The sequence below is a fragment of the Triticum aestivum genome, chromosome 5B, assembly GCF_018294505.1.
Source record: "Triticum aestivum cultivar Chinese Spring chromosome 5B, IWGSC CS RefSeq v2.1, whole genome shotgun sequence".
NCBI lineage: Eukaryota > Viridiplantae > Streptophyta > Magnoliopsida > Poales > Poaceae > Triticum > Triticum aestivum.
In genome coordinates, this window is record NC_057807.1 from 562,604,360 (window position 1) to 562,676,448 (window position 72,089).

Sequence of the window (72,089 nt, forward strand, 5' to 3'; positions counted from 1 at the left end):
TCACAAGTGCCTAATGGCAAAGGCCATGGTTGAAGAAGGAGAGGACCAAAGCTCTTCTGACAAGGTCAAGGTAACTCCACGATCAAATCCTCCTCTTTTCACACCTTCTACTCCTAGTGATGAGTATCTTGATGCGAGGATAGCTATGAGGATGATGATCTAGATGATCCTATGATTGCTAAACTCAATAAGTTCATGTGCTCCCTCAAAGGAAAGAAACTCACTATGTTTCGTATGCTTATGGAGATGGTGAGTAAGCACACCATCACCATTAAGGAACTCGAAACCCTCGTCACCGAGGAAAAGGAAAAGTGTGAAATCCTTGAGCGGAAAGTCCAATATGAGGAAGCACGAAATGATGAACTATGCTTAAAAATTGGTGCAAATATTGATGTTCACACTAATGATCTTGGCTCCTTGAAAAAGGCTATTGACTCTTGCGAAGAGTTAATGAATGATAAAAGTAAGCTTGTGAAGTCTCATACTTCTCTATATAAGGATTGTGAGCTTCTATCCATGTCTCTCAAGACTAAGGAAGGAGAGCTCACCGTTCTTAGAAAGAGTTTTGAGACGCTCAAACTTACTTATCTTGAAACTCTAGCCAAGGCTTACTCTTCCCCTATTATAAATGTTGATGCTTGTACTACTAACTCTAGTAGTGATCTAGCATCTATTCTTGAGGAAAATCATTTTCTCAAGGCTCAAATTGAGAAACGTCTCATGACATGTGCTCAAGGGCAGAAGAATCTTGATGAGATTTTGAGCCAACACAATGAGGTGTTTGCCAAATAGGGACTTGGGTTTGAGCCGAGCACAAGCAAGAAGAAGACATCCTCTCAAAAGTGCACAACTCCTCTGAAAGAAACATTTGTAAGAGAAGGGCACAAGGAGAAAGGTAAGGTTGTGAATGGGAAGGCCACAAGGGGCATGCCCACTCTCAACAAGCCTAAAGAGTTCATGCCTCCTTCCTATGTACTTCGTAAGACTAAGGATGGAGAAGTCTTTGCAAAAATTTGTTGGTCCTCGAAATGCATTCCGGTTCTATGCTATTTGGGTCCCTAAGACCCTTGTAACTAACTTGAGAGGTCCCATTGCAAATGTTATGCTTGTCCAATCCCTTAAATACCACTTTCTTTCTGTTCGCCAATTGGCCTCTGTTGGTTATGATACACTCTTTGGACTAATGGATGTGAAAGTCTTTAAGAGAGATACTCTCGAAGTGGCTTTTGTTGGAGAGTTGGATGGCAACCTTTACACGGTTGATTTCTCGAAAGAGAGCACATTCCATGCAACTTGTCTAATGGGCAAGGCTGGCAAGGGGTGGCTATGGCATCGCCGGCTAGCCCATGTCGCCATGAGAAATCTTCAATATCTCTTAAAGGGGAATCACATCCTTGGACTAACCAATGTCTCTTTTGATAAAGATCGTGTGTGTAGTGCATGCATAGCTGGGAAGCAACATCAATCAAAGCACCCACCCAAGAACATAGTATCTACTTCAAGGCCCCTGGAGCTCCTTCATGTGGATCTTTTTGGGCCTCCTTCATGGGATAGTCTTGGTGGGAAAAGTATGGGCTTGTCATTGTTGATGATTACTCAAGATATACATGGGTGTTCTTCCTCAAGTCCAAGGACGAAACGAAGATCACCTTCATTGATTTTGCCAAGCAAGCCCAACACAAGTTTGACAAAGAAATCCAGGCAATAAGACAATGGCTCTGAGTTCAAGAACTATACCTTGGAAGAATTTATTAGTGATGAAGGGATTGAGCATCAATACTTAGCTCCATACACTCCTCAACAAAATGGTGTAGCCGAAAGGAAGAACCGCACACTTGTAGTAATGGCAAGGTCCATGTTGGATGAATACAAGTCACCACATAGTTTTTGGGCCGAAGCTGTCAATACCGCATGCCATGCATCAAACCGGCTCTTCCTCCGCACTATATTGGAAAAGACTCCATATGAGCTTCTAACTGGAAACAAGCCAAATGTCAGGTACTTTCGTGTATTTGGGTGCAAATGTTTCATCCTCAACAAAAGAGAAAGGTTAGGAAAATTTCAATCCAAAACAATTGAGGGTATTTTTGTTGGCTATGGATCAAACTCTCACGCCTATAGAGTCTTCAACAAATCCAATGGATGTGTTGTAGAAACTTGTGACGTGGTGTTTGATGAATTTAATGGCTCCCATGGGGAGAAAGTTGATCTAAGTGATGTAGGTGAAGACGATTCTTCTCAAGACATCTTGACCATGGGTGTTGGTGCACTTCTTCCTATGGAACAAGAACCTCATGATGATGAAGAAGAAGATGGAGGCCTCACACATCATCAAACTACTTCAACATCCATACCACCACAAGCTCCTATTGTTCAACCGATACCCTTAGCCCAAGTTGAAGAGGATGATCAAGTCTCTCTTAATGATAATCATCAAGAACAAGATCATCATCAAGAGCAAGAACAAGAAAGTCCAATCATTGATGATGAACCTCAACAAATGCAATATGAACAAGAAGATCTTCCTCCACACGTGAATGATCCATATGTTGAAGATGTGGATGATGGACATGAAGTTGAACCTTGTGAAACCCTCACCTCCATCATGCCTCGAGTGGCTAGTCGTGTTGCTGTTGACAAAATCCTCACCGGCATCTTGGAAGGTAGAGTCACTCGTAAACATTTGACAAAATTTTGTGCTCACTTCTCGTTTGTGTCTAGTATTGATCCACTCAAGGTACAAGAGGCATTGATGGACAACGATTGGATAGTTGCTATGCAAGAAGAGTTGAACGGTTTTGAACGCAACCCAGTGTGGTCATTAGTCAAGAGGCCATCTACCGAGCACAACGTCATTGGAACAAAATGGATTTTCAAGAACAAGAAAGATGAAAATGGTGTAATCATCCGCAACAAGGCAAGGTTAGTGGCACAAGGGTACTCACAAGTTGAAGGTTTGGACTTTGGTGAGACCTTTGCCCCCATTGCCCGTCTTGAATCCATTCGCATCTTACTTGCCTATGCCACTTTCAACGGCTTTACATTACATCAAATGGATGTGAAGAGTGCTTTCCTTAACGGACCTCTACAAGAAGAAGTATATGTGTCACAACCACCCGGGTTCGTTGATCCCTTCCACAAAGACTATGTGTATAAACTTCATAAGGCTTTGTATGGCCTCAAACAAGCACCTCGTGCTTGGTATGATCATCTGAAGAAGTTTTTACTCGATGATGGTTTTGTGAGAGGGGTGATCGATCCCACTCTTTTTACTAAGAGGGACAAGGGTGATTTGATCCTGTGCCAAATCTATGTAGATGACATCATTTTTGGTTCTCCTAACATTCATTTGTGCAAGAAGTTTGCGGCTTCAATGACCAAGAATTTTGAAATGTCACTCAATATGGATTTGAAGTTCTTTCTCGTATTTCAAATTCAACAATTTCAAGAAGGAATTTTCTTATCTCAAGCAAAGTACCTCAAGGATATTCTATAAAAGTTTGGTATGTCTGATGCTAGTCCATGCAAGACACCCCTGGCAACCAAAATTACTCTCACCGAAGACACAAATGGTACTCCTTTCGACCCATCTACTTACCGCTCTATGATTGGTTCATTGCTTTACCTTTGTGCATCTAGACCAGACATCATGTTCAGTGTATGCATGTGTGCTAGATTTCAAGCTTTCCCTATGGAAAGTCATCATAAGGCGGTTAAGCATATTCTTAGATACCTTGTTCACACCCCAAAGTTGGGCCTCTGGTACCCCAAGGATGCTAAGTTTGATCTCATTGGGTACACGGATGCGGACTGGTCTAGAGACAAAGTGGATCGTAAGTCCACATCCGGTGCATGTCAGTTTCTTGGACGATCCTTGGTGAGTTGGTCCTCGAAGAAACTAAATTGTATTGCTCTCTCTACCGCAGAAGCTAAATACATTGCTGCTGCTAGTTGTGCAACTCAGGTGTTATGGATGAGGCAAACTTTGAAGGATTATGGTATCACCTATAGAAATGTGCCTCTTCTGTGTGATAATGAAAGTGCCATCAATATTGCTGAGAACCCCAAAGATCATCTCCGCACCAAACACATTGATATTAGGTATCATTTCTTGAGAGATCATGTTGCAAAAGGGTGATATTCACATTGATCACATTGGCACAGATTTTCAACTAGCAGATATCTTCAGCAAACCTTTATATGAAGCAAGGTTCTGTCAACTTAGGCGTGAACTTGGTATCTTGGAGCTTGACAACATTATGTGAAATCTAGTACCCATTCATGCATGAATCTAATGTCTTGTCATGATGTAGGCATATACTTAGGGGGAGACATTCAATTCATGAATGTTCTCACCCTACTTAATGCAAAAAAAGAACCAACACTCTCAAAGTAACCATGGGTCTAAACCTATGGTGCTTTAACATGATGGAGTAGTGACTATGCACTCAAAGTTCAAATCTTTCTGTGTCATGTCATGTCTACTCAGACATTGTGGCATTAGCCACCACTTATAGTATATGGCTATGATTGAGTGCGGTAGGGTATTAGTTACTACATAAATAAATTTTTACTATGGACGAAAATTGTCTTCTCCTCATCATGATCAGCACTTACACCTTGCCTCCTGTCACACTTCTGGCGTCGGACGTCCGTAGGTTCCGGACGTCCGTGTGGTTCTTCAATGACGGTCGTCTGTAGGAATCCGGACGTCCGTAAATTCTTCTCTGATTACCATCGACCGGTCGTCTGGCCTCTCCGGACGTCTGTGAAATCCTCTCTGGTTCCCTTAGTTGGCCTAGATGTCGAAACGTCGGACGTCCGTAAGTCTCCGGAAGTACGTAATAAACTTTCTGTTACAATCGGGCCGGTCGTCCGAGGCCGCCGGTCGGCCGTAAATTCATCTCTGTCATCCTCTATTTTCTTTTGGTCCCGACTCCGATCGTCCGTACCCCCCCTGGTCGTCCGTAGGCTCCGGACGTCCGGACATCTTTACTGGCCACTATATATACTGCGCGGTAGGGTTCTCAACTGTCCACATCTTCTATCCGCGATTTCCCCACCGCCGCCGCCGCTCCTACCGTGTGCCCACTCACCGCGGCCGCACGCCGCCGTGCCCCTCGCTGGGGCTCCTCTCCGCCGCGGATCTGCGGCCCTGCTTGGCGCTACTCAAGCCCGCCAGTCACCTCTTGGCATTTTCTCCTTGGTTCAGCCGCTCGTCTCCTCCGTGTTCTTCCTCCCTTCAAGGTAGGGCATAACCTTCCCCCCTCATGCATTCACCCTGATCTATGGAGGGGTGTTGATATGTGCCTTCCTTCTCCCCTAGGTCATGATGCCTCGGTCCAAGCACTCATCTTGCAAGCAAGTCGCCGGAGGACCGGCTCGTCCGTCTCGTCATGGTGGCTCCGACGACTCCCAGGAGGAAGATCGCCCTCAGAAACGTGTCGCTCGTCCTCCTAGCTCGTCCAGTGATTCCTCCTCGGAGGGGTCGGACTTTGAGGATGAGCTTGAGGAGGTGGATGCGGCTCCGATCGTTGGTGTTCGCGTTGCTGCACCCAAGCCGGGCACTCGTCGTCCAACCTTTCACCCTCCTCCTCCTCTGGTGCAACCCCACGGTGATGCTCGTCACATCTCAATTGAGCCTCCACTGCCACTCGGCCGTCATGTTAAGCGCTTCAATGAGGTCCCCAAAGCCTCATATCTTAAATTGCGTCGTGATGTAGATCAATTTACTGTTGTTAGGGATTCTTAGGATAGTCGCTTTTGCACAAATGTCCAAGCCGACATCTTCACCACGATTGTCATCCCTAAAGGCTTGTCACTTTATGTTTTCATTGATCTTGAGCACATTCGCACTCATCCGGAGAAATATCCGGGAGCCATTGAGCTCATTGAGTCGTCCAATCTAGCTGCTCCATTCGCTTTTCAACATGATTTTAACCACACTGCCATCCATCAGTTTTATGCCACATGTTACTTTGCTCCTGATAACACTGTCACATGGATGACCTCGGACACTGCACTCACAACATCTTATGCTCAGTTTGTCACTGCCCTTGGATTTCCCGACACTGGGTTCAAAATGCACAAGGATGACCCCAACCATAAGCCCAAGGGCATTGCCGTCTGTGCGGATCTCCTTAGACCTATACCAACTTTGTCTGCCACTGAAAAACAAAAGGGTCTAAACCAAGTCTCCATTTGGCGCTTTCCATTCAACAGCATTTATCAGTGTATCATCCGCACCATCTATCCCAAGATGGGAGACAAGGGCTCCTGCAGCAGCTACTGCATTGATCTCATGCATCGCCTCTTCACATCTCCTAAAGGGAAGATAAATGTCCCACACTTTCTATGGCATGAGATCCGCCTTGCTAGCTTCCAACACAAGAGGGATTTTCCTCATGCACCTTTTATTAAGGCCTTTATCGAAAGTGTAGCTCCCTTTCCCATTGCCCGCACTCATGTACATGAGCGATGGGTCATTCCCACTCACATGGCGGCTGATCATGTTCCTCCTCCTCCTGCTACTGCTAGTCGCACTGCCGCTAGTGTTCCTTCTCATGCTACCCATCCTCCTTCCAGTGCTTCCCCCTTTGGGCGCATTACTCGTTTTCTTGGGAAGGCTCACTCTGCCATGATGAAGATGTTCACCTACCATTGCTCCCAACACCACGATGTGGTCACTCGCATGGTCACTTCCAAGAACGCTCTGAAGGCTCGTCTGAGAGACTCAGGAGTGTATGATGTGAGTGACGATGAGCGTCTTCCTGCCGACCCCCCTTCTGACTTTGGTTTTCCCTCTGGTCCTGAGTGGGCTGATTTCTTCGACGAGGCTGGTGGCAGTGGTGTTCATGATGATGATGATGAGGATGACCTCTAATGCTATTATGTTTTTCCCCCTAGTTCTCTATTTTTTGTATACTTGATGCCGAAGGGGGAGTAGGCTCTATATGCATGATGTAATCAAACTTATTGTTATGGTTATGTTTTAGCTTGTACTAAACCTATGTTACAATTTTGTTGAATCTGAGATTTGGTGAATCTACATGTGATGAATCTATATCAAGTTTAACTCTTGATTATCGTGTGTATGAGATTTGGTTATATTGGGGGCATCATTTTGAGGGGGAGCCCTCATCATTGTTTTTCTTTTGTATCTATGGTATCACTTTGAGGGGGAGCTCGCTCGCTACTCATTCTTATTATGGTTATTGAGCTCCACAACAAATACTTCCGATTACTATTATGAGTATGCATATGAGTTGTCATCAACTACCAAAAAGGGGGAGATTGAAAGTGCAATCATGCCCTTAATCATATTTTGATGTTGATGACAACACATATGCTAGGGACTAATCATGTTTATCAAGTATATCTCAAGATTATGTCTCAAGGACCGTGTGCATGGATCATGACTAGGGACAAAAAGCATATAGCTCAAGAATGGAGATACAAGATATTGACTTCATTTATGGTTTGTTCTTGAGTATAGGGATCCCGCCCTATTAAGAGGGGATCGTTGGATCTAGTAAAAAACTTGCTCAAAAGCCACTTTTTTTCTATACCTTGCCTTCGGACGTCCGGTGTTCTACGGACGTCTGGTCCCTCTTGATTGCCCGGACGTCCGGCCACTTCCGGACGTCCGGTGTTCCACAATAGAAGCATTTCTACGGATGTCCGGAACTCTCCGGACGTCCGACACTTTCACAACAGAAGCATTTTTACGGACGACCGGAGAACTCTCCGGACGTCCGACACTTTCACAATAGAAGCATTTTTACGGACGTCGGGACTCTCCGGTCGTCTGTGCTCCGGATGTCCGGCCCAGCTCGGACGTCCGTATCCTGTACACTGGGTTGTGTCTCACATTTGCACAGCGCCCGGTCGTCCGATGACTGACGGACGTCCAGACCTATTTGTGCCTCCGGACGTCCGACGTTCTTCGGACGTCCGGCCCATCCTGTACCCCAAACGGTCACTTTTACCCACCACCTATATATATACCATTCCCTTCCATGGGATAGGGTTGACAAATTCACCTTGAGCCTATCAAGAACACTCCTCACTCTCTCTCTCATTCATCCACACCAAATCCTAGATTCCCAAGTGTTCTAGGAGCATTTGAGAGCAGTTCTCCAATCAAGTGATAGATCCACTCCTTCCCCTTCTTTACACCAAAGGAATTCGTGACATGAGCAAGTTTTGAGCTTTTCCCCATCGTTCTTGTTGCTCTTGGAGGTTGGAGACTCCTAGGCGGTAGGAGTCATTTGGAGAGGAATCGAACTTTGTGATTACCCTCGGAAAAGTTTGTGAGGGTTTGGAGACCACCCCAAGGTCTACCACTAGTGGTTGAGAAACGCCTCCGTGGTGTTGTCTCAAAGGGAGAATAGGGTGAGCCTTCGTGGCGTTGGTGTGCCTTCGTGGTAACATCCACCTCTCTAACGGTGACTAGCTTCCCTCCAAGGAAGTGAACATCGGCATACATCCTCGTCTCCCGGAGTTGCGGTTATTCCTAACCGTAACTCTCTACTTGTGGTTACTTGTCTCTTTACACTTACGTACATTATATTGTGCTTGCCTACTTACGTGTTTGTGATTGTTTGCTTAGTACTTTGTGCTCACGTGCAATTGTTAGGCTCATCTTCATATTCTGCATTATTGCCTAAAATTGCCAAGTAATAATTAAAATTTGTAATTGTACCTATTCACCCCCCTCTAGGTCCATCTTGATCCTTTCAACCGGGCAAGATCCCCGGATGATTAGCGACGATATCGCTAGACACCTTGAGCGGGGGGCACGATTGGTTCGCTTGTACGCCGAGCTGGGGAATTTTTTTCCCAGGTCTTCGTTCTTGTAACCTTTTGTCACTTCAAGTACTTCCCGACCGCTTCGCTTCCTTATATGTCTTTTCAGTAATGCGCTCATAGTTGGTTTGCGGCGGAGACAGTGGTGGTCGCTGCAGGGCATTCAAAGTGCGCTTCGCTTTCACCGGATCTATCTTCTCCTTCGGAGGTGGATGTCTCTTAGCTCTTTGCGTTTCGAAGTAGTCCTTCACTTGGGCTTCACGGATCTCCTTGTTTTCCTGTACGGTCATCTCGTATGGTAACTTCTTTGGACTCTTGAGAGATGGACCGAATCTGTATTACCTCCCGCCTTTGGTTGTACTGCTAGACGCCGGAGTAGGCCGAGCGGCTGCGGTTGTCTTCGTCCATTGCTTATGAGGCGGAGGAGAAGGACTATGACGCACCGGAGCAGCTGGAGCAGGGGCGGGTCTCTTCCGCCCTTGCTGATGAGGCGGAGAAGGAGGAGGCTGGCTGGTCAGGCGCGCCGGCGTAGGCGGAGAAGGAGGCCGAGTGCCGCCACGTGCCGGAGAAGGAGGTATATCGACCTTTCTTCTTCTTCTCCTCTTTTTTTCTTTTTTTCTCTTCTTATTTATTTCTCCTCTTCTTCCTCTCCTCTTCTTCAACTTTCTTCTTCTCCTTCTTCCTCTTCTTTTTTTCTTTGTTTCCACTCCTTCTTTTTCTTCTTCTTCCTCTTTTCTTCCTTTTCCTTATTTTACTTTTTCCTCTACACTAACCTATGCACTAACCTAAAATCGATATCTACTAATTAACAACCTAAATAAAAAAATTAATACATATATGAAAAAAACATCATATGGACAAAAAACATCATATCAACCCCCACCCCCTCATGTCGAAGTTATCGGGCAGGGGTATATCGACCCCCACCCCCCCTCATGTCGAAGTTATCGGGGAGGGGGTATATCGACCCCCTCCTCATGTCAAAGTTACCGGGGAGGGGGTATATCGACAACGACATACCCCCCTCCACTAACCTAAAATCTACTAACTCAACAAAAAATTCTGAAAAAATACATCTACGATCCCTCATACATACATAAAAAATACATCTAAAAAAATACATATATGATCCCTCCTACATACATATATACATACAAAAAATACATCTAAAAAAATTAATACCTATATGATCCCTTACACATATATACATACCTACATCTAAATTTCTTCTATGAACATCTAAAAACATCTCTGAAAATAGCATATAAGAACATCTAAAAACAACTAAACAAATAGCATCTAAACAAACATAAAAAAATATAGGAAAGAGGGGCCGGGCAGAGGGGCATGGCGACGGTGGCGGCACTGCTGCCGGAGGGGTGCGAGGCAGGGCCGGGGTGCGGGAGCGAGGCAGGGTAGGGGCGCGAGGCAGGTGGTCACAGGGGGTGGTGGGGCACGGCGGGTGGCGTCGAGGCGTGCGCACGGACGCGGAGAGCGGCGCCGGTGTTGGGGCAAATGTCGTCGAGGGCATCGGCGGCAGCGAAGTTGAGCAGCCTGACGACGATGGCGGTGGCGGCGAGGTGGATCAGCCTGACGGCGTCGGGGCAGGGCTTGGCGGCGACGACGACGAGGAGCAGGAGGCGTCGGGGCGGAGAAGAAAGTGATGGATTTTGGCAAAACTGCTAAGTCTTGCTTTTATAACCAGAGCATTGGTTCCGGTTGTGGCACCAACCGAGACCAATGCCCCCCTTTAGTCCCGGTTGGTGCCACCAACCGGGACCAAATGTCTCTTTTCAGCAGCCCAAAGGGCGGGAAGCAGAGGCCATTGGTCTCGGTTGGTGGCACCAACCGGGACTAAAGGGGGGGCATTGGTCCCGGTTGGCCTTGCGCTACCCGTGTCAAAATTTTAGTACCACCTCACTAGTTGAGAGAGCTCGAGAGTGGTTTATAAGCGCTGCTGCGCCAACCCTCTCGAGCTCCTCTCAAGTGCAGGCTTTCGGGCCTAATCTATCACTATGTGCATGTGGGCCTAGTGGGCCTACGGCGGGCCTGTATCCTGGCCCATTGTTGGGTTTCTAGTCGTATTCACGCAGTGGTGGCCCTTTAGGAGGCACTTTTTTATTTTTTTTCTTTTCTTTTTTGCTTTGTTTATTTTATTTTGTTTCTACTTACAGCAAAATACTTACTAGTTTTTCAGTGATTCTTTTGCTTTTAGGTAATAAAAATTATAAACTTTCTGTTAGTGCCATTTGTTTTCTAATTTGAATTGTTTAAATTTGAATTTTTGGAAATTTGTTTGAATTCTTTATGATAATTCTTTTTGCAATTAAAGTTTCTGACAAAAAATTCTGTATGAAAATTCCTTTTCTTTTAATGTTTTGAATAGAAAATACTTTGATAATTTTAGCTGCATAAATTTTATATAATTTTAGTTCCAATAATACTAGAGGTTTTATAAAAGTTTATTTTGTTTTTACTTATTTATTAAATTTTATTTTGTTTCTACTTATTTATTTTCTTTTCTTTTTTGCTTTTTTATTTATTTTAAGAAAATTCTTTCTTTTTTGCTTTATTTATTTCATTTTGTTTCTACTTAATGTTGCTATTTTTATTTATTTTATTATAGTTTATTTATTTTAATTTATTAAAGTTTATTTTGTTTCTACTTATTTATTAAAGTTTTTTCTATTTCTACTTATTTATTTTATTTTGTATCTACTTATTTATTTTCTTTCCTTTTTTTGCTTTTTTTATTTATTTTATGAAAATTCTTTTTGCTTTTAATGTTTTACACACAAAAGCCCTCTCCCCTCGCTGGTTCATTGGTCCCGGTTCGTGGCTCGGACCGATACTAAAGACAACCCTTTGGTGCCGGCTCGGGCCACCAACCGGGGCCAATGGTGGTGTGTCAGGAGCGAGGCCCATTGGTTCCGGTTCGTCCCACCAACCGGGACCAATGGGGCCAGACGAACCCGGACTAATGCCCCCACGAAGCCCGGCAGCCCCCTGGCCTCACGAACCAGGACCAATGGGCCCATGGGTCCCGATTCGTGATTGAACCGGGACTAATGGGCTTATCTGGCCCGAACGTATGCCTTGTTTTCTACTAGTGTCACCTAGCAGTGCATGAAGGACATAATTCTTCTGTGCAGGAATGAGGATAATCCTCATATCACAGGCACAGTCCGCATCATTGCTAGTATCAGTTTTCAACTTATTTTTCTCCAGGAACATATCAAAAATAAACGGGGAGCTACATCGCAAGCTATTGATCTACAACATATATATGCAAATACTACCAGGACTAAGTTCATGATAAATTAAGTTCAATTAATCATATTACTTAAGAACTCCCACTTAGATAGACATCCCTCAAGTCATCTAAATAATACATGATCCAAATCAACTAAACCATGTCCGATCATCACGTGGGATGGACTAGTCATCAATGGTGAACATCTCTATGTTGATCAGATCTACTATATGATTCACGTTCGACCTTTCGGTCTCCAGTGTTCCGAGGCCATGTCTGTACATGCTAGGATCGTCAAGTTTAACCCGAGTATCTGCATGTGAAGAATTGTCTTGCACCCGTTGTATATGAATGTAGAGCCTATCACACCTGATCATCACGTGGTATCTCAGCACGAAGAACTATCGCAACGGTGCATACTCACGGAGAACACTTATAACTTGAAATTTAGTTAAGTGGTCATCATATAATGCTACCATCGTACTAAGCAAAATAAGATGCATATAAAAGATAAACATCACATGCAATCAAAATAACTTGACTAGAATCTCGTGTAGATCATCTTTGTGCATTTTAACTTGCTGTTTAACAACTTGAACATAAGGTTTATTCAGATCTGGACCAATTTCAAAATATGCATAAGAGGACTTACCGGAATTGTTATATGTTGTTTCCGTCCTCATTTAAACTTGCCTTGATGTGTTGCTCTTGTTTGCATCATCTCTTGCCATGAGTAGCTTCATGTAGCTTTGTCATGCATCATACTTGTTTGTGCATCATGTCGTGTTCATGTGTGGTGTGTTTACCATGTTGTGTGCTTCTTCTCGATAGTTCCCATTTCGTTGCGATCGTGAGGATTCGTTCGTCTACGCTTGGTTCGTCTTCGTGGCTTCATCTTCTTCTTCATGGACTCGTTCTTCTTCCTTGCGGGATTTCAGGCAAGATGACCGCTACCCTAGATCTCACTACTATCATTGCTATGATAGTTGCTTCGTTCTACCGCTTTGCTGCGTTACCTATCACCTGTTTATCAAGCCATCCCAAATTACCATGAACCTCTAACCTTTGACACCCTTCCTAGCAAACCATTGCTTGGCTATGTTACTGCTTTTGCTCAGCCCCTCTTATAGCGTTGCTAGTTGCAGGTGAAGTTGAAGATTGCCCCATGATGGACAGGATTATGTTGGGATATCACAGTATCTCTTATTTAATTAATGCATCTATATACTTGGTAAAGGGTGGAAGACTCGGCCTTATACCTGGTGTTTTGTTCCACTCTTGCCGCCCTAGTTTCCGTCATACCGGTGTTATGTTCCCGGATTTTGCGTTCCTTACGCGGTTGGGTGATTTATGGGACCCCCTTGACAGATCGCTTTGAATAAAACTCCTCCAGCAAGGCCCAACCTTGGTTTTACCATTTGCCTCACCACCACCTATACCATTCCCTTGGGTCTGCCAACCCAAGGGTCATCTTTATTTTAGCCCCCCCCCCGGGCCAGTGCTTGTCTAAGTGTTGGTCCGAACCGAGCAGCCTGCAGGGCCACCTCTGGGAACTCGAGGGCTGGTTTTACTCGTAGCTTGACTTATTCGGTGTTGCCCTGAGAACGAGATATGTGCAGCTCCTATCGGGATTGCCGGCGCATCGGGCGGCTTTGCTGGTCTTGTTTTACCATTGTTGAAATGTCTTGTAAACCGGGATTCCGAGTCTGATCGGGTCTTCCTGGGAGAAGGTATATCCTTCGTTGATCGCGAGAGCTTATCATGGGCTAAGTTGGGACACCCCTGAAGGGTATAATCTTTCGAAAGCCGTGCCTGTGGTTATAGGCAGATGGGAATTTGTTAATGTCCGGTTGTAGATAACTTGACACCAGATCCGAAATTAAACGCATCAACCGCGTGTGTAGCCGTGATGGTCTCTTTTCGGCGGAGTCCGGGAAGTGAACACAGTTTTGGGTTATGTTTGATGTAAGTAGGAGTTCAGGATCACTTCTTGATCATTGCTAGCTTCACGACCGTTCTGCTTGCTCTCTTCCCGCTCTTATTTGAGTATGTTAGCAGCCATATATGCTTAGATGCTGCTGCAACCTCACCACTTTACCCCTTCCTTTCCCTTTAAGCTTTGCTAGTCTTGATACCCATGGTAATGGGATTGCTGAGTCCTCGTGGCTCACAGATTACTACAACAACAGTTGCAGGTACAGGTTATGCGATGATCATGATGCGAGAGCGATGCTTGCTTGCATTGAGTTCTTCTTCTGCTTCTTCGGTCAGGGGATAGGTTCCAGGTCGGCAGCCTGGGCTAGCAGGGTGGATGTCTTTTGAGTTTTTGTTTGTGTTTCATCCATAGTCGGATGATGCTCTTATGTATGATGATGTTGTATTCGTGTGGCATTCTATGACTTATGTATGTATCCCCATCTAATATGTAATGTTGATGTAATGATATCCACCTTGCAAAAGCGTTTCAATATGCGGTTCTATCCTTGGTGGGACCTTCGAGTCTCTTTAGGATAGTATCGCATATTGGGCGTGACATTAGCTTATTACCAAAATCGGTCTTACCGAGTCTGTGTAATCGGTCTCACCGAGATTACGTTATGCCCTAACCCTAACCATATCGGTCCTACCGAGTTGCATGTCGGTCCCACCGAAAATCCTAATGGTCACTAGATTTGCTGAACCGGTCAGATCGAGTTTCTCAATTCGGTCCCACCGAGATTGTTAAATTGTGTGTAACGGTTAGATTTTGTGTGGAGGCTATATATACCCCTCCACCCCCTCTTCATTCGTGGAGAGAGCCATCAGAACAAACCTACACTTCCAACATACATGTTCTGAGAGAGAACCACCTACTCATGTGTTGAGACAAGGATATTCCATTCCTACCATATGAATCTTGATCTCTAGCCTTCCCCAAGTTGCTTTCCACTCAAATCTTCTTTCCACCAAATCCAAATCATGTGAGAGAGAGTTGAGTGTTGGGGAGACTATCATTTGAAGCACAAGAGCAAGGAGTTCATCATCAACGCACCATTTGTTAATTCTTGGAGAGTGGTGTCTCCTAGATTGGCTAGGTGTCACTTGGGAGCCTCCGACAAGATTGTGGAGTTGAACCAAGGAGTTTGTAAGGGCAAGGAGATCGCCTACTTCGTGAAGATCTACCGCTAGTGAGGCAAGTCCTTCATGGGCGACGACCATGGTGAAATAGGCAAGGTTTATTCTTTGTGGAACCTTCTTGGGTGGAGCCCTCCGTGGACTCGCGCAGCCGTTACCCTTCGTGGGTTGAAGTCTCCATCAACATGGATGTACGATAGCACCACCTATCGGAACCACGACCAAAACATCCGTGTCTCCAATTGCATTTGAATCCTCCAAACCCTTCCCTTTACATTCTTGCAAGTTGCATGCTTTACTTTCTGCTGCCCATATACTCTTCGCATGCTTGCTTGATATGTATTGTGATTGTTAAACTTATGCTAAAACTCCACTTAAACTTAAAGAAGTTAAAAACTGCAACTTTTAGCACCTAGTGTCTAATCACCCCCCTCTAGGCACCTCTTCTTGATCCTTTCATACGCAAACTAATTAACTAGAGGTACGCAGGTCATCGTACCCAAACTAACAAAGTAGCGTTACACAAGTTTGGCAGGGACCGTGGACATCACAAAGTGTCATCGCTACAGAAAGTATACAAGTTCAACCGACACATATCATCATCATCGGCATCGTAAATCACTAGAAGTTCCATCCTTCCATATCATCGAGGATGGACCCTAGCTTCTTGAACAGCGTGAGGTCATGATGTTGCATGCCTATGCGAGTTCAGACATCAGCTCACGATATAGGGCCATGGTGGAACATCCCATTCTCATCGATGAATTCTTTCATGATGATCGTCGCAATGTCCCTTTGGATGTGAAAGAAGTCATCTCTAAGTTTATAATCCGCTTCTCCATGAGATTCTACCCATTTGTGGATATGATCATCATTTATGTTTGTGATGTGAAGCTTTTGGTGATCCATGTTGAACTCAATCATGAGATGGAGGATGTAGAATCCATCTTTCTTGCTTGGTTTTGGGACATGGATGCAGCAGAAGTTAGTTTTATGCATGAAACCCATTTTCTTGTTCATTTGTTTCCTGATCCGCACGTGGCCACCTCTAATGCTGAAGCCTTGAAGAGCATCATATAGAATATTCATTATGTGTGTGTAGTCCTTCTTCTTGTAGTCTCTGGAAGGGTCGAAATACACGGTGCGGGAGACTTGCGGGTAAAGAACAATAAGGACGGCGTGCCCGTTGCTGCGGGGAAAAGACACCTCAAATTATTCTCCATATGAGTGAGAAGGAATGATTTAAATGTATGAAAGGGTTGTCCGGAACAGACTTACTTTGGATGATAAGGTATGAGGACAATTTCCTGTTCCTTATTCTGTACCATGAAGTTTTGGAGGTACTCCCTACCTGTTTCACACTCAAAGTCGCCGCGACTCAAGAAAGACTTGTGCATGTAGTATGGATAAGCCACACAGATTTGCGAGACTTGTTCTCTCTTCATGACGGAGCTCATATGTAGCACGAAAAGGCGGACGATTGTAAAATCGATCCGCCTTGTCAGAAACATTTCAAAGATATGGACAAACCGCAGGAAGAACACCTCCGTGGGCCGTGTGTCGACGTAGCACTTCCCCTCAGGCACACGAGCCGCGTATGTCGGATATCCTGGATCCTTCGAGGCTAGTAGGCTTTTCTCAGTCGACATCACATGGTCGTGCAGTCTCCTGAGATCCCCTGATAGTGCCTCCAGCGGTTTCGGCGGTAGCATCGGCTCGCCTATGAGATGGAACATGGCAGCATCTTTCACGGGTACACACTCTTCAGAATCCATCGTCTGGCTGCTATGTGCTCTGGCTTGTGTGGAGGCAGCTATCCTCCCCGGTCTCTTCCTCTCCTTTTTCTTGGGCACACCTTCCAGACCCTTCCTTAACCCCTACCCCAGTGTTGTCGGGCTAAGCACCGTACGACCCCCGGCTAGTTGAGCCTGTGTTGAAGCGGCATCTTCAGGCGTGTCCTGTGAGGATTTCATGAAGAGAGACTTCTTGCAATCCCTGCTACGACCTTCCTGTCCGGGCAGATCATCCATATCCTCATTAGCATGCTGATAGCCCGATTCGTCATATGGTTGACTCATCATATCTAAGTCACAGTCATACACGTTTGTATTGAGGAAATCCATTCTATATATATGTTGGTGCGATATTGTAGGACCTTGAAGTATGTCTAGAGGGGGGGTGATTAGAGTACTTGACCAATTAAAAACTTAACCTTTTCCCAATTTTAGACTTTGGCAGATTTTAGCTATCTTTGCACAAGTCAAGCAATCTTCACACAATTCAAGCAAGCATGCAAAGAGTATATGAGCAGCAGAAATTAAAGCATGCAACTTGCAAGAATGTAAAGGGAAGAGTTTGGAGGATTCAAACGCAATTGGAGACACAGATGTTTTTGTCGTGGTTTCGATAGGTGGTGCTATCGTACATCCACGTTGATGGAGACTTCAACCCACGAAGGGTAACGGTTGCACGAGTCCACGAAGGGCCCCACCCACCAAGGGTCCATGAAGAAGCAACCTTGTCTATCCCACCACGGCCGTCGCCCACGAAGGACTTGCCTCACTAGCGGTAGATCTTCACGAAGTAGGTGATCTCCTTGCCCTTACAAACTCCTTGGTTCAACTCCACAATCTTGTCGGAGGATCCCAAGTGACACCTAGCCAATTTAGGAGACACCACTCTCCAAGAAGTAACAAATGGTGCGTTGATGATGAACTCCTTGCTCTTGTGCTTCAAATGATAGTCTCCCCAACACTCAACTCTCTCTCACAGGATTTGGATTTGGTGGAAAGAAGATTTGAGTGTAAAGCAACTTGGGGAAAGCTAGAGATCAAGATTCATATGGAAGGAATGGAATATCTTGGCCTCAACACATGAGTAGGTGGTTCTCTCTCAGAACTGGTAAGTTGGAAGTGTAGGTTTTATCTAATGGCTCTCTCCACGAATGAAGAGGAGGTGGAGGGGTATATATAGCCTCCACACAAAATCTAACTGTTACACACAATTTACCAAACTCGGTGGGACCGAATCAACAAACTCGGTCGGACCGATTCAGTAAACCTAGTGACTGTTAGTGATTTCGGTGGGACCAACATGCAACTCGGTAGGACCGATATGGTTAGGGTTAGGGCATAACGTAATCTCGGTGAGACCAATTACACAAACTCAGTGAGACCGATTTTATTAATTATCTAACCAGAGAGTTGGTCAGGTAAACTCGATGGGACCGATTCGCTCTTTTCGGTGAGACCGAAATGTTACGAAAGGGAAACAGAGAGTTTACATTGCAATCTTGGTGGGACCGATCGCTCACTTCGGTTAGACCGAAACGTTACGAAGGGAAATAGAGAGATTACAATCCCATCTCGATGAGATCGAGATCCCTATCGGTGATACCAATTTGCCTAGGGTTTCTGGCAGTGGCTATGACAATTGAACTCGGTGGTGCCGGATATAAAGAATCGGTGGGACCGATTTTGACTTTGGGTTTAGGTCATATGTGGATGTGAGAAAGTAGTTGAGGGTTTTTGGAGCATATCACTAAGCACTTGAAGCAAGAGGCTCATTAAGAAACACCTCATCCCTCCTTGATAGCATTGGCTTTACCTATAGAGTCAATATAATCTTGGATCACTAAAATGTAAAATGTAGAGTCTTGAGCTTTTGAGCTTGAGCCAATCCTTTGTCTTTAATATTTTGAGGGATCCACTTTCATCATCCATGCCATGCCATTCATTGAGCTTTCCTGAAATGTTTGTCTTGGAATAGCATTAGCTCAATGAGCTATATGTTGTTATGAATTACCAAAACCACCTAGGGATAGTTGCACTTTCAATCTCCCCCTTTTTGGTAATTGATGAAAACATATAGATCAAAGCTTCGACAAATGATAATAAGATTGAAAACATCGTCGCTTTGAGAAGTATGTGATAAGCAAGAGCTCCCCCTAAATTTGTGCATAGTTTAAAATTTGCTTTGGACTGCAAATGCACATGGAATTAGGCTCATGGGTTACTCTTTAATGTCACATACATCTTGGTGGAGCGCTCAAAATAATAAAGATTGAATACATGCACTCATCGCCAAGCAAAGTGAATGATCATATAAGGATAAGTAAGATAATATCATCTAACAAGCATAAGTGTAGCTTATGATCAAACACATGATCATCAATGTCTCACTGATAATAGCATAGTATCTCAAATAATCAAAAGCAAGCAAAGTTCAACCAAGAAGACAAGAGAGAACAAAAGTAGACTCCCTCTCTCTCTCGAAGCCTATGATCTATACATTTTTCTCCCCCTTTGGCAACAAGTTACCAAAAAGGTCCTAGAAAATGCATAGTACTATATCGTCTCTCAGGCTTGGTCTTCGGTTGGTGGTGTAGAGATGGCTCCTTGGACGAAGACTTCAGTTGATGTGGATGGAGCTGGAGGAGTTGGGGCTGGAGCTGGTTGCACTGGAGCTGTAGCTGGTGCAGATGAAGTGGCTCTGGTGTCTGTCACTGGCACTGCAGCTGATCTCTGAGCTCGAGGCATTCTGGCAAATGTGTCAATAGTTGTCCTGCCCTTCCTCTCCTGCATGTCTTCCTGTAGCTGCTCCACAACTGACTGAATCTTAGTTACTTTGACATCTAAATCATAGAATTTTTGTTCCATGATTCTTTCCAGGCTCTCCTGGTTTTGAGTTAGGGTGGTCAACCCCTTCTCAATCCTCAGTGTTGATGCTATCACGTAACCAAGCTGGTCCTGCTTGTTCTTTAAAAAGTACTCAGATGCCTCCTCTTGAGTTGGCATCTTGGCAGCCTTCTCTCTCTTTGCTTTCTCCTTCTTCTCTTGAGCTTGTACTGATGATGGTTCATTCTCATTCATCACAACTTGATTGTCCTCAAAGTCTGGATAGAGAGCAAAGTGTTCCTTATCCAACAGATATTTTCCTGTGCCCATCTTTGAGTTTATCAACTCCTGAATTTGTGGGACATATCCACAACTCCTCTTTTGGTCTGCTGCTGTCCTCTTGATAGTCTCAACCATGAGGCTCATGACCTTGAATTTCTGTGGCACATCAAATATGTGTAGCAAGTTGATTTCATGCCCTCTGATCATTTTGTGGTCACCTGACTTGGGCAAAAGAGTGTGCCTTAGGATCCAGTTGATCGTTGGCAGCCCTGACAGAAGAAAATGGACTGGCCCAAACATGAAAGTCTCAAGAGCTTTGTCTGGGATCTCCTTGTACATATGTGACATAGTATTGTGTCCCATCTTTTTCTTGGCATAAACGTCCAAGTCATCTTCACTCTCCTTTGGGGCATTGATCAGATTGGCCCACTCCTCAATGGTTGATTGGTATCTCGTACCTTCAAACATCCAAACTATCCTGCCATCTGGATAGAAATGTGCTGTGGAGTAGAATTGCATAATGAGCTCATCATTCTAGTTGGTGAGCTTCTGCCCAACAAAATCTGCAACAAAATCATTCCAGCTGTCATACACTCCAGGATAATGTTCTTCATTCTCCTTTATGTAGGTCCAGTCGACCCACCTCATATCACACACTATAGGCTTCTTGTCCAACAAGATTGTCTCATAGAAATCCTATTGTTCCTTTGTGTGGAACCTGTAATCAACAGCAGTCCTTCTCCTGGTTGCATATGGATCTGACTCTCTCCATAGCCTCAACCCTGAGTCTATCCTGATATTCATGTCCTCAGCCACAGGATGAGCATCATTGTGGTCTGGAATCTTGGGTTTGAGCTTCCTCAGGACTTGTCCTTCATCATCTTCCTCAGCAACTTCAGGCACCAGGGCCTTGTTATTCTCAGCAGCTGGTATACTCCTGGTATTCCTCTTTGGTGCATTGTTGGCCTTGGAGGCAGCTTTGGGTGCTTCTTTGGGCTTTGATGTTGCAGCCCCTGACCTTATAGCATCACCCATTAGCTTTTGTGCCTTGGGTGCTGGTGCAGCAACCTCTTCTTCCTCCTCCTCTTCCATCATGGAAGGTTGTCCAACAATTCTGGCCATGGTCTTTCTGACCCTTTCCTTCCTCTTATTTCCTTCTGCAGCTGGCTCTATGGGATCAGGTTTTGCACGTACTTGTGTTGATCCTCTGACCTTCAGCATGGGTGTCCTCTTGGCAGGGACCTTCCTATTAAGTCCAGGCTTTGTGGTCTTCGCTGAGCCATACTCCCTTTTGAGCACTACCTTCTTGGAAGTAGCCTCATCTTCAGCTGCCACATAGTCTTCATCCTCAGAGTCTGAGGTTCTCTTCCTTCTGGCTCTTGTGGCTGCTTTGGGCAAATTGCTAGGAGTGCTTTTGCTTCCATCATCTGAAGTGCTAGAGGGACTAGTGCCCTCACTCATGTGAATCTGCTCTTCTTCCCTGTTCTGGCTGTCACTTTGGTCTGACATGCTGCAAACACTGACTGCTGACCCTATGAATAGTTATAGATGGGATAGAGTGGATGAGCATCACAAAATGCAGAGATTTTTGCAAAAGAATGATTCAATAACTTAGTTTCAGTTTTCCACAGCATCTCGGATCAACCGATTTTCAAACTCGGTGATACCGAAGGAGCTTTTGGAACCTAAACATGTGATCTCGGTTAGACCGAGTCACAGTTCGGTGGCACCGAGACTGCTAGGGTTTCACAAAGTTCCAAAAACGGTCACACCGATTAGCAATTCTGGGTTGGACCGAGAGTTACTAGTGCAATGGCGTTAGCCGAATCGGTAGGACCGAGTTTTTCAACTCGGTGGGTCCGAGATGGTTTCGGCAGAAGCCTAACCCTAAATTTTCAAATCGCATCTATTCTAAGGATTGTTTTGACTGGATAGAGGTGTTTCAATCGTAGCAAGAATCATAATGAACACAATGTGCTGAGAATTAGACGAGGATAGCACCGTGATCGAGTTCAAACCCTAGGTCGGTGATGAACTCGCTACGGCGGCAACGGCGGAGATGAAATCCATTGACGGCGGCAGAGACCAGCGACAGGAGGCGGCTGGTGACGAAGTCGACGATCCGGAGACCTAGAAGGCAGAGCGAGCTATCCGCGGGCGAAGAGGTTTGGAGAAAGTTTCCAAATTTTTGCCCGTGAGTATATATAGCCCGACACTGTCGGTGTGACTGAGTGGAACAACTTGGTGGCACCGAGATGCATAACTGTTGACAGTTACAGCAACTCGGTGAGACCGAAAAGTTCAAATCGGTTGCATTGAGAATGAAAACCTAGATCGACTTAGTGATCTCGGTATGACCGAAATGGAAGAATCGGTTCGACCGAAAATCACAAAGAAGTTTTGGAAGTTTAAGTCTATGACGAATCGGGGACTCGGAGTGCTCCTCACACAGAGTGGTTCGAATCTGACTTGATCAAATTTTGTGATGTAGCATGAATAGAGTTTGAGACAAGAAAAGCATAGATAGCTAGAGAAGGTTCCTAGGCATTCTTGTCCATCCACTTGGCCAAATAAAAAGGAATCAATCAATCAAATCAACAAGTGGATGTTCTTGAATGAGTAAAATATGCAACCAACATGCTCACACAATAAAATGGCAAATGAAATATGTGGCAAAGCATGCACGACCAATTCTAGTATCTATCATACAATTGGCGAGGACTAGGTCATCTATATATGAGTATATTGACTTAGGAGTCAAATGAGAACATTTGATCATGGGTCATACTCATCGTTTAAGCTCAAGTGGGGTTACCAGTTTTACATAATGCATTGATGTGTTCACATCATTAGAGTTGCTTTGACTTAATTCTTAGAGTTAAGCTCCCCCTAGATGTGAGATCTCCCTTAGAGGGATGAACTAACCTTGGGTTTTCTCGATGATGACTTCATGTAGGTGTTGAAGATGTGGATGCTCAATGTTGATGTAGATCATTTGGAGCAATCCTTTGGAGTGAGTTGCACTTTCAATACCTACATGGGTTATCCCACAAGGAACAAACAAGAATATCCATAGACATAGAGTGATGCACACGCAAGATGATGTCCATGAAAACATTAGGTTACCTTGTCCCTTGCCTTACCAACATGAGGGTTTGTGACTCCTTCAACTAGTGCAAGATATGGAATTTGATTGCACTTGTCCTTGCCATAATGATATGAGTGAAGAATGTTGGCGGAGTCACCCTCAAGAACACTCTAGTTCTTCTTCTTCGGGATCCACATCATCTTGATGGGAATCCTTGGAGTTGTAGTTGTACTTGATGAAGTAGAACTTGACGTAGTCTTGGGAACCCACTTGACCAAGGCCTTGGGTGCTTCTTCAAATGCATCAATCTCCTCTTGAAGCTTGTCCTTGCCTTTGTTCTTGTGGTCTTGTGGTGGAAGATCATCTTGTGCTTGTGTTCCCTTGAAGGAAGTAGCATCATACTTCTCTTGTTGAGGAACAAACTTCGTCTTGGGGTATTGATCTTCTTCCCACTCAACTCCATTGGCATTGAACTTCCGTTCAAAACCAACACCTTGATTCTTCCGGTGCCTCCCTTGCTTGCGTACAATTTCCTCGAATTGCTTACTCCCGGCAAGGCTCTTGTATACACCTTTCTCTATAATTCCCTTCAATAAGATATTTTCTTGCTCAAGTGTAACTTGGCTAAGAGAATCATTAGTGGAATCAAGAGAACTACTAGAAGCAACAATATTGGATTTAGCATTATTATTGTTACTACTAGAGGAAGAATCTTTCTTGTTCTTGTTATTAGACTTGACTTGAGGCATGTAAGTAGAGAAGAGTAAACGCTTGGCAATGTAAGAAGAACTTTTCATATGGAGATCATAATTGATTGCCTTTAAGAACTCACGCTCTTGCTCAAGATTGAGCTTTTCAAAGCGTAACTTCTCATGAGCCCTTAAAAGTTCTCGATGATCTTTGAAGATAGTTTCATGAGCTAACTTAAGAGTGTTTAGTTCTTTAGTTAGACGCTCAATCTTCTCCTTATCATTGTCATTCGTTTTATCTTGATTAGCATGATTAATTGATGTTTCATCATAGTATTCATTACTAGAGTTGTCAATAAGTAAATCATCATCACCTAACAAGTCATCTTCATCACTATTAAAATCAACATACTTGGGGTGTGTTACCTTAGGACCTTTGGCCATGAAGCATCTTCCAATTCCTTCATTTGGTGAATCAAATATGTCATAGGAGTTGGTTGACACAAGTGCTAGACTGGCAACACCTTCATCTTGAGTATGTTCGGAGTCGGAGTGATAGCTTCTCTCGGAGTGATGTTCAGAGTCGGAACCGGATACCCATTCACGAGCTTGATGTCTTTGTTTTGTGTAGCTCCTTAACGACTTGTCCTTCCTTTTCGAATCCTTGCTTCTCCGTGAGGGTCTTCATTCATAACGATCATCTCTACTCCTTCTTTCTCTTGGTGGTGATTCTTCTCTTCTACTTCTTCTTTTTGGAGAATCTTCTCTTCTTTTGTAGGGTGCCGTACACTCATTGGAATAGTGTCCAGGTCTCCCACAATTGTCGCAATTGCGCTCTTGACTAGAAGATATTTTGTCATTGTAAGACCTTGACTTAGAGCTTCTTTCTTTGCTTCTACTCTTGTAGAATTTGTTGAAGTTCTTCACAATTAAGCTCAATTCTTCATTGAAGGTTTGTTTCTCGCTTGATGATGTGGGGGCTTCACATGAGGCTTTGTAAGCACCACTTGACTTGTTGTGAAGTTCCTCCTTATCCTTGAGTGACATCTCATGAGCAACAATTCTTCCAATGACTTCCGTTGGCTTGAGATCTTTGTAATTTGGCATCATTTGGATCAATGTGCACACGGTATCATATTTTCCATCCAATGCTCTTAGGATCTTCTTAATGATGAATCTGTCGGTCATCTCTTCACTTCCTAAGCCGGCAATCTCATTTGTGATAAGAGCAGGCCTAGAGTACATTTCAGCGACACCTTCACCATCCTTCATTTTGAACTTGTCAAGCTGACTTTGGAGCACATCCAACTTGGATTCCTTGACGGAGTCGGTACCTTCATGCATGTCAATCAAAGTATCCCAAATTTCCTTTGCATTCTCAAGACGGCTGATTTTGTTGAATTCTTCGGGGCACAAGCCATTGAAGAGGATATCACAAGCTTGAGCGTTGTATTGCAGCATCTTCAATTCATCTGCTCTTGCTTCATGGTTCGGCTCTCTCCCAATAAAGAATTCACCTTGCAAGCCAATACACACAATAGCCCAAACGGCGGGGCTATGTTCGAGAATATGCATTTCCATATTATGCTTCCAACTAGCAAAATTAGTGCCATCAAAGTAAGGACCTCTACGGTGATAATTTCCCTCGCTAGACCCATACTCTCCTAGGTTGTGAAACCAAGGCTATGACCACCAAAAGCTATGGAAATAAAAGCAAATGGATACCAAAGATCTGATACCACTTGTAGGACCTTGAAGTATGTCTAGAGGGGGGGTGATTAGACGACTTGACCAATTAAAAACTTAACCTTTTCCCAATTTTAGAATTTGGCAGATTTTAGCTATCTTTGCACAAGGCAAGCAATCTTCACACAATTCAAGCAAGCATGCAAAGAGTATATGAGCAGCGGAAATTAAAGCATGCGACTTGCAAGAATGTAAAGGGAAGGGTTTGGAGGATTCAAACGCAATTGGAGACACGGATGTTTTTGTCGTGGTTCCGATAGGTGGTGCTATCATACATCCATATTGATGGAGACTTCAACCCACGAAGGGTAATGGTTGCGCGAGTCCATGGAGGGCTCCACCCACGAAGGGTCCATGAAGAAGCAACATTGTCTATCCCACCATGACCGTCGCCCACGAAGGACTTGCCTCACAAGCGGTAGATCTTCACGAAGTAGTCAATCTCCTTGCCCTTACAAACTCCTTGGTTCAACTCCACAATCTTGTCAGAGGCTCCCAAGTGACACCTAGCCAATCTAGGAGACACCACTCTCCAAGAAGTAATAAATGGTGCGTTGATGATGAACTCCTTGCTCTTGTGCTTCAAATGATAGTCTCCCCAACACTCAACTCTCTCTCACAGGATTTGGATTTGGTGGAAAGAAGATTTGAGTGGAAAGCAACTTGGGGAAGGCTAGAGATCAAGATTCATATGGAAGGAATGGAATATCTTGGCCTCAACACATGAGTAGGTGGTTCTCTCTCAGAACTAGTAATTTCGAAGTGTAGGTTTGTTCTGATGGCTCTCTCCATGAATGAAGAGGAGGTGGAGGGGTATATATAGCCTCCACACAAAATCTAACTGTTACACACAATTTATCAAACTCGGTGGGACCGAATCAACAAACTCGGTCGGACCGATTCAGTAAACCTAGTGACCGTTAGTGATTTCGGTGGGACCGACATGCAACTCGGTAGGACCGATATGGTTAGGGTTAGGGCATAACGTAATCTCGGTGAGACCAATTACACAAACTCGGTGAGACCGATTTTGGTAATTAGCTAACCAGAGAGTTGGTCAGGTAAACTCGGCGGGACCGATTCGCTCTTTTCGGTGAGACCGAAATGTTATGAAAGGGAAACAGAGAGTTTACATTGCAATCTCGGTGGGACCGATCGCTCACTTCGGTTAGACCGAAATGTTACGAAGGGAAACAGAGAGATTACAATCCCATCTCGGTGAGACCGAGATCCCTATCGGTGATACTGATTTTCCTAGGGTTTGTGGCAGTGGCTATGACAATTGAACTCGGTGGCGCCGGATATAAAGAATCGGTGGGACCGATTTTGACTTTGGGTTTAGGTCATATGTGGATGTGAGAAAATAGTTGAGGGTTTTTGGAGCATATCACTTAGCACTTGAAGCAAGAACCTCATTAAGCAACACCTCATCCCTCCTTGATAGTATTGGCTTTACCTATAGACTCAATATAATCTTGGATCACTAAAATGTAAAATGTAGAGTCTTGAGCTTTTGAGCTTGAGACAATCCTTTGTCTTTAATATTTTGAGGGATCCACTTTCATCATCCATGCCATGCAATTCATTGAGCTTTCGTGAAATGTTTGTCTTGGAATAGCATTAACTCAATGAGCTATATGTTGTTATGAATTACCAAAACCACCTTGGGATAGTTGCACTTTCAGACATGTAATTACTGTGAGGACATCGAGCTCATCCAAAGACGAAGGCTCACCTAGCACGCCAGAGACTGAGGACGGGCTGCTATGAGCGGGAGCGTGTGCGAGAGGAGGCCCGGTTGCGTGACCAAGTGATGGTGCGATGGAGTTGTTGTTCACGGAGTTGCTCATGCCGAAACTGGGCAACGAGAAATCATGTACCATCTTGTCTGGATTTTCCTTCGTCCAGTTGATGATAGCTGGAACCAAGTTAGTAGCAAAATCATTTCTGCAAGCAGTTACAGCTGCATTGACTGCCTGCAGTAGCAACTCATTTTTCTCCTTGGATATTTTTTTCGCGTCCTCAACTGCTTTTTTCTCGACCGCATGCTTCACCTTCTCGTCGATGTCTGCCTCACTAAACTTCTTTTTCTGCTTCTTAGCCTCCGGGCCCTCATTGTAAAACATCTTCCACGTGGCGCCGTCTCCAGCGCGGTGCACACGACCATATTGCGGCCGCTGGTCCAAAGGGAGTCCCTTAAGTTCGTTCAAGGCTCGGCTGAGAGGGGTGTCCCACTTGGGCCTCATCGGAGAAGTAGGGCTTTCGGCTGCAAGCTGGTGTTGCTTCTCCATCAAAAGGAACATGAACCATTTAGGAATGTGTAGTCGACTAGATCTGGTGCTAAATGTAAGGTGGTAAAAGAATAATTACCAGTAGTGTAATCAATTTCCTTGTGATTGGTTCATGTACAAAACCTTCTTTTCCTTGTCCCTCTTGTAGCGGGCCCTGATGAAGTCACGCTCCAAGGGGTTGGTGAACTTCATGAAGGGGTCTGGGATACCCGCGGCTTCACGTTCTGCGTGCTCCTTATCCCATATGGGCCTTTTATCGAGGTAGCCATGGCTTCCGAGGCGATGCTTCCCCGTGTTCCTTTGCCGAAGACTCTTGAATTTCGCAGCATTAGCCTTGGCCACCTCGGTAGCGCAAGTGTCCTTGAACTTTTTGGACTCCTCTTCTGTAAGTGTCGGATTTTCCTCCAGAATCTTGGACAGGGGTTCCTCAGCATCAATAGCTCGGTTCACCCTCCCTTTCCAGGAGGCCAAATCATTGTTGAACATGCCCATGGCATGATTGTTAATATTTTTCATCTTCGTATCATCCCACGGTTGTTCTATGTTATCATCCCGGTCGGGGAACTTGAATCTCTTGTGCAACTTTGTCAGGAGCAACTGCGTCAAATGTTCTTTACTCCTTAAGTCATCGTCGTTGATGCTCGCGCATTCCTGTAGGATGCATCCTACTTGGTTCCCATAGCACTTGCGAGGTTCTTCCGGCTCTAATTGCTCAAACTTGCCAGGTGCCATCTTTGTGATCACCAGTCGTCCAATCCCTAGTTTGTTAGGTTTTCGTATCCTTTGCTTCTTCTGCTTCTTTCCGGCAGCGGCAGCGGCGCCGGTACCTTCCCCGTCGGTCTCGGCGCCGCCATCGGTCTCGGCGCCGCCATCGGTGCCGGCGCCGGCGGTGTCGATGTCGGCGTCAGTACCATCATCGAGGCCGACCTGCAAACCTTGACTTTTCTTAGCAGTTAAATAGTCGAGGTACTCTTGTTCACCCTCATAATCCATCTCGTCTGCATCTTGGTCAGAAGGCCCAGTTTCTTCGTTGTTCGACATGTTTCCTATGATTAAGTCTCCTCATTTAATTCTAAAACTATGAAAAAAATGGGAAATGGTATAAAAAAGAAATCTGTGTTTGCCGGAATGTCGTTTCCCGGCAACTCCCGGCACTTGATATGCCTACTATCTAGCACAAATCATGCCAAAAATTCATGAATTTTTTTGGCATGACCTTTGCAAAAATGGACATATCGAGCGCCTGAAATTCATCGGAACGGAAATGAATAAACATTCTGGCGTAACATAGGCCATTCAGATCATTTACCCTGCACATAATCGTCATGTCCAAATAACATATACAAATTCCAAATATGACATGTCCAAAACATCACATGTCCACATATCACATGTCCACTTCAAATTTGCGTATAAAAGGAAGAAAAATATAGAACTTTAAGAAAAAACCTAGCTAAATTCATAACTAAATATATAACCTAATTAACCATCTACCCTAACTAAAACCTATGTCTTTTAAACAAAGAACCCTAGCTACCAGAGATAGGAGGAGCTGTGGGGGGCTTACAGAGGGTGCAGGCCCGACGATGGCCGAGGTTGGGAGGGGTCGGGGTTGGGGTCGGAGTCGGGGTCGAGCGCCGGGGCCTGAGAAGGAGGTCGGAGTCGGGGCCGGGGCCGGGGTGGGGGTTGGGGGCGAGTGCCGGGGTAGGGGTTGGGGGCGAGAGCCGGGGTGGGGGTCGGGGCCAGGGCAGGATCCGACGCTGGCGCCGGGGGCCGGGGCGGGGGCGGGGTTGGGGTCGAGCGCAAGGGCACGGCGAGGGCAGGGCTCCAGCGATGCGACGGGGGAAGAGAGAGTGTGGGGATTTGTGGGAAAAGAGGCGGGCTAGAGAGAGGGGTGGGGATTTTGGGGGTTAAGTGGGCATAGCAGTAGCGCGTTTTAACAAAACTCGCTATAGCTACTCCAGCTAGCTATATCGGTTTTGTGTAGAAACCGCTACTGCTATCTTGACTAGCTGTAGCTCTTTTCTCACAAAAGCACTACTGCTATATAGCAGTTTTCCTATTTGTTTCCTTTTCTTTTCCTTTATTTTCTCTCACTTTTTTTTCCAAGAGTAGTGAACGAAGGGAAGGCGATATATATTGCATCATTTGACGGTTAAGTATGTATACACAAAATAGGAACATATATATTACATAATTGGACCCATGCATAATAATGGCTAAGTGTGTATACAAAATAGGAACATACACAAAATAGGAACATCATTTGACCGATAACATACGGTTCCTCAGCGTTGACGTTTTCGTTTTTGAGTCAGCTTCTTTCCCTTCTTGGTCATTGACGAATAATTGAGCCCCTCATTGTGACTTTTCCTTTTCCATGGAGTATGATTTTTCTTAGGTACTATAGTATTGCTTCTTCTTTTGACGTATACTTCATCATCATCATCATCTTCCCTCATTGGGTTGTCGTACTGATCATAGTCTTCCTCGTCCATTCCGATGATGTTCCTTTTGCCTCTCCTCACGACAACATGGCTGGGATTGCGTGGGTCGGTTATGAAGAAGCATTGTGTCACGTGCTTGGCGTGTACCCATGGCTCGTTTTTTGCGATAGCGTCCACGGTAACGCTCTTGGCATCCGATATAGTCATGGTAGTGAAATTCTAGTTTTCTCTTTCGACATTCTTAGCCCATCTGACACGGAACATCGTCGTGTTGTGCAGTCCAGAGTAGTCAAGCTCCCAGATCTACTCGACCCTTCCGTAAAATCTTTCAGTTGCATCATTGTCGCTGCCGGTCATGCATTCCATCGTCACCCCTGAGTTCTGATCATTACTTTCCATATCTTTGGCCTCCGTGTAGAACATGTATCCATTGATATCGTATGCCTGATAGGTTATGAGGTTGGGGAAGGGGCCATGTGCTAATGCGTATATGAGCAATCCGTCCTTAGATCCCTCCTCCGGGGGATTAGCAATAATATGCTCTTTGAACCTATGCAGGAAAGTGGAGTTGCGCTCTCTAGTAACTTCGGCGTCCGTCCTGCATACCCCCCGGTCACGATACTTCTTTGCGATAATTTCTTTGTGCAGTGCCACAAAAGGATCTACCTCGTCTAGGTGTTGTAGCACTACCAAGTTTGCTCTGTCAAAGTCGCTGCGTCGATCTGAGTATGCCACGTGTAGTTCCCTGCGACCGTTGGAGTGACCTTCTCCTTCGAGCCTCCCATCGTGCTTGTTAACGGGCAAACCAACACTAACACCAGGCGGCTGGTCTGCGCCATATAGAAAATTCTCGCAGAAAGAGATGCACTCTTGTGTCAGATAGCCCTGGACGATGCTTCCATCCGGACAGGACATGTTATGAATGAATCCTTTGATGATCCCATTCATCCTCTCAAACGGCATCATGTTGTGCAAGAATGACGGCTCCAGGTCTATTATGTCGTCCACAATATGGACACACAGATTCACCATCCCGTCAAAGAACGCGGGCGGGAAGTACATCTAAAGCTCATTCAGTATCACAATGATCTCTTCATGTAGCCTTCGAAGCTGCTTAACACTGATCGACTTTCGAGAGATGACGTCAAAAAAGTTGCAGAGACCAATAAGCGTCTCATGGACGTGCTTGTCCATTATCCCTCTAAGGGCAACAGGTAATATGTGCGTCATCATCACATGACAGTCATGGGACTTCATCCCGCTGAACCTTTTCTTGTCCGTGTCTAGATATCTGCCAATCTTGCAACAGTAACCAGAACTAACTTTGACTCCGGAAAGGCACTTAAAGAATTGATCGATCTCAGCCTGACTTAAGGTGAAGAAAGAAGGGGGGCAATATTTCTCTTCCTTTATTTTCTTGCCCTTCTTCTCCCATGCCTCGATCTCCGTCTCTGTCTCGTCTGACTTTTTACGGGGCGGCATGTGCAGATCTTCCCTGATATTCAAATCTTGCAAGTCTTTTCTTGCCTTTGGCCCATCCTTGGTCTTATCCGGCATGTTCATCAGTGTCGCGAGCAAGCTCTCAAGGACATTCTTACAGATATGCATTTGATCAAGGCAATGAGGTGTATCGAGTTTGTGCCAGTACTGCAAGTCCCAGAACACAGACCTCGTCTTCCATACCTTCAACAGCGGCTCTGACGCCTTTTTCATCGTCTTTCCCGGCACGGGGCACTGCTCCCAGTTTTTCAACAGCTCATCAATTTCGGTGTCGCTCTGCTTATGTGGAGGTCCTCGATGCTCAGCGTGACCATTGAATAGATCTCCACGGTTCCTCCACGAGTCGTCCGGTTCGAGCTATCTTCAATGCCCCATGTACACGATTTTTCCAGACCCGCCATCTTTCCACTACTAGGGAAAACCCTAGCAGCAGCGCGGGTTTTGTGCTCACTAGTAGCGCGGGAGGGCGCGCTACTAATAAGGCGCTACAGCTATTGCTTAGCAGCAGCGCGTGCATGCCCGCGCTACTGCTAGGACGAATAGCTGCAGCGTTTGTTCGGTACCACGCTGCTGCTAAGGTAACTACTTGCAGCGTGTTTTCTGTCCATCGCTACTAGTACTTTTTTTATTTTTTCATTTCTAGTGTATTTATGCGCCATCGTACAAATATTGATACAATACCAGTTATGAGGTTTACATCATTATGTCCATAACAGTGTGTCAAATGAAGGTGGATTAGGTTCAAGTGGAGGCAATATGTGGTGCATGTCAAAAGTATACTACTAATCCAAACTTGATCTAGTTTGGACTAGTAGTACTTTCGATGTGCACCACATGTTGCCTCCACTTGAATCTAATCCGCCAGCACAAGCTATTTAATCATCCTCATAGTCATTACCACCAACAGTATTTATTTCTGTCTAAAAAACAGTATTTATTTAATCACCACTAACACTAGCTAATAATAATCATCATAGTCATTACCACCAACACTAGCTATTTTATCATCATAGTAATATAGTGTAGCACATCATCATCCTGAAACTCATTTCTAGCTAGCTAATCACTCCTGCTGCTCTCTCTTAGGTAAAATAACATAAAACATGTATAGCTCTCCTCCTTGATCAAGCTGGAGCATGCAGATGAACCTGTCTCCTAATCGTGGGTAGCACATCTGTTTGCTGCCCCCTAGTACTTCTCTGCGCTCCCCCATCACATATTTGGTCCAGTCTTGCACTATTAAGCATCCGTCGCTAATCTTGAATGCACTAAAGTAATCTGTAGGATATCTTGGCCGTAAGCTGATAATACTCATGGTACCTTTAGTCTCGATCCCATAAGGCACAACATTCATCGGGAGTCCCTGTTGAAGAACATCGTATGTTAACATACTTAGCAATGAAGTTTAGTTTCAAAAATAATGTATGGAAAAGATGCACTGATGACAAATAGTAAAAATCTTACCATCCTTCCTAAATAGATGTGACCGTAGTTCATTACGAACACTATTGGTCGCACATTTTCAGTACTAACATTTCTAAATGCAGGAAGAAAATTTGTCTTGACAGTATCAAGATCCTCAAGCCATGAAACATAATGACTGAGCTCCTCGCAGTTGAGTTCAGCCCCAGGACAGTATACGGTCCTGTCTACCAAGCGCTGGACATGTTTGCTTGCACCGAAATAAGCTGACAATACAAATTAGTTGTCAACTATTTTTGAATAAACAATATCGATCAAAGACATAAATATGGTTGAGAAACTTACATAATGGTATAACTGGAGGCGTCTGCACATCGACCCAGATGTCGGTATTACCTTCAATATCATCTTCCGGACGAATATCAAAGGTGATAACCATATCAGGCTCAAATGCATAAGTCTTGCATAGTGCTCGCCATGTTTTGCATCCAAAATAGGTGTAGTCGTCTGAATTGTACAATTTTGCATGGAAAATATAACCATGCTCGGTCTTCAAGTAAACTTTCTTTTCCTCCATACTATGACTGAAACCTATCTTATCCAATACAAAAACTCTTGCATGGCAGGGGATACGCTAGTAGAATAGTAAAAAAATATAAGTGGAAGCAAATGAAGCAGATGTCATGCTTAATTACGAAAAAAGACTTGTCGCTGTGACTTACTGTATCCACTTCGAAGTTCTCGTCCAGCTTGATGCTGAAGCGCCTATCATCATCTAGGAAGATTCCGTCGCACAGGCCGCGCTCGTCTTCGCAGTATTTGCAAATACCGAAATCCTTTTCGTCGTCAGACATTTCCTATGTTCATAGTTAAAACATTAATTGAAAATCGATCGAAGACAACTACCAAGATACTCAACACACAAATCCGGGGCACTCGATATTTCCTACATATTCTGGCACAAGTCATGCCAAAATTCACGGAAAAATCCGGCATGACCTTTGCTAAAATAGGACATATCGAGCGCCTGAAATTTGCCGGAACGGAAATGAATCAACACTCCGGCAAAACATAGGCCACTCGGAGGTGTAACCTGCAAACATGACGGGCCACTTGGATATTGAGCAACACAAGATATACATTTCAAAATATCTTATAGGACTCAAATTAGCATGCATTCAATAAGCAAAAGTAAATCATCTCATACGTCCGTACATCGTCGAATATTATCACTAATACATCACGAATAGTGTCATACATATAACATCACTAATACAACTAAAACCCTAGCACACGACGGGTATCGGCGCGGGCGGTGGACACCCACAGAGAAGGAACCATCACGGGATCATAGCTCCAGTGAGATCCCCGGAGAACCTGCCAGGTATTGGAGAACGGCCTGTGCTCCAACGCAAACAAGTAGCGACGGACGTGCGCGTCCTCCTCACTGACACGGTGACGCACCACCTCCGCGGAGTCCTCGAGCCTCTCGATCGTCACTGGCCCACGCGACCGCCACCAAAGAAGGTTCGGGTCAACGACAGGCTGGCTCCTCACCAACCTGCGCCCCCGGTAGGTAGCGCCTCCCAGTACCACCCCGGCGGAGCCCAGTCCCGGACATGGCCGATCTGGTCAAGCAGGTGTCGTCCTCCGCCGACTCGACGACGAGGATGCGGGATAGGCATCGTCCACGTCGAGGCGGGAAAAATTGCTTTAACTAAAAAATATAAACAAGTTCTTACTAACTAGTTCTATTAATTCAACTAGTTCTTACTAAAAATAAACTTAATATAAATAAAAATATTCTACTACCTAATTAGTACCTAGTTCTTAATATGCAACTAAAATAAACTTACTATAAATAAAAATAAACTTAATATGCAACTAAAATATAAAGAAACCCTAGGCAGAGGCAGGGAGAGGGAGGAGCGGGCGTGCTCACCTCGGGTGACTGCAACGAGGGAGGTGCAGGGCGGCGTCGAGGTCGGGGCGGTGTTGAGGTCGGGGGCGGGGGCGGTGTTGAATCTGGGGTCGGGGCGGCGTCCGAGGCGGCGTTGAGGTCGGGGGCGGGGGCGGCGTTGAGGTCGGGGGTCGGGGCGGCGTAGAGGGTGCGCAGAGCGCGCGGCGGCCGACGGGCGATGGCGGCGGCGAGAGTGGAGAGAATTGGATTTGGGGGAAAGTGGCGTGGGGAAGGACGAACCCGGCCCGTGGTTAAGTCAGAAGTAGCAGTAGCGCGTTCCGGGAAAAGCGATGCTGCTATCTTAGCTACAGCGTGTTCTCTGATACATGCTACTGCTACTCCTTTCTCTTCTTTCCCTTTTCCATTTAGTTTTCTTCACATTTTATTTGTTTCCTTTCACCTTATTCTATTTCTTTCATTTTCAATTACCTTTCCATTCTCTTTCCATTTAATTTTATAACCTTTAGCAGCAACGAGTTTATATTAAAATGCGCTGCTACAAACAACGTAGCGGTAGCGCGGTTCGTCATAGATCGCTACTACTATGTGTAGCCTATGGGCTAAGCCGTGGGAATTTTAGTAGTAACGTGTGTTCAGCAAGACGCGCTACTGCTAGATCTTTATCTGCAACGCGGTTTCCTCTCGCGCGCTACTGCTAATTAGCACCAGCGTGCTTTTCTGACCCACGCTACTGCTAAAGTTCTGTGTATAGGGTTTTCCCTAGTAGTGTTCCTTGACATTAGCTGCTGGGACGTCGTATCATCCATGCACCGCGTGCATCCGCAATATCCGTGGCACACCTGGCCTGTGACATATCCGTAACCGAGATAGTCGTGCACTGACGGTGTCCTAGACTAGGGAGTACTTAACGCGTCGTCTCCCGATCAGTTAGATTGGGCCGAGGACCCCCATGGCCGTATACTCATGGGCCAGTCCGGACAGCTGTCGCATACAAGGAAGAATCCACAAGACTTGGCGATCAAGACAAGGACTCCTCCCCCACCGGCGTATTCGGCTAGGACTCTTGTTATCCTAGGCCTCTCGTGCATTATATAAACCGGGGCCAGGCTAGTCGATAGACATATACAACAACAATCATACCATAGGCTAGCTTCTAGGGTTTAATCTCGTGGTAGATCAACTCTTGTACTACCCATATCATCAATATTAATCAAGCAGGAGTAGGGTTTTACCTCCATCGAGAGGGCCCGAACCTGGGTAAAACATTGTGTCCCTTGCCTCCTGTTACCATTGATCCTAAGACGCACTGCTTGGGACCCCCTACCCGAGATCCGCCGGTTTTGACACCGACATTGGTGCTTTCATTGAGAGTTCCGCTGTGTGATCGGCGAAAGGATCAATGGCTCGACTGCAGGTCAACTGCGACGTCGGCTTCTTCGTCACCAGCTCGACTGGTCACCTTGGTTTGACCGAGGACTGCGCCCTACCTCCGATCGTCATGTTCGGATGAAGGCCTTCATCAACACCAACTCCGATCTCTATCAAGATCATGGAGGAGTCATCCATGGAGCTCGGGGGCTCAACGTCAACATTGCCCTCAGGCGACCGTGCTGTTTTTCTGGACAGCAAACTTGTATCCGCCGCCACCGCCTCCTCGAGTGTCGCTTAAACGATTACTTCGGTGGAATTATGCGGAATTAAGTCTACAACAACCCTGCAAAAATTTCGTCGAGTTCCGATGGAGGAATCTCCGGCAATCTCCGATATACCGGAGCCCTGTTGAATCTGGACGAGAATCCGGACGAGTTTAGGGCGTGGTATCCAGCATCTAGCTCGGATGTCCTTTGGAGGATCCAACCGTTGATTTGCTGCGGAATTCCCATATCTACCACCTGCCAAAATTCAGCTCGATCCGACCGTCCAAACTCCGGGAAACTTCCGATTAGTGCATCACTTTTTGGATCTGTTTTCTGCGCGAGAACGAATCCGACCCGAATTCATCTTCTTTATGAACGGGATCTCGGACATCCTTTTGAAGGAAGTTTTCGTATGGGGTGTTGTGTTTTATTCTCAAACACATCCTAGTGGTATTAAAAGTATTCTTGCAATACGAACTTCACCGTCGCGCCGGTGTTAAACCAGCCCGACAACATCACTCCACGGCGGCCGACCTGCGTTAGACACGTTGTCGTTTTGTTGAGCCGAGCTCAATTTCTTCGGATCATCATCTCGGCCAGCCGAACAATAGTTCGGCATCGCGAAGGATAAATCATCACCAACATCGCCGCCCCACGGATTACACGGAGCGGGCAGACCTGCATCGCCACACGGTCACTTCTTTAAGCCGGCATCGACCACGTCACGACTTGCATCGCTGGACCGGGGGCTTCATCATCTCTTCATCAACCTACTCCGGAGACTTCGGCGTCGCTGGCCGACCAGCTCCGTCATGTTAGCTGGACCGAGGGCTTTGCCTCGGCGAGCCAACCTTTGCCAGCATCGCCATGCCGTTGCTTTATCGCCCATCAGGCAATAGGTGTGCGGATCGAGTCCCAATTTTGGGAATCACCTTTCTTCGGATTGCTACAACAAATAAGCCAGGTGCTATTAATCCTAGTATTTTTTGCTTGTTAGGGTTCATTTTTCCCAATGAATTATTACTCTGGTTTGTCCGTCATATGTACGCAGGTCTATCAAATGGTGGCCGCATTAACGACGGTCGCATGGTGGTTCGGTCAGTTTCCGTACATAGTCCGGCGAACGCCGCATCCGGAACTCGAACCGACCTGTGAATTCAGGCCTTGCCATGCCTTTACCGCATCACGCCGCCGCCCTGCATCGACATTGACTTCGGCGCCAGGCCATATTTCTTTTATTACTCACTTTGCATAAATTATTTGTTATGCAACGAATTTTTTTTATTATTATTACTATTATCTCCGGTTTGCACTATTTTTTGTGCACAGGAAAATGATCCAGCCGGACTATATCCTTTGGCGTCACCTCGGCTGGACGGGGGGCTTCGTCAACACTTCATTACCCCATGCCGGGGACTTCGGCATCACCCTGCCGTCCTGCATTGACCGTGCTATGTCACCACTTCGGAGTGCCGAGCTCTTTGCTCCGCCACCTCGGGACCGGCTCGGGGATGGAACCTTGTCCCGCATCAAGCTCGGACCGCGTCATCAATACCGAACACATTAACCAGCTAAGTTGTCTTCATGCTCAAAGTTTTAAATTTTTAACTTGTGTTCGGCTCGGCCAAGCATTATACTTTTTTGGAAAAAAGTTGCTTGTAAAAATTTCCTTGTCCAAACTTTGTTTGTGACGCGCAAATTCAAATACCCCGTTTACTTGGGGGCTTCCTTCATGAAGCTTTTTCCTCTTGCATATGGTTATACTTGTACGGCTTCGTTCCTTGTTCGTGTATTACGCCACAATATGCACCATATTGACTTAAGCGATTTGCAAGCTGGGTTGCCTGGCTCCTGTGCTTACCCCTACGTTCCCGATTGTTCGGCTAGGGAGTAAAGGGAGCACCTCTGCGATTGTCACGATCGGGTCACCCGAGCCGGACCTCAGACTGGGTGAAGCCGAAAGCTAGCGCTCTTATTGTTTTCAATCATGGTCGGCACACAACGGAACTCATGAGTACAAAAAATCTATTGCACAAGTCTCATAATAACAATGAGCACCGAAGAAAGGTATCGGTGGGGGTACTATTTTCTTCGAAGATGCTTCTTACTCTTCGCAGTAATATAGCATAAGTTCCCTGAGCGCGCTTTGTCTGTTACAGCCTTATGGCCTGATTGCCTGGTTATTGGAAACACCGTCGATATTCTCGACAGATGGAGTACATAACACTTTTCGGTCCTTGACCGAAGAGGGAGAAGCCGACGGTCGGTTAAGACGCGTTTAAAGTTCGGTTGAACATAGATATGATATAAGTACTTCGGTACATGCAATCATTCTTTTACCCAAGTCACTTGGGGGCTCTTAAATTTATATGAGCCGTTTTATGATAAGTGTTTTTCTTCTTAGTCGTTGCAAAGTTTTTATTATTATTTATCACTCCTTTTTTCGACACAAGTGTGCGGTCACTAGCCGGGGAGCCTAATTTCTCTCTCAAAGCCGCTAGAGTTTAGTTTGCTAAACTGGCCTAGTAAGAAGTACTCCGCCTTCGGGATAGGAGGTTGAAGCCGTAGGCTGACCCGCTTGAAGTTTTGAGATAGGATGTGTCATGTTAAAGCACGGCAGAAGCACCTTTTTTTCTAAAGTCCAATTTTCGGATTGGCACCGAACACTTGATCTAGTTCGGACATTAACCTTTTGAATAAGTTTTTTGGCTTTTCGAGCCCATGGCACTTTTAAACTATTTGTGTGTTTTCAGCACAAGTCTCGCAGTGCAACGCCGGACACCTTTAGAGATTCGGCAAAAACATTCTCGGATATTGCTATATATGCATCGGTTTCGAATTGTGTCTTCGGTCAATAGTTGGGTTGCCCGGCTCCTGCGCTTGCCTCCTATGTTCCGCTTTGTTCGGCTAGGTGTGCAAAGGGAGAACCACTGCGATTGTGCTTCCAGCTCACATGGTTAAGCACCTCAGTGGAGAAAGCCGAAAACTGACTGTCACAATAAGCGTAAACTGGTCGGCGATCCGATGACGGCGTTAAACGACGGGCCATTCATAACAATGGCCGAAGTGTTTACGGCTTGACCTCGACTGTCGCCGAACACTACCGGGGGCTATTAACTGGCCTCCCAAACTAAATCCTCGATATTTTGCTCTTACATTGGAGCTGAGGTTTCATGATCATGCTTAGCATGACAACCCAAAGAAAGGAACCGATAGCGGGACTATTTTCTTTGGAAGACATTTCTTCTATTAAACAGTAATATAACATGTCTCTCCGCGTACCTTTGTTTATAAAACCGTATGGCCAGATTGCCTTGTTTGTTGTAAATCTTTGCCCTCATAAAGGCTTTATAAAGTAGGACAAACACTCCTCGGCTATTGGCCGAGGAGGTGGAAGCCGATGGTCGGTCAACAAAGTTTTGTACAATGCGGATCCGAGCATTAATGACGTAAAGTACTTGGATACATAGAGTCATTACACATAATTTGTGATTTTACTATGGATATCGATCCTTAATTCGGCCTCCCGTGCCCGCATTAAGGCTCGGGGGCTACTGGGCTTCGGGCTTATTATTTACAAATATTAAAGGGGCACATCGATCCCCTGATCTGGTGTTGCCACCCGACCAGTGTCTCGGGGGCTACTGCATTGCCTGTTCTATGCAGAAAATTTTAAGTGCAATACAGTTTCCGAGGAGATTTTGATCCTCAGGTTGGTCGGACGCACCCAACCTGAGTCTCGAGGACTGAGCACGCCGCTTTTTGTGTCTCGAAATGTTCTGCCGAGCTAGGACTTGATCCTCAGACCGATTTTGCAAATCAACCTCAGTCTCAGCGGCTACGGGGATCAGCAGTCTTATGTCATCCTTCATGTGCATCTCGGGTTTTAGACCGATACCCACCTTGAGGGCTACTGGCTATGTATCTCGGCAGAGAATAAATTTCACCAATCAAAAATATTGACAAAAATCGGCCCACATTCGGGGAGGTGCACCACCTCGGAAGCAGTCCGGCATAAAGCTCGGACACTAGTGGCTGGCTCCATAGAGGGTATTTCCGGCATTAAGCTCGGCTAAACTCCTTCAAACTTCTTTGAACCAAGGTGATTTATGACACCTCGGATACATAGTCCGGCGTTGGGACTCGGATACAGTCCGGCGTTGGAGCTCGGATACATAGTCCGGTGTTGGAGCTCGGATACATTCCGGCGTTAGAGCCGGGAAGCAGTCCGGCATTGGTGCTCGGCTGCAAGAGATACCTTGAACGCAGTCCGGCGTTAGAGCTCGGACGCAAGAGGACACTGCCTCCCGGGAACAACTCCGAACCCGAGGTGTGGCATAAAAGTAACAAGGCATTGATAAAGGTCGGTAACTTAAAGGGGCTCCTCGGATACCCGACGTGCAAACTCATCGAATGCATTTCGGCGATCCTCAAGATAGAAGATGAGAAGATTTGTTGAACCAGTTTTCAAGACCGGCAACCGAAGATGAAGAACAGTTCGGAAGAATCGAGGAGCGTCCCTAACTTGAAGACCGATTCATGGGGCTACTGACGGTGTCTTGGACTAGGGGGTACTTAACGCGTCGTCTCCCGGTCAGTTGGATTGGGCCGAGGACCCCCATGGACGTATACTCATGGGCCAGTCCGGACAGCTGCCGCATACAAGGAAGAATCCACAAGACTTGGCGATCAAGACAAGGACTCCTCCCCCACCGGCGTATTCGGCTAGGACTCTTGTTATCCTAGGCCTCTGGTGCATTATATAAAACGGGGCCAGGCTAGTCGATAGACAGATACAACAATCATACCATAGGCTAGCTTCTAGGGTTTAGCCTCTCTGATCTCGTGGTAGATCAACTCTTGTACTACCCATATCATCAATATTAATCAAGCAGGAGTAGGGTTTTACCTGCATCGAGAGGGCCCGAACCTGGGTAAAAACATCGTGTCCCTTGTCTCCTGTTACCATTGACCCTAAGACGCACTGCTTGGGACCCCCTACCCGAGATCCGCCGGTTTTGACACCGACATGCACCATCGTGATCAGCGCGGCTCTCATGTAGAAATACTCGCCTTTGCTGGCGTCCCATGTCTTGGCCGGTGTTTTCCATAACGTGTCTAACTACTCTTGAAGTAGCCCCAGATACATATTAATATTATTTCCTGGTTGTTTCAGCCCTTGAATCAGCATGCTCATGTGAATGTACTTCAACTTCATGCACAACCAGGGGGGAGGTTGTACATCCATACAAACATGGGCCATGTGCTATGGTTGGTGATCTGGTTGCCAAACGGATTCATGCCATCGGTACACGCCTCTAGCATGATGTTCCTTTCATCACATTCGAAATACCGATAGAAGCTGTTCAACGCTCTCCACTGGCTTCCATCCTTGACGTGTCTCAACTTTGGATCATCTCCATCGTCGGGCTTCTTCCTCTTCGCGTGCCAGCGCATTAGCTTTGCTTCCTTGGGATCTACGAAATACCGCTGGAGACGGGGAGTGATTGGTAAGTACCATACAACTTTCTGGGGACATTTCTTCCCAGCTTTGTTGTATCGAGAAGCATTGCACACAAAACATCTTGTTTTCCCCACGTGCTCCTTCCAATAAATTATGGAATCATTGATGCATGCATGGTATCTAACGTGCGGCAGATCAAGAGGGCACACGATCTTTTTGGCCTCATCAACACTAGTAGGACATAGATTCCCCGCGGGAAGAACATCCTTTAGGTACTTGAGATGCTCATCGAGGATAGTGTCAGTCCATTTGTTTTTAGCCTTCGTCTTCAGGAGTTGTTGCGTGAAACTCAAGCGGGTCACCTCAGGATTTCAACCATCATACAATGGAGTGATCGAGTCTACCACCAATTGCTGCAGCTTAGCCTCCTCTCTAGAAGCAGCTCTCTTAGTACTCATCTCCTTGCAAAGTAGTGCTTGAACATGAGGGTCCCGCACGATTGAACTTAGTACCGACGAACTTTGCTGCATGGAATCCACGTTCTCTCTGCCTCCATGTCCGGCCCCTTCTCCTCCGCCATGTCCGGCCCCTTCTCCGCTGCCATGTCCGGCCTCTTCCCCGCCGCCATTATCGATCATCTCTTTGTCTTGCCCCGTGTCGTCATTGCCTGCCCTGTCGGCGTCCTCAACATCGTAATCCTCATCTTAAATTATCCATCGAGTATAGCCATCCATGAAACCAGTCATGAGCAGGTGCGCTTCGACACGACCATCGTCATAGGGGTCGAGCCAAACTATTCCTTTGCATTTTCGACACAGACATAAAACCTCTGTCAGGTTATTTTCTTTCATGTCCTGCACCGCCGACCGCAACCACCTGGCCACCATCATTCCACTGACCATCATGAACGTCTGCACGGTAATAATAAACAAATTGATTATAAAAATGCGTGAAGGCATCAAAGTCATACCAAAATTCGGCATGACCTTCCCTAAAAATAGGACATATATATAGGTCTAGAGTTTGCCCGGAATTCGCCGAAATGGAAATAAATCGACATTTCGACAAAACATAGGCAACTCAAAAGCACAATTCGGCATCAACTCATGCCACACACACAATTTCCATCATATGGCCCAATTATCATATCACACACACATACACATATTTCCATTTTGCAAAAGCATGAAATTTTAATAACCCCTATCTCGAGATCGAGCACATGGTGAAGATGATGATGTAGGGAGATCAAAAGTGCACAAATCTCTTCATGACAAAGATAGATCTAGTTAGGGGGCAAATAGGTCAGTTAACCAAATGCTACATGTACCTGGCTAGCTAATTTGGGAGGAGACAACTTCAACTAGTGGAGGGGGAAGGAAAAAGAGAAAGGAGATGCATTAATGGAGGTGGTGTAGTTAGCTTGGAGGAATGAAGAGAGGGAAAGGTATGTAGAAGAGGGAGAGTAATGGGGGAGAAGTTTTGAGGAAGAAGAAGAGTGAGAGAGAGGATGTGGGAGGTAGGGGATAGGGAAGAGAGGAGATGGGGAGGGGAGGACAGGTGGGAAAAGGTGGTGGGGGTTGCGTCTTAGCAGTAGCGCGGGAGGAAAAACGCGCTACTGATAAGAGCGTAGTAGCAGCGCGCTTTCCTCGCCCGCGCTACTGCTAAGCCGGGCAAACCGTGTGCCCAATTTCAAATTTAGCAGTAGCGACCATAGCAAAAGCGTGCTACTACTATATATTGTATTAGTAGTAGCTCGCTTGGTGGCATAGCGTTGCTGCTAAAGTTAGGGTAGTGGGTATTGTCGGTGGATTTTTTGTAGCAGCGCGGTTTTTCCACCACGCGCTACCGCTAAATCGGTATCCGTAGCGTGTGTATTGTACCCACGCTACTGCTAATTAGCGGTAGCACTGCTTTTTGTGCCGCGCTGCTGCTAATATTCTGTGTATAAGGTTTTCCTTAGTAGTGCTAACGCATAGTGATAAAGTAAAGCAATTACATGGCGTTTGCATTTCATACAATAAAGCGAAAACCATAAGGCCCCTACCAGTTCCCGATAACTTTTACTGAACATGATCATCTCATACAATAATGTATATCACATCATGTCTTGACCATATCACATCACCACATGCCATGCAAAAACAAGTTAGACGTCCTCTACTTTGTTATTGCAAGTTTTACGTGGCTGCTGCGGGCTTCTAGTAAGAACCGTTCTTACCTACACATCAAAACCACAACGGTAATTAATCAAGTTTGCTGTTTTAACCTTCAACAAGGACCGGCCGCAGTCAAATTTGATTCAACTAAAGTTGGAGAAACAAACACCCGCTAGCCACCTTTATGCAAAACTAGTTGCATGTCTGTCGGTGGAACTGGTCTCATGAACGTGGTCATGTAAGGTTGTTCCTGGCCGCTTCATCCAACACTACCGCAGAATCAAAATAAGACATTCGTGGTAAGCAGTATGACGATCACCGCCCACAACTCTTTGTGTTCTACTCGCGCATATCATCTACGCATAGACCTGGCTCGGATGCCACTGTTGGGAAACGTAGCATGCAATTTCAAAAAAATTCCAATGCTCATGCAAGATATGTCTAGAAGATACATAACAACGAGAGGAGGAGAGTGTGTCCACGTATCCGCGTAGACCGAAAGCAGAAGCGTTTGACAATGTTGTTGATGTAGTCGAACTTCTTCTCATTCCGACCGGTCAACCACCGAACGTACGGCACCTCCGAGTTCTGCACACGTTCAACTCGATGGCGTCCCTTGAACTCTTGATCCTGCAAAGTGTCGAGGGAGAGTTCCATCAGCAAGATGGCGTGGTGATGGTGATCGTGAAGTAATCCGGGCAGGGCTTCACCTAAGCACTATGTGAATATGACCGAAGGCGTAAACTGTGGAGGGGGGGTGCCGCACACGGCTAACAATTGTTGGTGTCTGTTCTAGCGGTGCCTCCCCCACATATATATAGGTTGGAGGGGAGGAGAGGCATCCAAGGGGGCACCCCAAGTAGGAAGAATTCTACTTGGGGTCCTCCCAATTCGGCCTCCCCCCTTCCCTATTCCTATTCGGAGTAGCAGGGGAAGAGGGGGAAGGGGGAATCATATTCCCTTTTTCCATTCCCCCTTCCCCTTTTCTACTCCAATTTGGACATCCCATATGGGGGGGGCGCACTAGCCCCTTTGTGGCTAGTGTGTTTCCCCTCTTGGTCCATAAGGACCATATCTTTTGCCTGGGGTGCCCGAAACCCCTTCCGGTGACCCGATATGTACCTGGTACCCTCCGGAACACTTCCGTTGTCCGAATACCATCGTCATATAAATCAATATTAACCTCTCGACTATTTAGAGACTCCTCGTCATGTCCATGATCTCATCCGGGACTCCTAACAACATTCGGTCACCAAATCACATAACTCATATAATACAAAATTATCATCGAACATGAAGTGTGCGGACCCTACGGGTTCGAGAACTATGTAGACATGACTGAGACACTTCTCCGGTCAATAACCAATAGCGGAACCTGGATGGTCATATTGGCTCCTACATGTTCTACGAAGATCTTTATCGGTCGAACCGTTATGACAACATACGTTATTCCCTTTATCATCGGTATGTTACTTGCCCGAGATTCGGTCGTCGGTATATTTATACCTATCTCAATCTCGTTACCGGCAAGTCTCTTTACTCGTTCTATAATACATCATCCCACAATTAAATCATTAGTCACTTTGCTTGTAAGGCTTCTTATGATGTGCATTACCGAGAGGGCCCAGAGATACCTCTCCGATACTCAGAGTGACAAATCCTAATCTCGATTCAAGCCAACCCAACAAGACATCTTCGGAGATACCTGTAGAGCATCTTTATAATCACCTAGTTATGTTGTGACGTTTGATAGCACACAAGGCATTCCTCCGGTATCTGGGAATTGCATAATCTCATAGTCAAAGGAATATGTATATGACATGAACAAAGCTATAGCAACAAAACTGAACGATCATTATGCTAAGCTAACAGATGGGTCTTGTCCATCACATCATTCTCCTAATGATGTGATCTCGTTCATCAAATGACAACACATGTCTATGGTTAGGAAACTTAACCATCTTTGATTAACGAGCTAGTCTAGTAGAGGCTTACTAGGGACATGGTGTTTTGTCTATGTATCCACACATGTATCAAGTTTCCTGTTAATACAATTCTAGCATGAATAATAGACATTTATCATGATATAAGGAAATATAAAATAACAACTTCATTATTGCCTCTAGGGCATATTTCCTTGACCCGCGGCTGGCAGGTGTTTGCCCGCGCGCGAGGCCCGAGCAGGAGGTGCACCCTCCACTTCAGGTACGACGGTCTTGCAACCCTCCATGTGCGGGTGTTCAGGGAGGACGGCCGCCAAGCGTGGTGCTCCCCGGAAGACAGTAGTAACGATGATGAGCTTGCCCTTGGCGATGGCCGCGACATTCCTAGCAGCAGCGGCTACTCCTCCAGCGAGAGCACCAGCAGTGGCGGCTACGACCAACCGCCCCGCCACCAGGGTCGGATCGGGGAAGGCGACGATCTGTCTCGCTGCTGCGCTCGTGAAGCGGGAGGAAGGCTCGGGCTGAGCTCAGGCACCGTTGGAGCCTGGCCTCGGGAGCTGTCGCAGCCGTGCGGCCTGCTTTTCTTTAATGAACCATGAGGGTGCCCCGCTAGGGTGTGTAATGAACCATGGCACTTATGCCACTATGCTATGTTTATTATTTTGTTATTGTGCCGTGATACCCATGTTCCAAGTTGGTGCGTTTAGGGTAACTTAGCTCGATATGCTTGCGGTAGTTTTCCACCTCGTGAGGGTGCGCCTTTCAGCAGCATCTGGCGAAGTTCCCTTCCTGACGACTCATGAGCCGTCAGGCCTCAAGAGGCATTGTACAGCTGCAGAGTTATTAGAAAGCTTGATGGGGCATCTCATCCTTCCTCACGTGAGCCCCGGGCATGGGTTGGTTGTGGTTAGCACATCACGTCGCATTACCCGGAGGCATGGACTTAAGAGGGTGCGCACGCCCATGAGCCCTGGGGTAACGAGGCTTTGGTGAGGTGTGTTTGTGGTGCGGGCAAGCCTGAGCATGCACACCTGCCTAGCCCCCACGCGCGAGACGCGCGAGGAAGAGCGACGGGCAACTACCGCCCTTCCTGGACAAGACTGGAGAGGCGAGCGAAGCAAGAGGAGAAAAAATTCCAACTTTGGCGAACAAAAATGCGGAACTCCAAATTCCATTAAGAAATTGCAAACCAGCTACAGAAAGTAAGAAAAAGAACAGACGCGTCTGGCACCTAGACTAGTCTTCTCCCCAGCGCGGAGCTAAGTGCTGCCACTAGGACATGGGTGGGAGCCCCCGTGAGGCCCGCGGGCGGCACTCAGGAGACTCCGGGGCGTGTACAGCCCCACTCATTATTACGTGAGAGTATCACGAGCAGAGAACTTCACAGGCACGTGGCCTTGCTTCATGGGTAGAACTTCCAGAGGTGTTGGATGTTCCAGGCGTTCTGGATGGGGATCCCGTCCTACGTCTCCAGGCGCGCGGCGCCGGGCCTGGTGACACGAATGATCCTGAATGGTCCCTCCCACATAGGTGAGAGCTTATGCAGCCCCTCCCCGGAGAGCACCAACCTTAGGACGAGATCACCCACCTTGAGCGTTCTGGAGCGGACGCTGGAGCAGTGGTACCGCCGCAGTGCCTGTTGGTACCTCGCATCTCGGAGCAAGGCTTGGCGGCGGCGTTCCTCCCCCAGCACATGGTCCATCCCCCGCGAGGCATCCTGGCGTGCCTCCTCAAACGCCAAGACCCATGCGAAGCGATGCCTGACCTTGTGAGGGAGAACCGCTTCAGCTCCGTAGACGAGGAAGCATGGAGTTTCACCCGCCGGCTTGGTCGCGGTGGTGCGGATGGACCACAATACGGACTGGATCTCATCGAGCCAGCCGCTAACGCAGGCCTCGAGCTTCTTGTTGAAGTTTCTTGCCTTGAGGCCTCTCAGGACCTTTGCATTGGCGCGCTCGGCCTGGCCATTGCTCCTGGGGTGTGCCACGAGGCGTAGCATATCTGCGTTCCAAGGGTAGCACAATATGTTTTGAAAAGGTTGCTAGTGAACGGCGAGCCCTTGTCAGTGATGATGCGATTGGGAACCCCAAACCGGCTCACGAGGCCCCTGATGAACTTGACTGCCGAGCTGCCTGGGATGGTGCAGACTGACTCCACCTCCGTCCACTTGGTGAACTTGTCGATGGCGACGTAGAGGTAGCAGTAGCCCTCGGGCGCTCGAGGGAACGGGCCCAAGATGTCCATCCCCCAGACCATGAGCGGCCATAAGAGCGGGATTGTCTGGAGGCCTTGAGCGGGCTGGTGGATCTGCTTGGCATGGAATTGGCAGGCTTCACATGATCTCACCAGCTCGGTGGCTTCACTGAGCGCCGTGGGCCAGTAGAATCCACTTCGGAACGCCTTGCCCACGAGGGCACGCGATGAAGAGTTATGCCCACAGTCCCCGCCATGTATGTCAACTAGCAGGTCGTGTCCCTACTCCCTGGAGATGCACCGCAGAGAGACGTCGTTCGGTCGCTTTCGATAGAGCTCACTGTCCTGAATGTAGTATGTGATGGCCTGGCGAGCCACGCACTCCGCTTCTTCCTCCTTCTCCGGCAGGGTCCCCTAAAGCAGGTACGCCTTGAACTCCTCTGTCCAACACCCCTCCTGAGGCTCGAGCGCGAGGAGAAGGCGGGCTCCCAAGGTTGGGCCGAAAGCGAGCGCGCCCGAGACGGGTGCTGGTGGGAGCTCCACCTAAGGCAATGCCGGTCCCACGGTGGGTGGGGCTGCCGACGGCTTGAAGAGCCGCTCCTCAAAGATGCCACGCTGCACTTGGCCATGTCGTTTGCCTCCTTGTTCATGCTGCACGGCACGTGCTGCAATTCCAGGCCCAAGAATTGTTTCTCAATTTTGCATACCTCCTCAAGGTATGCCTCCATGTGCTCGTCCTTCGGCTTGTACTCTTAGTTGGAGAAGTTGACGAGGAGCTGTGAGTCACCCATGATTGTGAGGCGCCTGACCCCCAGAGCCACGGCGGCTTTGAGTTCGGCGATCACGCCCTCGTACTCTGCAATGTTGTTGGAGACCTTCTCGCCGTGCTGAAAACAGAGTTGTGCGGCATAGTAGAGCTTTACCTTGGCAGGCAAAATGAGTACTGCTCCAGCCCCCGCGCCCTGGTGCGCGAATGCGTCGTCGAAGTACATGACCCGTCCATCTGGTGCCTCATCCCCGGGCAGGAGAGAACGGTCCTCGCATAATTCACGGCTGGGGACGTCAGTCCATTCTGTCGTGAAATCTGCGAAGGCCGCACTCCTGATGACTCTGGTGGTGCTGAACTCTAGCTGGAACGCTTGCAGCTCGATGTTCCACTCTGCGACCTTGCTCGCGGTGTTGGGGCTCCGGAACACCCTCTCCAATGGGTATGCCAAGACAACCTTGATGGGGTGGCCCTGGAAGTAGTGGCGCGGCTTGCGGCAGGCGACGAGGATTGCGAGGAAGAGCTTTTGCGGCATGGGATAGCGTTCCCTTGCATCACGTTGCACCGTGCTGACGAAGTACGCCGGGTGCTCAACGAGGGCGGAAGTGTCGGCGTGGTCTTGTACCTCCTGAGACAGGGGGGCTCGGGAGCTTGGCCATTCGTTGGGGCAGCCAAGGCCTCAGGAGCGCCGTCCTGAGGCCGCGGTGTCTTGACCGGGTGCGAAGTGCTGCTCTGCAAGTCATTGGCCAGGCGCTCCTCCCGGACCGCCACCAGCACTGCACTGGCAGGGGGAGGCGTGGCGGCTAGGTAGAGCACGGGGGTAGCTCGGTGCAGTAGTTGTCGCGGATGCCGAAGGTGACGGGGAGGCGGATCTACCCTAGGGGGCAGGTGGAGCCGTCGATGACTCCAGAGAAAGGCTTGGTGGGGCGGAGCCGGCCATGGGGCACATGAAGCAAGTCGAATGCTTCCACAGAAAGCACATTGAGGTCGGCTCCACTATCGATGAGGGTCCTGGTGACCGCCACGTTGAAGATGATGGGGGTGCAGAGCATCGGGAGCGCGCCCGCACCCGCAGTGTTTGCGGGGTGGTCCCTTGAGTCGAAGGTGATGTCGGCCTTAGGCTCCGCCTAGCCCGGAGGAGTTCCCCGCTTCATGTGGGTGGCACCCACCTGGCGAAAGAATTGCTCGACATCTGAGGGTGGCGCCTGGGAGCCGCCGAGGAGTGCCGCGATGGCGTGGGGCGCCTGTGCCACCAAGAGCGCAGCAAAGAGGCCATGCAGCTCCTCCCAGGAGGCCACCAAGGACTCCGGCAAGCCCAGAAGCTAGGCGCGCGGTACCCCCATGAGAGCCATGGACAACCAGTTCGCCATGACCTTCTCATCGCCGCCGGCTGCCAAAACAGCCTCGTTGTATGCTCGAAGAAAACCTGTCGGGTCCGCCGCGCCGTCGTATCGTGGCGGCAGCTCCGGCCTGAACTTGCGTGGCCACTGCACCTGCCGCGGGACGGGGGTGAAAGCACGGAGGCCCACGGCTCCCCCGTAAGCATGCGTTGGTCCGATTGATGGAGCAACACCCGCCATGGAGCCGAACAGCGGAGCACAGCGGATAGACAGGCGGATCCTCGACGCACCCCTACCTGGCGCGCCAAATGTAGGATTTCGGGCTCTGCAGACCCTGGATAGATTCGAACTCTGGGGTGCGTGCGAAGAACTCAACCTCCCCAGTCTGCCTACTCGCCAATCTCACGGCCTAGCTCGGTGAACAGGAAGGAAATGGAACACAGTAGTTTGCCCAGGTTCGGGCCACTTTGCGGTGTAAAACTCTACTCCTACTTTGTGGTGGGTTGGCCTCGAGGGACTGGGATGAACTAGTACCGCGAGAACAACCTCAGGAGGAGTGTTCTTGTGCTTGTGTGAGCTGGTGAGCTGGTAAGGATGGAATGGATCCGATCCCTTCCTACGGTGGTGGCTAGGTCCTATTTATAGTGGCCTTGGTCCTCCTCCTGAATGAAGGTGGGAAGGGTTCCCACAACGGCCAAATTCGAAGGGAGACAACTAGTACATCTTATCCTGACATAAGTAGTCCTCACCTGCAAAGCTTCTGGTCATGACGCCGTGGTGGGCTCGGTGATGACCTCCGTCCTGGCGGTCTTGGTATTGTTGCACGGGAATGGAAATCTTCGGCTGATTCCTCGGGACTCCGCACCTGCGCTTGCCTCCTTAGCACCAAAGAGGAAACTGCTGTCCTGCACCCGCCGGTGCCCGCCTGGCCATGGTCGTCATGCTCACGTCATCCGAACCCCATGAAGTGAGTCTTGGATAGAAATATCCGCTCCTCAGGAGCCAACCTGAGGAGGCCGCTCCTCCTAGAGGTCTTGGTGTCGTCCGCCTCGTGAGGCTTGGCCCCTCGCGAGGGTCTTGAGTTGTTAGTGCCGAAGGTGGGCCGTACCAGGCCGTTGATGGAGCCACGCCATGGGCCGCAGGCAGGCAAGTGTGGGTACCCCCGTTCCCAGAACACCGACATTGATCTTTGAACTTAGGGAAATTGCTGATGAGTGTCCAACAATGCGTAAGAGTGTATGGCGTGTCATTGTGCCGGGCCTTGAATGCTTCCAAAGATTTAAATGCCTACATGATCAACAACAATTGAACATGCAAACATATAGAAGGCCGAAGTCTCATGGCTGTAGGAACGAAACATAAGAGAGCATACCATGTCCCCAATGCCAAGACAACACACGGGCCGTGTTTCAACGCTCGCATGTGCGGCACAATACTTGTTGCATTCTTGTTGGATAAACAACCACCTCTTTTGAATCGAGGTGATGCCTCGGTCGCTCGCAAATTCATAGGGCGCAAACAACTTTCTTTCATGGAATGTTTTGTGAACTCTTGTCCAAAAAACAAGTCCCTTTTGTTGCGCACCGGTCCTCGGATCTTGGCCAACATCCATCCAACTTTGGCAAATCATCTTGTCCTCCGCTTGTGAGTATGATCCCGTACGAATGCTCTTCTTCCTCTTTTGTGCTTCCGCTCTTTGGGTGAGCTCGTTGATGAACAACGACTCGCCCCCAATATCAATGACTTCCTCTTCTTCATCACCATCACCTTCGCAATAGAAGTCATCATCTTCATGCCACGAGTCACCATGGTCGTAGTCAGCATGGTCGTGGGCCTCATCGTCATCATCGGCAACGTACTAGCCGCAGCCATCCTGACTTTGGGTCTCATTGGGATCGTAGGCATCGCCATGCCCAACCTCATAGATGACATTCTCCATGAACTGGTTGTAGAAGGGGTCGTCGACCGTTGGCGTTGGTGTTAGCATTTCGTCGAACAGGACGCGGGGCGACGACATGGTGCCCGTAGACGGTGGCCATGCTTGCTTTCTTTGCATCTCGATGGACTGCCGGCCACCGCTGCTGGACCCCGGCGTGATGTTGAGGTCGATGACGGCCGAGGGGCGCCGGGTGGACGGCGCGATCACGTCAACGTCCGGCGCCCCCGAGAAACGGGTGTCCTTCGTGCCTTGGCGGAGGAAAACCGAGCGACAAAGGCGTGGTTCGCGATGTCGGCGAGGGGCACTGCGAAGGCCTGGTGATCGACGAGCCTGTGCTCGCCGGGCCGACTTGCACTGTCATGAAACCCGCCGGACGGCAAATCGCAAGCATGAGGAGGGTGTGCGCTTTGTTGACGATGTCTTCCTTCTCCTCGACGTCGGCCTTGCGCCGCGCGACCTCCACTACTAGGAAAAGGCCTGCTAGTGGCGTACCTGTTTTGGCTACTAACACGCCATTAGTAAAAAATTCTAATGGCGTGATGCTAGTGGCGCACCACTGGTGCGCCATTAGTATCTGGTATACTAATGGCGCACCAGGCAGTGCGCCATTAGTATATCACACGGTGCGCAATTAGAATGCCTCCTGGGGGGGCATATTTACCCATGTGCTCTGGCTTACTAATGGCGCACTTGTAGATGATGCGCCATTACTAACAATTTTTTTTCGATTTTTTTTAGAATTTTTTTTCAAATTTTTTTACAATATTTTTTTCGTTTTTTTCTTAATCCCGAGTCACTATGGCTTAATCTCGGGTCAATATGCTTAATCTCAAGTCAAATCGCACTTCATGGTCAAACTTTCCGAAAGGTCACCCATCCTCACACTACTCCAGCCAAAGCATGCTTAACTTCAGAGTTCTATCCAACCCCAGCACCAACTCACTTAACATGCACTTGTTGATATATCTATCATATCAATCCTATTAAACCTTGTTGATGTCTAGAACTTTGTTCATGTTCATGAGTGTGATGAAATTTTAAAAAAATATTTCAAACTTCAGTTCATATTACGTATCATATTTTGAAAAAAAATCCCCCAAAAAAAATTCGAAACTATGTTTTTTCTGTTACTAGTGGCGCACCTAGCAAACGGTGCGCCACTAGTAAGTTTGAATTTTTTTGAATTTTTTTGCCTCTAGATCTTTAGAGCCCTGTAACTTTTTTCTGTTAGGTTTTTGAGGATTTTGAAAATGTTTAACGGGTTCCCCCGGTTAAAGTCAGATGTAACTTTTCGAGTAGATGATTTTTCATTAAAAAACTTTTTAATCCGAGTTCGTATGCAAAAGTTATGCCCATTTTATAAATTTCAGAGAGATTTTGCAAATAAAGTTGAAATTCATATTTGTAAATTTTCCCAACAACTAGACCACATATCACATGGGAAACTTTTTTTTTTTGACATTTCCATCATTTTCTTTTATTTTTTTGAAACTGAAATGGCATTCGGTGGAATTTTTGGTCAAAGTTAGTAATGACGCACCGTTGGTGTTGTGCGCCATTACTAACTTTGAAAAAAAAATAGTAGTGGCGCACCGAGGGTGTGGTGCGCCATTACTAGTCACTATCCCCTGGCGCGCCATTACTAGTTTTGAAAAAAAAATGTTAGTAGTGGCGCTCCGTGTATGTGGTGCGCCATTAGTACTTGGATTCTAATGGCGTACCTACATATGGTGCGCCACTGCTATATAGCAGTGGCACACCACACATGTGGTGCACCATTAGTGTCCATTTCATCTATAGCCGTTTTCCTAGTAATGCTCCAACGCATCGCGCTTGGCGGCGAACTTGGCCGTGGCGTTCTTGCCCTTGGCCGCCGCCCTCTGGTTCCTCCTCTTGGCCGATTCCGTGTCCAGCTTTGCGAGCTCGGCAGGCGTTAGTTCCGACCGCTGCTTCTTCTGACCCTTGGCTGCCTTCTTCTTCTTCTTCACCTTTCCGGGCGGGTCGACGGCCTGGCCGCCGAAATTCGGCGGGGCATCGGCCATGGACAGGGAGGGTGGTGGGCGGGACGTGGCGGGTTTGGGGCGAAGGGGAGGGGGTGGCGCGAGATGGGGGAGGACAAGCACGCGCGTCCAGCCCGTGTGCGCGCACGCTGTCCGTTTCACCTTAAAAGCGGCCCAAACTTGGGCCGGGATGGGTCGAAAGCGGACATAAAACAGACAAAAGTCTGTTTTGCACCCGCGCGCTGGGTCGTCCGATTTGTCTATTTTACCCCAAACAGATGGATGCGGACATGATGGGGTTGTGCGCTGGCCATATATACAGATCAGGACCTCAAACTTGCTACCAAGAGCGACCTGAACTGAGTGCTGCTTTGTCATCTTACTGTTGGCCGGGACCTAAAACAGTACCATCACTCTGCGGTTTAGTCATGCAGCATGTGCCGGTACTCAATCAGGCAGGTTTGTCCCACCAAGAGTTTCCAAGCATACAAACATTGACTGGTCTCCTAGTCCTAGCTGCTGATCCACTCACGTGATTCTTGTCTTTCATGTCTATATGTATACATACTTCTACGGCACATCTTTCCCTATACGTACATTTCATCACTGTAAACGGATTGTAGTAACGTAGCAAGGACTGTAAATAACAGTATGGTCATTTGTAGAGTATTTCTCTTGTTTTTTCGCAGCATCTTGTATCACTGGTTCCACTAAAAATACGTCAAGTGGCAGAAAGTTCGTGTGATTCCATCATGGATTCATGGGTGGTTAAGTAAGTTAGTTTTGACCTCAATGATGCCAACTCCACCGCAAGACCCCATCCGGACGTCCATTTTGTCATGTTTTCGTCCGTTTGGGGAGGCAATGGGGTTGCCCATGTTCGTTTGGGGTCGTCGCCGTGCCAGTGGGCCCAACGCGCGAGCGCACCCCATATTATGTCCGGGGTGACATATCCGCCTGGCATTTTGTCAAACACGTAGGAGGCAGGGAAGCTCGCAGCGGCTGGGCGCGGAGAGGCGAGGCCGACGTCTGCGGGAACTCCACGCCGGCGAGACGCAGCAGGGAGGAGGAAAGTGCGCGGACGAGCACGACGCCCCGCGATGGTCGCGCCCGCGCCCGCGCCTGGCCGCGCCGGCCGCCCGCCCGCCCGCCCGCCTGGCCGCGCCCGCGCCCGCGTCTGGCCGCGCCGGCCCGCCCGCCCGCCCGCGCCCGCGCCTGGACGCGCCGGCCCGCCTCGCCCGGCCGCGCCCGCGCCTGGCCGCGCCGGCCCTCGCCCCGGCCTGCCCCGCCTCGCCCCGGCTCGCCCCGGCCTGCCCCGCCTCGCCCCGGCCACGCTCGCCCCGGCCACGAGCGCCGGCGGGGACTGCAGCTGCTGCTGGTTCTGCGAGGTGCGCGAGCGGGGGGAGGACGATGCGTGCTTCAGAGAGAAAAAGGGAGAGAGAGCCGGTGGAGGTGAGTGGTTGACAAGTGGGTCCAGACCCGGACAAGAGCGGATGGGGAGGAGCAGAAAGCGTCCATTCGGTGTCCGCTCGACCCCAAAGCCGAGCCAAATTTGCGCTCGGGATGGGGCAAGCCGGACCAGAAGCGGACGTTTTTTGCGGATGAGGTTGCGCGTTGGGCCGCTTCATTTATCCGTTTTGATCCAAACGGACAGACCCGTACGTTTTGCGGTATGGCCTGATGATCATCCCTACAGCGGAGCTGCTTGCCTCGGTCCAGTCTTTTTCCAGCGAGCCAGATTTCACGTGCTGCCAATGCAGATGCAGCTTTATACATACTGTTATTACATGTACTACAAGTCTACAATGTGCATGCGAGGCAAGACGACGCGACAAGGAGGCCCGGGATCCGTCTCTTTCGCCGTCCCTGCTTGGATTTCCTCCCGCTGCGGCAGGCTCCTCTCCTGCGTTCATTCCTGGAATTCTAGGTACGTATCCTATGCATCCAAATCCAATCAGCAAGCACAGCAGCATCAGGCCAGCAGCCACACTTTGCTTTGCTTTGCAGTTGCAGTCGCAGGGCAGAGGCCGCAGAATTAGTCGTTAACTTTTGTTGGGCGTGGTACCGCGGGTAGGGCTTGTCATGTCCACGCCACGGTATGGGCGCGGCGCGGCCATGCATCCGCCGCCGGCTTCATCCTATCGCCTTCCCACGGCCACGGGCACGGAGTGTTTTCGTGCGGATTCCATATTCTTCTTCTCCGCGCCTTTCTTTTAGTCATGAGTTGTGAAAAGCCAAACCCAAGGCATGCGTTCTACTCCCTTCGTTCCTAAATGTAAGTCTTTATAGAAATTCCACTATAAACCGCATACGGATGTATATAGATGCTTTTTATGTTTAGATTCATTCGTTTTGCTTCGTATGTAGTTCACCTAGTAGAATCTCTACAAAGACTTATATTTAGGAACGGAGGGAGTAGCTATCTGCCTCGACCATCACAAAGGTGGACCGGAAATAGTAACTGAGCACAGCGGCAGCACTTGTAGTTCAATTATTTTACTAACACGAAGTAGTAGATTTTTTGCCCGTACCCAGTCGCAAATCCCCCAATTAATCCTGTAAATACGAACGCGTATACATGCAATGTACCAGTACTAATGTCAGTGTCACTAGAGGAGCGCGATAGCGAGCCACGCAGGAGACCCCACGGCCGTCGGATCGGAAAGGGACGCCCAACCGCACCCGACGACCCTCTTTGCTAGGTCGATTTTGTCTGCCTCTCCTCTCCGTGGATATTACGACTGCTTGGAACGTACGGACAGCGCAGATCGAACGACGACCCGTTTGGATTATGCCGGGCTATAGCGAATGGTACATGCATGCATCTCGGATTATTAATCAAATGACGAGGCACCTAACACAAATCAGATGTGTAGTCCACCTGATATCTGCATGGCGAGCTGCCAGGTAAACCTTTTCCAGCAGCTGAAAGCGTAGTGAACATGTACGTATCTGTGTCGATCGCAATGGAATTAATCCAGAATAAGACTACTCTGCCTAGCCAATCATTACGTTATGCACAGATGCACGCAAGCCCCCGCATGACGAAAGGGACATTTGCCCGTGTGTTGCAACCGAAATAAATAACCCTAGCTCTTAACTCAGTAATCATGACTCAAGAACCAATAGATTCATGTCTTTTAATTTAATCGAACATCACATTTGTGTTGCTACTTATTTATTTATTTTACGAGGGATGTTGCAACTTATCCCATGCACCATTTCCATCCAAGAATCCTGAGACCCAATTAAACTGGCAGTTCGGTTTAGGTGTCACCGGCCTAAGCCCCTAAGGATCTAGGGATCTCTCCAAGTTCTAATGGAGGAGCCATCCCCCAATTCTATGGAGGAGCCATTGCCCACTCTCTAACTTAGAGCATCTCCAGCCGTTCGGCCTCCCAGGACACCGAAAAAGAGCCGTCTGGGGCCGAACCGACGCTTGTTTGGCGCGTGTGGGCAACTGCATTCCCAGTCGACGCCCCCAGGTCGCCGCCAAAATCACGCGAACTCGGCGATATTTCATTCAAATTTGTACAAACTCGGCGATCTGGCACAAACTCGACGATACTTCTTTGAAATTTGTACAAAAATAGATGAACATGCAAACTACGCCTACAGCCAAACTAGCCTACAACTACGCCAACCTACGCCTATCCCTGCTATGCCGCGGCCATCGCCCGCCATCTACATGCCGAGAAGTCTGTAGAAACGGGTGTAGTCGCTGTCGTCATTGTCGTCGTCGCGTGCCGCGCCGGAGCTGCCACCGTCCCTACTGCACCCCTGGCCAGGGTCGCCGACGCGCGGTGGGGGGTTGGACGGGCCGGCCTCGTCCTCCTCGTCGCTGTCGAGGACGACGACGCCGCCCTCCTCGCGTTCGCGTCGCCGTGCTTGGAGCTCCGCATACGCCCCGCGCTAGCAAAGCACCTGCTCGCAGACGTAGTCCTCTCTCGCCCACTTGAGGGTGGCCTCATCGTCGGGGGCCATCATGTCTGCGTGCTCCGGCTTCACGGGGAGCAGCCCCGGCTCGGGCTTCGGCCGGACCAGGCGGAGGGAGCACGAGGAGGGGCTGGCACCCTCGTTGATGACGAGGGCGCCGCTCCGGGTGCGGCGTCGAAGCAGCGTCTCTTCCGGCTCCGACTTGACGGGACGGAGCGCCGACGAGCCGAAGGAGAGCGAGCCGGAGCCCGACGAGGAGGACACCCCTGGCTCCATTCGCCGCGGCGTCCAGGAGCTTCCACGACGGCGAGAGAAGGAAGGCCACGGCGGGTACTCGAGGCGTGGTGTGTTGCCGGCCTCGATGTGGTCGAGGACGGCCTCGAGGGTGCGGCCGGGCGCGCCCGACCACTCGCGCCGCCCGTTGGCGTTGTGCCGTCCGCGGGGGATGATGTTGTTGGCGGAGGCGATCTGGTCTTCGCTGCGACGCTCGAAGTACATCGTCCACAGCGTGTTGTTGTCTGCGATGTACCTCGGCTCGTTCCGCTGCGCCTCCCTCAGCGATGAGAGGATGCGGGCGATCTCGGCCCGCCGCGTATCCCCTTCGAGCACCGATGGCACCGGGACGCCGCCGGCGCTCAACTTCCACGACCTCGGCACATGCATGTCCGGGGGCGCCAGATATTCGGCCTCATAGAGGAGGCGCTCCTCCGGCTCTTGGAGATGGCGGCGGCCGAAGCCGTTCGCCGCCACGCCGTCGCCGGGGTACCTCTCAGCCATTGCTCGTCGACGGGAAGGGGGGAGTGTGTTGCTTTCTGTGGCGATGCGAGGCGATGTGTGGCAGCTGCCCGGCGGGGAGGTCGGCTTTTATAGCCGCAGCGGGGCGGCGAGAGACTGCATGCCGGGTGATGCGTGGCGGGAGCGGGCGGGACATGTGTCGGTGGCGCCTTCACTGCGCCGCCCGTGAGGCATCAATGGAGGCTGACTGGCGGTAGTGTGGCAACCTTGACATTGATTCCCGCAGGAACCGAGGCGATGAGGACGACGAATCAGCGTCTCGCTGACTCGGCGGGCCCATCCCCATTCACGCTAAAAACGCGTCCCCCGGCGCCCCCAGGCACCCCCAGTACGCTGGGTTCGGCATGGATCCGCCGGCGCCAGTTTCGGCCCAAACCGGCGAAAAATGGGCTCCTGGGGCGCGACTGGGCCGTTTTTTGGTCGCCGGCGTCAAAAAACGCCTAGGGGGTGCCTGGGGGGGACGCGGCTGGAGATCCTCTTATACCTTTCATGGCAAGTTCAATTTCGTACTCAATATCTTTTCATATTGCCGATGAATTACCAGAAAACACATTGTCTAGAAGATTGTCATTCGGGAAGTATTTCACCTTCAGCAAGTATGCACACAAACTTGCTTACCTAGAAGTGCTTGGTTAAAGGCACGCATATCACGAAACCACATATCGCCTTTGGACTTTGGTAGTCTCATCATATCCCAACTCAGCCAAGCTATTTTTGTTTTACCATTCTCCACTCCCCACCAATATAGGCATATCAGCCGAGTAAGATCATCACAAACAGAGACTGGTAGCCGGAGAACACTCATCACATATGTGAGAATGGATTGAGCTACTGTTTAATGAGGAGTTTCTTACTTTCAGTTGACATATAAGTTCACAGTATCCACCACTATCTTACCTAAAGCTCTTCAAGTGACTCAAAGCTCCCTTTATACATTCCCCTCTCCGGGACAGAGAACCCAAGATACTTTGGATAAAACCTTTTTGTGTTAGGGCATCTTCAAGGTAGACATGTAAACCGCCCGCATACGTCTGGACCACAAAAGCCATCCAACACGGTCATGTATCGGCCGCAGGGCGGTTCGAATGTACTTTTTCCCGCAAATTGGAGACAAATGTCTTTGCAGAAGTTCGAACATACGCCTGACCAACCAAAAGGCACCATATATTCTCTCTCCGTCCAGATGCAATGCTAAATTTTTTTGCTGTTTGGCGGAAGCCACTAACACATGATAGGGGAAGGTTATTAATTAGTTAGAGCAACTCCAACGCAGGAACCCAAAAAGACACGGATTTTATCCACTTTTTTGTGCGTTTGGGTCTCCTGTCCGCCAATCGGACATGGAGCGGACATTGCGGGCATCCAATGCAAGAATGTAAAAGCGGACAAAGCGAACACTGCGGGCATCCATCCGCCGCCCCTCCTCCCCCGCTCGCGCCGTTGGGCATTGCCGCTCCCCCTCACGCCGTCGGGCCTCGTCGGTCCTCCACGCAGCCGTCTCGCTGTCGTCCGCCGCGGCGCCGCCCCTGACCCGGACGCGGTGGTCATGTTGTCCCGCGCCTCATGCTCGCCGCCCCGCTCTCGACTACCTCCTGCTCGCAGGGCTTGGCGCGCGTGAGCAGCACACGGGCGGAGCAACGGCCGCGGAGGCGAGCTGAGGGGCACGCGGCAGGCGGAGCGAGGTGGCGCGGCTCACGGCGGCGCGCACGGGGAGGCGTGGCGAGGCCTGCGGCGAGCGGCCGGGCGCGCGGGCGAGGTGGCGCGCCGGGCGGGGCGAGGTGCAATGGGGCTCTGCAGTGAGCGCGGCGGCCGCCTGCGCACGTGGTCGCGCCGGTGGTCTCGCTCCTCCTCGCGGGTGGGTGGAGCTAGACGCCAGCTCGTGGTTAGTCACTGCTGGGTGGGACCAGGGGCGGACACGAGCGGACGACAGCGGTCGGCGAGAGCGTCCGTTTTTGTCCACTTCATACCCATTTGTTCCCAGATTTGGGTCAAGTTTGGGTCGGGAATGGACAGTAGGCGGACACGGACGTCCGTTTGGGTCGTCCCGTTGGGTGAAGTTTTGTGTCCGGATAATCCAAACGGACGATTAGGTTCTGGCTATTTGGACTCCCCGGACCTCGCGTCGTCCCCTTGGGCGACTCGGGGGCGACTAGGGTTCCGCCGCCGCCGCCACCCTCCTCCACCTCCTTCCTCCCCCTCGCCGCTACCAGAGACGGCCGCCGGGAAGCCGCGCGGACGCCGGTGAAGGTGGCGGCGGGGATCTCGGCGCTTCTTCCCCTCTTGGAGGCCCGTGGTTCCTGGGGTGGCGGCCCTTGCCGGAGAGGCGACGTCGTCGGGCGGTGGGCGGCGTTCGCAGGGGGTGCTGGCCAGCGCGCCCGGGCGCGCGGGCGGCGGGTGGCTGGTGGAATCCGGGCGCGGCGAGAAGCTTTCTTCGTCATATCTGGAGGTGTGAAATCCCTATTCCCTGCTGCCTCGCTCTCGCCTCCGGTGTGGGCTAGCGTTTTCTGGCTCCGGCGTTGGTGCGTGTTGGTGGTCAGCTAGGGAACCGGGGGGAAACCTTGGCCGGTCTGGCCGGCCCGGCGGCGGCAACGCCCAAGGGCGTTGCTTTCCTCCATGGGGGCGCAGCCGAGGTCCCCTGCTCTCCACCCCGATCCCCCTGCCCGGGTGAAAACCTTTATCCTCTGCGGATTTGGCGGCGGCGGCGCCTTGCGCGTCGTGCCCTTGCTGGAGGCGTCGTCAAGGGTGCGGGGCTCGGTCGGGAGGTTATGCAGGTGAGGGATTGAGCTACCTCCTCTGCGTCGTCCGATTCCTTGAAGCTTGTCTCCAACTAGTTGGGCATGGACTGTGGCGGAGCAGCCGGCGTGATATATCCCAAATCGATGTGGTCATCCTATGTCCACCTTGCGATGCGAGGGCGACAATCTTCCAGCTCTAGGGTGAGCTGCTCGAAATCCCGACGGTGCGGCGCCTACGAGCCATGGTGAGGGGGGAGGGTCCCTCTTCGGTGATTAAGAGGGAAGATGTTGGTTCCTTTCTTCTTTAGGTGTGCCTGGAACACGGTCCATCCTCGAAGGTCGGCTATGTCCTGCTGTGCTGCTCCGTTTCTGCTACATATGATCCTAGTGTGGAGTACTCGGCCTTTGCTAGCTGCAATTCTTCTGCGGCTTGTGGAGGTTGTAGTGAGTAGGCTTTCCAGTGTTCCCCGTTGTATCGTTCTGACCGTTGTAAGTTGGGTTGTATATTGTAATTCCTGGCCGGTTGATGGTTTTGTTAATTCAAAGCTGGGCACTTTACGAGCCTTCGTTCTAAAAAAATCCAAACGGACAAAATTGGTCTCTCCCTTGGAGTTAATGTATCATTCGGCTAAAGCGAGTAGTGCTACTTTAAGAGTTGGCGGAAGCACGTGACGGATTTGGTGGAAGCTAGCTAGACATGATGGCAGAAGCTACTAATCACAATCACATAGAGCACATCATGTAACACTATTTATCACATAGAAGTGAATGGCGGAAGCTCCTTTGGTTTGCTCTTTGAATGGCGGAAGCTCCAAAGCACATTCCTAATCTTCTAGTAATCACATAGAAGTGAATGGCCGAAGCTCCTTTGCTATGGTCTTTGAATGGCGGAAGCTCCAAATCATATCACGTGGCTAATGATGAAAGTTACCAATCACTAGTTGACAGAAGATTTTCACATGTAATGTTAGAGTTGTGTCGAATATTATTTTACATGGTAGGTTACAATTGAACTTGGTTTTGAACTGTGTGTTTGACACGATAGGAGTTGTGTTCAAGTAGAACACTTGTATCCTAGGCGTCTCATATATATCGGGAGTAGATACACGATGTAAGCTATGCCAACATAATAGCACAGGCATGCGGGGGAGCCGGCGGCATATGCCAGCGCCCGGGCAGCCAGGATGCGGTATTGTAGCGGTGTCATGGGGAGGAGCGCTCGTAGTCATATGCCTCGGGATGTAATCATATTGGTGAATCTCGTTAACAAATCTCGGTGTCGTGTGCTTATGTGATTGCTTGGTCCCCGGTAGATCAACGGTCGTCTCGGATTCTAACATGTAATCACACGGAAGGCTACTAATTTGACGAAAAGTATTTTACTGCTATTTTTTAAGTGAATAAAAACGGACATTTGCGGCTATGGTTAGATGGCCGGCTCCCGCATCCGTATCCACGGATTGGTCTTTCTCTTGCCACGGACGGATGTCGGAGCAAATTTGCAGGTCGCCGTTAGAGATGCCCTTACCTTCATAATAGATTTAACTTCCGCAGTAGAGCCAGCAAGCAATTATCAGAAGAAAAAAGATATTATCAATCCGAGCAGATCAGGAGAGGATTAGCATTCTAGCTTTGTTATAATCAATAGTACGCTAGACATATATCCATTCTGTGGACAGCTAATTTCCACAAACGAATAATGGAGGTACCCAGCACCGTAAGGTGCTGGCTGGCTATACTACCATGATGGCGATGAGGAGCATTGGAGCCAAGGTTGGACGCCATGATTTGAAAGATGGCACTCCTCCGTTGGATCAAACCTCTCTCAATCCATCAGTGATCAGTGTTAATTGGGGTTCCTCTTCCGTTTGACCCTCTGCGCGATGTGATTTTGGCAACCCCCACCCTGCAGGTTCCCACTTCTAGCTAGTGGAAAGATCACATCAGATGGAGAGAGATCGGTAGCACATAAATTGTGTAACTCCAAAGCAACACTGGCCCGCTTTTTTTCCCTAATTCTAGTGGGCTCAGGGTTGTCAGTTTACTATTGGAGCAGTGATAAACTGGGAAGGGAAACATATACGAGATGTTGAGACAAGGACATATATGCATTGCCATGACAGCACTTTAGGAGAAGCAGAAATCGCCATCACCATCCACTTGTTGAGCTATTTGCACGTCACATGGTCTTCAGTTCACTGTGCGCCCACTCTTTTTGGCTTTTCGATTGGCTTTGATTGTTGTGTGTGCGTGCATGTCTCCGATTTGGCTAGACGGTTCAAAACTACAAGTTCTTGTTAGTGCCCATGAGAGCATGTACAGCCGGACGCCTCAAATCCTCTTCAAACGCCCGAGGACGCCCCGATCACTTACCAAGCACAAAAACCCGATCCAGATGGGCGCCTCAATGGGGCTCAAATGCTCCGAGCTGACCGGTACCCTTCATGTCTATCCCAAATATAGGATGGATATGAGACGACCGGGGTACGTCCCTCACGTCGGACTAACAATGGGAAAACACTAGGAAATCCGACAGTCCGACGGCCATCTCCTCTGGTGGCGTGTGAACGTCGCGTGGCGCCGCTCTGGCTCGCCGCCCGAGCGCCAATGTCTGGCTATTTAAACTGGACGGCGTCCCACAATCGTAGCCATATTCACTTCCACCCACTCGATGTCGCCCGCCTGAGCTCATCCACCTCACTTCCTCTCAGACTCACTCTTCAAAAGTCGGCCACTCGCAGTCCGCCAACACAATCAAGTAGCCATGCCATCATGATGACAGGTGAGCTATCTATCTCCGGAGCGTCGGCTGCAACTCCTTGAGCAAATCCGAGCAAGGGTGAAACCCGGACCGCTGCGGGGCTACCAATGAATGCAGTGGATCCGGAAGAGGAGTTCGAGGAAGAGGTGAAGGTGAAACCGCAGCAGGACAAGGGCGCGGGGACGCGGATCTGTGGGCAAAGCAGCAGGCAATTCTCGATTCCCTCTAGTCAGAGACGGAGGCGGAGGCCAACTGCCGTATCCTCCAGCAGGAGTAGGAAGCGGGCGTCGACGAGATGCTTGCCTACATGGATGAGGAGGAGGAGCCGGAGCCCTCCTACGCGTCCGTCTACGTGGCGTCCGGCACGGAGATAGTGGACATCTCCGACGGGACGATGCGTAGTTTAGGCCAGTGTGATTTGCATAGTACATGCTTTTTTTTTGCATGCTTTGCATGAATCTAGGGATGGAATATGAGGTACACGTGTAATGCCTGCTACTTTGGCTCCTCCAGCTCACCGCTACAACACAGGGCTAGAAGATAATTCGATCCACCGACGTCGTACGCGTCGTTGACACGACACTTGGCAGTAGCCACTGTGTCCATCTACCAAACAGAAGCACAGGTACGCAGCATTAGGCTGGTTGTAATGGGAGTATCATAGTTAGTATCATGCATGTCAACTAGACATGACGATTGATGATGAGGGCGAACCGAGAACGCGACCCCTAATTAAGTGCACATGCGTGCATGCATGAATTTAGCCGTTTTTCCTTGGATTGAGAGCGAGTGAGAGAGAAGGCAAGCCGGATTGAATGCCCTCACATGCCCTTTCTATCTGTGGCTCTGCATGTCCTTTCTATCTTCCGCGCGTGCCAAAACAGTTCGAAAAGCCTTGTTTAAATAAAAACAGTTAGAAAAATGAGTACGTCCAGCAAAATCAATACAGATAATGAGCTTGTGCCCCCGATCGGGACATTCTCTCGGAACACTTGCGGAGCAATTGCTCCTCTGGTTTACCGGAGCTGTAGCAGCACTTGGTACGTATCCTGGATCAATTAAGCTCGTTAGAGATACATAGTACTCCCTCCGTCTGGAAATACTTGTCATCAAAATGTATAAAAGGAGATGCAACTGGACGTATTTTAGTTCTAGATACATCTTTTTTTATCCACTTTAATGACAAGTATTTTCGGACGGAGGGAGTATATAGCTAGGCACTTCCCTCGCACCTACACATGGATGGCACCACACATCCTTGGTACGTACCTGGATCAATTAGGCTTGTAGGGGCCGGTAGTTTGACATTTTTTGCATGCTATTATTAAGACATGCAGCTTTATTGATAAATGTTCTTTAGACAGAGCAAGCTTGCATTGCATCCCCTCGCGAAAAAAAAGAAGAAGCTTGCATTGCATCGTCTGCAATGGAAAAAGAAACTGGTTGCTACAGCAGTTCGATGAACATATCTAGCCATCTAGGTCGGTCCCGCTCCCATCCCATGCCATGTGTGTTTCTTCTTCGAGTTGCTCTGGTCCCTGGTTAGCAGTCATGCTGATTAGCTTGTTACTCCTGGTTCTGATTAGAAAATGGGCATATATATATACTCCCTCCGTTCTAAATATAAGTCTTTGTAGGTATTTCATTATAGATCACATATGGATGTATATAGATGCATTTTATGTGTAAATTCACTCATTTTACTCCGTATATGGTTCATCGTGAAATCTCTCCAAAGACTTATATTTAGGAACGAAGGGAGTACATATCTATGCATGCACGCATGGTCCAACACTTGGGGATCACACCAACACCGTGACCACGGGAACACAGTGTGACTCCCTCGACCCTTTTTCAATGCAGGCACGAAGGCCATCAATACCTCGACGTACGCGAGCATTTGTTTCCATATTTTTTTCATTGGAGTGGAAATGAATAAAGAAGTGAATATAAAAACAGACAATACCAGAAACGAAGACGCTGCGAATACGGAGCAAAATACGACATTGGAACTGGATGTTGATCGAAAGCTTAGAACCCCTTTAACAATAGAGAAAAACGCAAGCAAACTGACAACTTAATAAATTATTAACATGGCTACAAAATAATATGCTTAGATTAGTGACCTAGCGTAGTATTCTTGTACTGGACAATTGTGTGGATCTAGTTAAGTACATGTGTGGTCATAGAAATTGGTCTCAGTAGGTCATTCTTTTTACTGTGTCATTTATGTGTTGTTTAATGATTGGGCTACAAAGCAACCAACGTCCTATAATAAAAACAAAAATTTCATTGTCACATAAACGGAACATGTTTGTTCCGCCGGAAAACACATCCTAGGGAAATCGACCAAAAGAAGCATGCGAAAGCAGTAAAATTTTACAAAGCTGCCCGGCTCTTTTCTTTTAGTTTTTTTGGCTTGTTGAGTTGTGCCTTCAGCAAAACCTTCGTACTTGTGTGTGAGACTTGGGTGCGTGTGTTTGAACTAGTCCATGTACGTGTGCTCTATGGTGGTTTGCTTTATTTATAAAGCAGGACGAAAGCCTTTTTCGGTAGGCATAAAATAAAGATAAAAAACTTCACTTAATTTGGACTCATCAAGGACAGAGTTAGATGACAGGCTCCCGCATCACTGCGGGTGGACTGGTCTGGGCCAACCTACAAACAAATATCGTTTATGTCTTGGGGTCGGTGTTGGAGATGCCCAAGGTTTATACATGGTAGGGGCGGTAGTTTGACTCGTCCACACCAGGTCATGGACAAATACCGTGTATGTTTTCAGGGGCGACCCTGGAGATGCCCTAAGGAATCTCCAACACATACCCTCAAACCAGTCGCATAAGTCGGGACCGCATGGTTCGAACGTATTTTGCCATCCAACACAGGTTTGCATCGGATGGCTCCCTTGTCTGGACACACTTTTTCCCGCAAACCGGAGACAAACTAGGGAGGCTTTGCGGGCGTTCAGACTGCTACCACGCCTACTTCTGACTATCCAGGCACACCATTAACCCTCTTCCTCGCCCCCGCGCGCTTTCCACCCAAAAAAGAGCGCTGCTCCAGAACGTCAATGCTGCATTCATGCCCGGTCAGAGCTAACGCGACCTCGCACTGCTGCCGGCCAAGAGAGTGTCGCCTGCACCGCTTCCCATTGTGCACGACTGCTCCACGTTTAAACAACACCACGGCGGTCCACCAACCTGCATTAATGATATTCCGTTGCCGAGGAACCTAGTCGGACTCCACCCGTTCGTCTGTCTGCCGCCCACTACTGCCATCCACCCGCTATATAAACTCTAGCCCCGACCATAGCCGCAGTCATCCTCCTCATGTCCCTTTATCCTCTCTGCACCACGTCCACCATGGCCTCGTTGCGCTCCAAATTAAGCTCTATGGGACAACCTCTCATCCGACCAGAAGAAGGAGATGGCCACCATTGCCGCCGGTTGGCAGACGGAGGCCGACGACGTTCAAATGGAGGGCGCAGTCAAGGACAAGTCGGCGCCACCCTCCTCCTCGGTGCATGCTAGCGTCAGCGTCGGCGAGACCCGTGCCCACTACATGGATATGGTGCTGGTGGAGCGGGAGACCAAGTTCCGGGAGGCAGACCAGGCCTACAATCTCTACCTCCTCGACGAGCACCGGCAAGCAAAGGAGCAACTCTCCACTGGCATGGCCATCGCGTCAGACACGAACGTGGTGGAGCAGGCGGTGCTGCTCACCTCCTAATGTTCCGCCCGCGACATCTGTCGTGACCGTTGGCAATACTTCCAATATCAGGCGGAATTACAAGCCGCTTACAAGGAGATGGACAAGGTGTTCGGCAAGAGTGACATCAAGGAGGAATTACTAGAGTACTACCTGTGGCGATGGTAGCACAAGGTTGTATTGTACCTAGGGCTAAGCTATCTTAAGTGACCCACTTTAGTAATTTTTCATACTCCCTCCGGTACTTTTTAGTCTTCATATAAGTTTTGTCTGAAATCAAAGTATCTCTACTTTGATCAAACTTATGGGAAAAAGTATCATCATTCATAATGTTAAATCCGTATTGTTAGATTCATTATGAAATGTAGTTTCATAGTATATATATTTGGTAGTAGACGTTGACTTTATAAAGTTTGACTTGGCATAATTCTAACACTTGGAGTAAAAAGAACCGAAGGGAGTACATTGCAATTACAGAGGCTGTTATCACTAAGCCTAAGGCTATAGCCCCAACTACCCTAGGCTTAGTCTCTGGCACTGCGTACTACTCCCTCCGTCCCATAATGTAAGATGTTTTTTGACACTACACTAGTGTCAAAAAGTGTCTTACATTATGGGACGGAGGGAGTACTACATACGGTAGCGCTGGCCACAGTGTCATCTTGTTGTTGACCTCGACCTCCTCTTTTTTTAAGAGATCCTTGAAGAAGGCATAGCGTTTGGACTCACGAGCCGCGACCGCAACTCCTCGCGTCGGTTGTTGCGGGGAGGAGTGCTCGCGGATCTACTAGTGTTCTCCCGCTACTTCTCCGGCTCTGGCTTGAGGGTGATGGGGCCAACAGCTTCGTTGGATTCCCGAGGAGCTAGATCGACGTCGCCAGTCGTCATGGGAGTTCACTAGAGCATACTTTTACCTTACCGACAGTCAAGGATCACACCAACACCGTGACCCATGGAGGATCTATGTTGAAGGCTGCAGAGGTCATGGCCACCCAGGCTTGCTCAAATTGGTGAAACAATTTTTTGGGGGAGAGAAAGACTAGGAAAAATTGAGGCCTGCTAGACCCATATTTATGTTACCCTACTTAGGTCCACCACTGACCGTCACCACGCAATGACGCAAATGTTAGACTGTATATATGTAGCCTCTGTATACACATTGTATTGTACCCATATGATCTCAGCAGTCGCATCAGCAACCGCTTTATACTCAGCTTCAGTACTGCTACGAGACACTGTTGCTTGCTTGCGAGCATTCCAGGCGATCAAGTTAGAACCCAGGAATACTGCATAACCCCCCGTGGATCGCCTGTCATCAAGACTACCAGCCCCAATCTTCATCTGAAAAAGCTGAGATCTCACAAGACGGCGCAGGCTGAAGAAGCAAACCATAGGAGGCAGTAAGACAGATATAACGCAAAATACGCTTCACAGCTGACAAATGAGATGTCCTAGGTGCATGAAGGTACTGATACACAAGGTTGACTGCATAAGAGATATTCGGCCTGGTAATAGTAAGGTATTGCAGACCACCAACGAGACTGCAATACTCTATAGCATCATCAGGTGAAAGAAGGTCTCCATCAAGAGCAGACATCCGATCAATGGCAGACATCAAAGTGATAGCATGTTTGCATTTCAGCATTCCAGCACGACGCAACAAGTCCAAAGAATACTTCTTCCGAGTAAGAGTCAACCCAGCAGAAGACCGTGAAACCTCCAGACCAAGGAAAAAATGCAGAGCAACTAAATCCTTGACAGCAAAGTCACCACTCAAGGCAGTCACAAGACGATTAGCAGTTGCATCAGAGGAACTGATGATGATGACATCATCAACATAAACCAATAGATACATCATAACCTCGGGATGTTGAAGGAGAAACAGGGACGTGCCAGCAGAGGAAGGAGTAAACCCAAGACCACGAAGAACAGAGCCGAGGCGGGCATGCCACGCACGAGGAGCATGTTTGAGTCCATACAGTGCCTTAACCAGACGACAGAGATGATGAGGACGTGCAGGATCAACAAAACCAGGCGGCTGACGCATATAAACCTCCTCCTCCAGAATGCCATGTAGGAAAGCATTCTGCACATCAAGCTGACAAAGAAACCATCCGCGAGTAACAGCGAGAGACGGCAGCAAACGAATAATAGTAGGCTTGATAACTGGACTGAACGTGTCTTCATAATCAAGACCATATCTTTGTTTGAAACCCTTGGTGACTAGCCGCGCCTTGTAGCGTTCTATAGAACCATCAGCATGTCTCTTGACTTTAAAACCCCACTTGGAATCAATTACGTTGATGCCACACACTGGAGGAACAAGTTGCCAAGTATCATTTTTTTGTAAAGCCTAAAACTCCTGTTCCATTGCAGCATGCCAATGAGGAATGCTCAGTGCAGCATGAAAGTGACAAGGCTCTGCAGTCGGATCGGTAGCAGTATGATCCATGCAAGTAGCGAGCCATGCGATAGTCCCATCCTTTCGTTCCTTCGGACGAAAAATGCCGGATTGACTGCATGTTCGAGGACGAAGGGCAACTGCAGCAGGTTGTGCTGGCAACGCCGGGCTCGGCACAGGCGACAGCGGCGAGGCCAAGGCACCCGACGAGCTTGCGCCAAGACTCCCTGGCGCCGGGGAGGCCGGTGACGTCGAGCCGGGCAAGGCCAGCTCACTGGAGGCCAAGACGGGACCTGCCGGTCCAGGTGACTGGACCTCTGGGCCGCGCGAAGCGGCAGCTGGCCCAGGCGGAGGGACCACCAGGTCTAGCGAGGCCTTTGTCGGGCCGGGCGAGGCGGCAGCCGGCCTAGGCAAGGCGACCAGCAGGTCGAGCAAGGCCGACGCCCGCGGAGCAGCCTCCACGGGCGGAGTGGTGGCGGGTTGACGAGCGCCACCCGACATGCATGGGGCCCATGCATGGGTGCAATGTCCCGGTCACAAGCTTCATCTGTCGCTTTTTCATCAAGGAGCTCGAGGCGAGCGCCGCGTACAATACCTGCAGCATGACTAGGAAGCAACGCAGGAGCATATGCAACATCCACAAATTGATCAGGCGAAGGTATGGACGTGTGAACAAGTGGTGTAGGAGTGGTAGAGTTCGCCGGAAATGCACGAAAGAGGAACACATTTTCATCAAATACAACGTCACGAGATGTGTAGACACGATTTGTGGGGACATGTAGGCACTTGTACCCTTTATGAATGGAACTATACCCGAGAAAAACACACTTCTTAGACCAGAACTCTAGCTTATGCTTATTATACGGACGTAGGTGAGGCCAACACGCACACCCAAACACCTTGAGGAATGTGTAGTCTGGAATTTCATTGAGCAAGAGTTCAAGCGGGGTTTGTATTTTCAGAAGTCGTGAGGGAAGCCTATTTATGAAAAAACAGGTTGTGGAAAAAGCATCACTCTAGAACTGGAACGGAACAGAGGCATGAGCGAGCAAGGTAATGCCAGTTTCTACAAGGTGACCATGCTTACGTTGAGCGGTTCCATTCTGCTGATGTGTATGAGGACAAGACACAGGAT